The following is a 72,089-nucleotide window of genomic DNA, read 5'->3' on the forward strand; positions in this document are numbered from 1 at the left end:
GAAGATGAGGTAATAAATCAACGTTAATTGATAAAATTAAAAGCCTTAACCTTGATCGCCCTTCGGGGCCCATAGCGCAGTGGAAATCGACGTTGAATCCCTACGGTTCACGGTGAGAATTGTCTGAAACTACCCAACCTTTAAAGGAAAACAAATATATATATATATATATATATATATGTATGTATGTATATATATATATATATATATATATATATATATATATTTATGTGTGTGTCTATATATATATATATATATATGTAAATCGAATAATAAAAGACATTTAATAAAATATATAAAAATATTAAAAACATAAAAAATAAATTTTAATGCAAAAACATTTTCAAAAATGTAAAACTTAAAAAAAATACAATTGATGTTTGATAAATACGGATGGTCTGGTCGTACAGCGATGTTTTACTTATTTTCATTTTTGTAAATTTTATTGAACTGAGAATGTAACAAAATCCTTAACTAACGTCACCTATACCGTCATTTTAGAAATTATTAAATGCTGGATATATCAATCATGATTATTCATAAACATACGCACATATCAATACATATATATATATATATATATATATATATATATATATATATATATATATATATATTGATATATATATATATGTATACATATTGACGTATATATACATATATATATATAAATATGCACACGTATATATGAATATATATATATATATTACACATACACACACACACACACATATATATATATATATATATATATATATACAGTAAGTTATAAAATGAATATACTGTATATGCCCATTAAGCTACACTGAATATTCCGCGTTTCATCCACTCAAGGATTCTTCAGGCTTATGCGCGAATTATGTGGTTGTTTGTTGTTTTTATATGCGCATCTTCTTTTGAGATTTTAGTTAGCCAATCAGTCTTCTATTATCCACCGCGCCCTTCCTATCAGCCAATGAGCATGTATTTATTGGAGAAAGGCCTATTTGACCTCTGATTAGCCGGTTCCTTTGTGTGTGCTCTATTTAACCTGGATATTTAGTTTATTGATCTGTTTTTAATCTAGGTTAGTGTTTTTTTATTAATGTTATTTTATATATAAATATATATATGTGTGTGTGTGCACACATATATGCTCACACACACACACACATATATATATGTGTGTGTGTGTGTATACATATATATATATGCGATCGTTTATATATATTCACGTTTATTTAATTGATTAATTTGTTTATTTTCTATTGTTTTTGACTAACTAAAATCCCAATAGAAGATGCGCATATAAAAACGACAAACAACCACAGAATTCGCGCATAAGCCTGAAGAATCATAGAGTGGATGAAACGCCGAATATTCAGTGTAGCTTAATCGCCATATACATTTTAAAACTTACTAACTAGCTCTACCTACGTATTGCGCACTTTTGAAGTAAATACTTAATGTTTACGCATAAATCTACACTTTCGTATATCAATTTCATGTGAGTAAATTATGTAGTTATGTATATATATTTATATGTATATATATATGTATATATACATATATATATATATATATATATATATATATATATATATACATATACTCGCAAAAGTACCCGTTGTTGACTGAGTTCAAAAACAGCCTACAGAAAATGGACTCTGATTTATGAAAGCATGATGTGTCATGAAAAAGAAGGGTTGTAATGAGATAGCTTCGAATTTGGGGATATCAAAGCCAAAGCAAAATGTGATGAAAGTAAAAATACAATAGATAGACCCCATAATTTATTATACCATGTCTTTTCACACTGAAACCCTTATCACAATATTCTGTGGATCTATATTAAAAAAAAAACTTGTTAAACTTTGTGATATATTTCCATTCTATGGTGGTCAGGTGCGAACGAACACCCCATGATTTTATTATACCATATTTCTTCAAACTGAAGCATAATTATCAAAGTTTACTCATGCTGATCGATATGACAAGTCTTTAGTAAAGTGTTTGTCTATTTTCATTCTATGGAGGCCAGGCGCGAACACAGACCCCACAAGTTTTATATACCACCCTTATTTAAGTTAAAACATACTTATCAAATTATTCTCATGTACATCTGTATCAAAAACACTTGTAATTTTTTTTTTAATTTAATTTATTTTTATTTCCATACTTTGTGGACCAGGCGCGAACGTAGACCCCACATTTGTAATGCACCACTGGTCTGCCAGATCAAACCTACCCATTCCTGTGTCTCGATACATCTTCTATCATTATATGTAATCATTTTTTTTTAATAGTCAATCATATAGGAGCCTATTCGAGGCCAAACACACGCACACATAATACATTCATCTTTACACACACACACATACACACACATATATATATATATAATATTACGCCAATAAAATATCGGCTACTATCTATTTAGCTCATGCACAAAACTACATGGTTTAAAGTGACAAGTGCTATTTTATTATTTAGCTAATTGGATTACGCATACACTTCTAGTTTATTTATTGTTAGATTGTTCCTTCTTTGATTCTTCGATGGTCCTCAGAAAAACAGTGCGTGCAATTATATTTATAAAAACAACATAATCTAGAAATTTTCGAAATAATAGGAATAAAAATAAAGGGGAATGACATTGGCTAGATTAAAAAAATTGGCATGCAACAAATCGATTCAATACAAATGAAATTACTATTTTAATTCTTGTGTAATGCGTGGATGTTATCTCTGTATCCAGATAATCTCATTCACTTTTAGTCAAAGAATAAATTAACACGTCTATTATTACACTTTAGCATTAAGACTTGGTGCATCATTTAACAAATAATCTGCCAAAATAGAAATAAAATAATTTGTAAAATTTCATTTCTACGTGTCTAAAATAAATAGTTGAGTCAACTTTTTTTTACCGCTGGAGCACCTATAATTACTTTTCTAGATTCTACATAATACACATTAAATATTAACATAGGTATAGATCTACAGCGTGTCTTTTATTTCTTATTTGCTAATATAGGGTGACCCCCCAACTACGGGCCCCGACTCTTATTAAGTCCCTTTTCTAGTGGGTTGCCCGACCGAAATGAAACTTTGGTCATAACTAGTTTATTATATTCAAAACATCACATCAAATCATTATGGTTTTGCCCTTTTGTTCTACGTTGACTGTAAAATGCTCAGAAAAACAATCGAATGCCCTCTGTTTTGTCGGGGTCACCCTGCGTATGTAATTGTTGTATAGCCACTCAGAACCAGGATAAACATATATATTTATTAAGACTCATATATGCCACTTATTGACTCGATATTTGGTCCATTTCTCGATGAACAGTTCGTTCTTGACGGCAACCGATGACACACAGCTCAGTGTTTAGACGAATCCATATTTTCACCAAAAGCAGGACATACTGACTGATTAGTTTCTATTACCGGTCTCATCCATTTCAGTTTTTTAATAAAGGCGAAACAATTACAGCGGAAAAGTGCTGTCAAGAAATGAATGAAATGAATCAGAAACTTCGACAAAACGCCCTGCCAGAGTCGACAGAAATTGTAATGCTCGCCCACGACAATACTTTAAGGCAATATAATAAATGAACCATGAAGAAGGGGAACTAATTGGACGACGAAACTATGTCTTATCACCCATATCGGAAGACGTATTCACTACCGACTACCACGTTTTCAAGCATTTCGACAACTTTTTTTGCGTATGAAGTGCTTCAGAAATCTACGCGATATTCACGACTTTATCGCACCTTAGCGTATGCATAAATTGCGCGTTTTTTAGCTCCTCTTAATAATTGTATATCTAAACTTGAAAATCAATATCATGTTTAAGTCAGGATTGTTTAATTATTTTCTGAACATTTTCAAAAAGGGGTTTGCTCGATTTTACTTATTAGCATAATTGTTACTATTTTAATCACAATGTAACAACGTAGAAATTATAGTGTATTATGCACAAATTATCGAATTTACTTTCTTAGCAACATTATGTAACGTTGCAAAATTAAATAGTTTATTGTAGATATTACAATTAAGAAGGGGTATTATCAAAACATGTCACGTTCACTAAAAAAAGGAAGAGGGAATTCTGAAACTAACCTTTATACTCGCATTGAGATGAGTATCTTAGTAGAACAATTTAACATCTTAAAATTTTTAGAATAAATTTTCATAAAACATGTTCATATTAAGAAGAATTCTATTAAACTTTTTTTGCAATAGACCCTTCATCATCTAACTTAAACACTAAACACAATTATTATGAGACGAAGATATTATATATTAGCGTGCCGAAACAAAGCAAAGATCATTGGACGATGATTATCCTGATCGTTATGTATATTGGTGAAATACAATGTACGAAAGGTTATGAAAACGAAATTTAAAGTTATGGATGATATTATTTATATAAAACAGTTTCCAAAAATGTAAGTCGAGGTAAAAACGTTGGAAAATAAAGCAAATACGCGACGAGGGTAAACCATCCTATTTGTGTTTTGGTCACGGAGAGCTATTGCCCTAACGTTCAGGTTGTCAATACATCAAATGAGCGTTGTTTAGCGTTGGGTGTAAGACAATAATTTGAACATGTTACACACAATGTATCGTCTCCGCTTATATGAAGCTGTGTGAAACGCGCCGTTAGCATAATAGAAGACAATTATTACGTGTGTCAACCTGGATAGGAAATCAAACATAAAGTTATATCAAATATATTGTTCATGGTGTTTTTGCTTTCTTTCTGTGGAAGATTAATTTGAATAATGAGATATAGACGCAACGGAGAGAGGTATGTGATATGTATTTGCGTTACACCGAGTGAATTCTCATGAGCCACTTTGCCACGGCATATATACAAAAGTAGTAGACTATTTTAATCAGCAGAATCCACAAGACAACTATGATAAAACGTTGAAATATCTTTTAATTATTATCTAAACTATAACTAATTTTGTTTTCCTTAATCTCTCCTTTAAATATTAATTATTCCGAGAAGTCGAGAAAATTAAGCATCTTATTTCTACTGTTCCTACATTAATTACATTAAAACGCACGCATCGTTCGCAGTTACGTTAATAGCTCTGCTCAAACTGAATTTGAGGCGCAAATAGAATTGTTAAATGGAAGATATTTTGAAATCATTAATTGAGTTGAATTTTAGCAAAAAAGAAATAATGTCACTAAAAATGAGTTTGTAATGTTTAAAGATTAAATATTACACATCAGAATCTAAATCTCTGACGCAATTTTATTGCTATTATTAAACGCATGCCATCTATATAAATGGTACTGATGTCTTTTAAATATTTTCGAATATGCAGTGAAAATTATCGTCGCAATTAACCCGATATTTAAGGAATATTTAATATGATTTCAAATATTTCTTTCTCGAACAACTAACTATATAACCACACAGTCTGTAATATTACTGCATATCCATTCGTCTGTGACTTATTTTTAACACAATAAATTACATAAAAATGTTGTCCATTGAAATTACTTCTATTATTTTATTATATCTCAAGTATAAAAAAGCATAAAATATCATAAAGTATGCAATCGAAATTTTGTAAATTAAACTATATTTATATCACTGGCCTTGCTTGTGTGCATATCGCTTTGTCTGAGAAAACACCTCCATCAAACATCTCTGATATCTTTTCGTTTATACTTGAAACTTAATATATAAAACATGAGAAGTAGAAAAGATGCAATTTAATGTTAATCGATAAAAATAGTATCTCTATAATTATATACAAGTTACATATAAATTGGAACTTGGTGGGCGTAAATCAATTTGGAGCGGTCATGTACACATGCGCAAATATACATGTATTTTACTTTTTAAATCAATACTATATATCATATAAAGACAACAACTAATAAAGTTATAGCTCTATTATGATAATTACTAAACTTGCATTAATTTAATTATGATAATTAAATGTATTTTATGACGGGGTACGCCATGATCTCACTACTATATAGGTTGGTACAATAAATTAACCATGTTTTTAATTATTTAATGTTGAAGTGTAAACGCAGTTTCCATTCTTATAAAAATGCATTACGCGTGCGCGACCATACACCATGAATATGGTCTAATCACAATGAGGAATTATGTGAATGATGAACCATGCATTTCAGGCATAAGAATGAATTACACAACCAGATTAATTATTTCATTAAACACTTAACAATTAGTCGGATGCAAGCGAAAACGAGTCATGACTAGGACTGTGACAACAGAATATCCTTTCATCTTTGTGAGGCTCGGGTATATATCCGACAGAGTTAGACACGCTTGTCTTACCGAGGATCACACTCGTCTATATAAAACATATAAGATATTAACGGATGTATACTCATCAGTCAAACAATAGGAAGAAATATGCTGTTGTCACAGTCCTAGTAATGATTATTAAAATAATGAAAAATAGTACAATCTGAATCTAAATTTATATTTTTCGTGTATAACCTTAATAAGATAAGTAGTTCACTAATACAATCAATATTTACATTTATTTCGTTGTAAAAATATTTAAAATTATGTTGCTATAGAAACATAAAAAAAATAACTTCTTCAATTATAAAACTTATACAAAATTTGCGATAAAATACTAGATATGTATAAAATTCGTATTAAATACAATGAATAGTAAATTTGCATAATATAATGTTTATATATTTAATGCTATGAAAAACTGAGGAAAATTATAATCGCTACCGGTATTCAAAGAAATGAATTCTCATAAAAATGAATAGACGTTTCTCAGTTAAATAAATTGGTAAAAAAGAGACTGACCAGGATGAATGTGGTGCAAAAATAGAATCTCAAATTGTAAGAGCTTTTGAAATTAATATGGTGTCGAATTTTATTAAAACGAATTGCTAAAAAAACAATATCCTGGTTGAGTTTGAAGATTGACGATTTTGTAAGGTATTTCCTTATCATTTATTTGACGAAAACATTAATGTAACGAACAGTAATTCTTTTAAAATCATTCTATGAAAAGATGTGTATGAAATGGTTTCCTTTGATACTTTAATGTTTCTGTCTGGAAATTTATAAAGAGAATTACGCATTGAACTCTTGTCTGCAAACAATATGAAATTATATTGGAATAATTTCCTCAATGACCGAAATGTATTCTAGAGGTAAAATTCTTTAAATCAAATTAGTAACGAATCTAGTGAGAAAAGAGTAATATCTCAAGTAAAACTCGTTTTGCCTTACAACATTTTGTATTAATTATTTTAATATGCATATATATATGTATATATATATATATATATATATATATATATATATATATACATACATATTATAGACCTTAAGAGGAGATAATAGATAGATATATAAATACCCGTTCACATGCACCTTTCACGATAAAGCTAGAACCCAGAATTGTATAGAATCGAACAATTGCATCGACAACGGAAAAGGCCAGACACAAAGTGGGTTTCGATGTACTGCATCTCATCAGTGACGTGCTCCGACAAAGGCGTGAACCCAGGTCGTCCCACTCATGAAGTGTGCAATACTGACGACCTAACCATATGGGGCACGGCACAATCTATTGGCTATGCCTCGATTTTTAAATTCTTATATTTTTATCCAGTTCTACATTCTACGATGTGACAAACAACGCGTCCTATACAATTAAGATATTTACTGCTGGTATGCAGTCGGTAGATATCACATCTACAAACATTAACTGAAATTAGCCGACTCCCCAGGCACAGGTCTTTATATATCCATCTATAATCTCCTTTCAATGTCTAATATGTGTAGAAAAAGTGGGTCATTCTTCGTAGGGGCGTGATGTTCCTCAACAAATAGATTGTTCTGAAATTGTGTCTCTACAGTCGACAAATTTCAGTTAATGTTTGTAGATGTGATATCTACCGCCTGCATACCAGCAGTAACTATCAATTTTATAGGACGCGCTGCTTGTCACATCGTAGAATGTAGAACCGGATAAAAAAATAAGAATTTAAAAATCGAGGCATAGCCAATAGATTGTGCCGTTGGTTAGGTCGTCAGTATTGCACACTTCCGGGGTGCGACGATCTGGGTTCGCGCCTATGTCAGAGCACATCATTGATGAGATGCAGTACATCGAAACCTACTTCGGGTCTGGCGTTGTCCGTTGCCGAGGCAATTGCTCGATTCTATCTAATTCTGGGTTCTAGCTTTATCGTGAAAGGTGTATGTGAACGAGTATTTATATATATATATATATATATATATGCATATTAATATATATATATATTGGAATATGCGTGTATATATATATATATATATATATATATATATATATATATATATATATATATATATATATATATATATATATACAGTTTCGAAAATAATAAGCGGACATTTCTCAATAGCTCTTTCGGCAAACATCTGATCAGGAGAAAATCGGTAGCGTACAAAATAATATTATGTCGAAAATAAAGAGTTCTAATGGGAAACTTAGTGAATGTGTCAAAAGTACGGGGATACTAAAATAAATTTATTAACGTTTAAAAACGATTAAAATATTGGCACAACGAGGGAGAAAAAAAAGAAAAAAAAAACGGGAGAAAAGATTCAAAGTTCCCCAAAGAGAAACCATGCGTTGGATGTTTCCTTTTGCCGGCACAAAGAAGGTGTACGCACCGCAATAGAGACAGACTCCAAAATCTTGAAATGGTTTCTGGAGACCGCTCTATGTAGCAGTTCGAACCATTCTATTTTATATCCATCGGCACAGCACGGGTTGTCAACCAAATGCTGGCCAATAGCAGAGTCCAAGGCTGCAGAAGGAGGGAGACCACCAGACCCCATCTTCCCTTGTCTGATCTTCGATGGAACATGCTGGTTTATACGAGGCAAAAGATGCAAGGATGTTCGCCCAACATAACCAACATCGCACTGACATTTAAATTGATACACAATATTGCTATTTTGGATGTAAGGAAAATTATCCTTGCGAAAAGACGGAAAAGCAGATCTCGTAGTATATACCAAACGCAATGACACATAATAAAAGCAATCGTAAATACTTCTGCGAATCTGTTTGGAAAGTCTATTACTCTTTTCATCAATCAACGGTAATTTTAAATAAACCGGGCATTTCAATGATCCAAACTTTTAAGGGGGTTTAACATCTGCAACCTTTTTTTGAAAATACAGTCATCAATAAGGTCAACAGGAGTACAATTATTGATGAATATTTCCCTGATCTTATTGAGTTCGGCGTCTAAAGTGTTAGGCGAACAAATCATGAGGGTTCTATGTACCAAAGTATTAATTAAGCCGACCTTACGTGATTTTGGTACTAAAGGCAACCAGTTCACATATAGGCCAGTAAATGTCGGCTTTCTGTAAATTGTAGTTTGAAAGACCCCCTTGAACGCTCGACAAGACCATCCAAGAAGGGAAGCGAATTGTCCTTCTCACTGTCCATAGTTAATTTAACAGCCCCATGCAAAGAATCCAACCTATTAAAAATATCGACGCTTCACCTTGCGATGAAAAAATAGCAAAAGTTTCGTCAACGTATCTGAAATACGTAGTGGGTTTAGTTATAGAATTGAACATAACGGATTCATGGTACCCGCCGAGAATATTCGCTAAAGTTGGGGCCAACGGACTCGCCATTGAAACCCCGTCGACCAGACAGTACATAATATCACAAAACCTAACCTCCACAGATTTTGTGCACATTAAAATGAGTTAATGAAGAATTTCTTTAGAAAACTGTGGAGCAGTCAGGCGACCATCATAGAGCGCGTCGGAACATATACGTATAGTCTCATCCAATGGTATGTTGGTAAAGAGACAAGAGCCATTAAATGAGAACATAAAAGTCATCTCTGCGTTTGAATCTAACCCACGTACACAACCAACGAACCGAAAAAAATCTGGGATGCACTGCGTGGTATATAACTCGCGCACAGGTTGCAGAATTTCCACAAGCCACTGAGCCAAAGAATGTTGTGTCGAGCCAAGCATTGCTAAAATAGGTCTCAGTGGAACACCTTGCTTTTGAATTTTGGGGACACCATACATTCTGGGACGTTGTGACCAAGAGGGCCTGATCCTGTCATAGACGTCCTTGCAATAAACATTCTTTTTAAATAATGCAAGTATACGTCTTTGCATTTTAGCCTCGTTCTTGCAAGTATTATCCGTCAACTCGACGGGGGCGATTTTACGGATTTTCGAAACATAATTGAGAATAACTGCCATTTTCTCAACGTAGTCCGGTATGTCAAAAATCACAACTCCTGCACCTTTGTCTGGTTTGCACATATAAATATCAGTATTGGACTTTAACGCTTTCATAGTTTTAAATTGCGTTATGTTCCAGACAAAGTCGCTATGATCGGTCAGCTCAGGCAACTAAACTAGATTTCATCCCAGAATGTTTTTTCCGGGAAATTCGGAACATTATGTCTAAGTTGGGAGAACAAAACTTCAAAGGCAGACACTTTTGCTATTTTTTCTTTGCAAGGTGAAGCATCGATATTTTTAATGGGTGGAGTTCTTTGCATGGGGCTCTTAAGTTCACTTATGAAAGTGAGAAGGACAATTCGCTTCCCTTCTTGGATGTTCTTGTCAAACGTTCAAATGGGGCTTTCTCGCTACAATTTATAGAAAGCCAAAATTTACTGGCCTATATGTGAACCGATTATCTTTTGTACCAAAATCACGTAAGGTCGGCCTAATAAATATTTTGGTACATAGAGCCCTCATGATTTGTTCGCTTAACAGATTAGACGCCGAACTCGATAAGACCAGGGAAATATTCATCAATAACGGTTATCCTGTGACCTTATTGATGACTGTATTTTCAAAAAGGTTGCGGATTTTTAATCCCCTAAAACGTTTGGACCCTTGAAATGCCCGGTTTATTTAAAATTACCGTGGATTGATGAAAAGAGTAATAGATTTTCCAAACAGATTCGCCGAAGTATTTACGACTGCTTTTATTCTGTGTCCTTGCGTTTGGTATATACTACGAGATCTGCTTTTCCGTTTTTTCGCAAGGATAGTTTGACTTACAGTCAAAATAGTAATATTGTATATCAATTCAAATGTAAGGTCGATGCAGGTTATGCTGGGCGAACATCCTTGCATCTTTGCCTCGTATAAACCAGCATGTTCCATCGAAGATCAGACAAAAGAGGATTTGATCTGGTAGTCTCCCTCTTTCTGCAGCTTTGGACTCTGCTATTGGCCAGAATTTAGGTGACAACCCGTGCTGTGCCGATGGATGAAAAATAGAATGGTTCGAGGTGCTACACCGAGCGGACGCCAGAAACCATTTCAAGATTTTTAAGTCGGTCTCTATTGTGGTTCGTAAACCTTTTTTGTGCCGGCAAAAGGAAACATCCAACGCATGGTTTCTCTTTGGGGAACTTTGAATCTTTTCTCCCGTTTTTTTCTCTCACTCGTTGTGCCAATATTTTAATCGTTTTTAAACGTTAATACATTTATTTTAGTGTCCCCGTACTTTTGGCACATTCACTAAGTTCCCAATTAGAACTCTTTATTTTCGACATAATATTACTTTGTACCCTATCGATTTTCTCTTGATGAGATGTTAGCCGAAAGATTGAGTTCGTCTTGTGTTGTTTGCAGGCTTGCGTCCTACCAGTCTTGCGTCTTACACTCTACAAGTGTACTCCGGTTAACCAAGCCTCCCAGGGACGAGATTTTTGCTCTCACACGCTAAGTTCCTTTTTCGTTACCTTCAGTTACATTTATCTAACTTCAAAAGCAAGTAGCCATTTCGTATTTGTATTATAGCGAAGTACTAATAAACATTTTTGTCACGCATTCCACTCGTATTTTGTCATATTATTATATACCGTTGAACAGTTGGCGAACGAAGATGATTCTTTATTTCTTAACAGAGATAAATTACCGTATTTAAAGGACTGTGTACTATTCTATGATTTTTGACGAGAACTTGCAAAGGTTTCGTTACTTAACTACCATTTCGATCACGCGCGACGAAGAATCATTTTAAGTTCCCTACATAAAGTATTGGAAAGTACGGATTTCTCCGATAAGAACTCAAGGAAAAGTAATAAAATTGTACTTCAAACTTCTTGTCATAACAAATGCGAGGTAAATTGAACTTTATTTATATTTTTGACCAAAAAATAATTGTGTAACGAAAACTGAATTCGAACACGCACCATAAGATTACGAGTTTTTCAAAATAAAAGAAAGAACTGTAACGATTCTTTTTCTCTAAACAAAACAGAGGCTATTGTTATATTGTTACAACCGTATTTTTGTTGAAAAACAGTTTGTTCGTCATGGTTTCGAGTGAATTTATTAGAATTATTAGTTGTGTGAATTTGAAAAATTATTATTTTTCAAAATTACGTTGTTGAACCAGTTTATTTTGCAAAACTTGTAGAAGTATTGTTGCTAATGTGTGAAAACGCATATTTACGAACTTTTGTAGAATTATTGTTATAAATTTTGGAAATATATTTTTAAGCTCAATTGGAACAATTGGTTGAGTCCACGAAGTTGCTAATTATTTACATTCACGAACAGTACAAAATGACACAACCATTCTTAGTGCAACAACAACTGCTACAACTACAACAGGAAATGACACAAAAAATTACAAGCACACGAACAAAAAAAAATACTTCAACGCCAAATGTACACTCAACAAAAGAATTTGGAAAAATTTATTCAACCCTCGACAAATTAGAAAAAAACGAATTTTCTGCATAGGGTAATTTAAACTCTGCGTCGGAATTTCACTACTTTCCCAATGCCGGCCTTACATTTCCAGCATACTATAGAAGGTATGAAACATTTTTTTTACAAAAAGTGTTCGGAGTGGAACGAAAAAGAAAAAGTTTACCTGTTACTTCAAAAACTGGGTACTGGCGAAAACACCAAGTGTGCTAACTTAATTTTACCCAAAACAGCAGAAGAACAGAAAATCAATACTTTATTTTGAATATTTGATAAAAGAGATGGCCTTTTTCACTCTAGATATAAATGTTTAAATTTACAGAAATCGGAGTCTGACATTAAATTTGCAAATTAATTAAATTTACAGAAATCGTAATCTAGAGTATGCGGGTACTGTATATTGCTTATGTTAATCATTTAAATTAAATGAAATACATGCGGGTTTATTTAAATGGTTGATCTTTGTAGAAGGGCTCACACCACCAAAGGACAAAAATATCAGATCACAGATCCTTACAATTATGGAGTCGGACCCAACTATAACTTTACAAACAGTTACCGAGGAATGTCATCGTCTTATTACTCTCAAGAAAGACAACATCCGCATTGAAGAAAAAGGCGTTTGCAAGGTATAGCATGTAAAAACGCAAAGGACCTCTAGAACGTACAAACCCAAGAACAATAGACCCCCGGAATGCACAAGAACCAACATTGTGAATGCTGCGGAAGTACGAGACACAAAAAAGATTGCTGTAGATTCAGACGTCACAAGTGAACGTACTGTGACTAGAAGAAAAAGCGAAGGATTGGCAAAGTGAATGCGTTTCGCACAAGGAAAGAGAACACTTGTGAAACTTCGATGTTCACATGAATTGAAATCCTGTAACATTACTACTAGATAGAGGGTCGGACATAACAGAATCATAGATGAATATATGTGGAGAAGGATCGGTCGACATGAAGGAAAGGAAACCAACAAGATGGCGAAGAGCGTATGCGGCAAAATGTTGGAATGCAAAGGAGAACTTAGGGACAACGTGTCATTGTGTGGTCAGACACGCAAGTCGAGAGTGTACGTAGTACCAGGAACGAACACAAGTCTATCTGGAGCAGATTGGTTTGTTCTGTTTAACTCATGGGAATTATTTTTGTAATAGGTTGAACACAGAGAAATTGAACCCAGTGGAAGGCTTCCTGGACGATTTAAAAGAAGAATTCCCAATCATTTTTCCCCGAAGGACTTGGATACTGTGTGAAAATAGTAGCCAAATTTGAAGTAAAGAAAGATGCCATCCCGGTGTTCAAACCTACAAGAAATGTACCTTTTTCATCGATGGACGCAATCGAGAAGAAGTTCGAGAGAATTCCCCTGTTAGATGTCATTTAAACAGTTTACCGTACGGATTGGGTCAGCCCGACTGTATACGTGAAGAAAAGGAATACTAAAATCAGAGTCTGTGCTGATTTATCAACGTGTCTGAATGATTGTTTAAAGGACATCAATTCCCCCCTTCCGTCGGCAGAAGATCATTCTCATAATTAAACAGAGGAAATGTTTTTCCAAGGTAGACCTCTCGGACGCTTACTTGCAAATCAAGGTCAATTATGAATGCTCAAAGTATCTTAGCATTAATACGCAATATGCTATGTTCAAGCTAAAGAGGCTTCCTTTTGGCTTAAAGGTTGCGCCTGCTCTCTTCCAATATGAATTGATACGATGCTCGCAGGGTTGGAATTTCCAATGGCATACCTGTACGATGTCTGTATAAAGAGCAGTAATTTGCAAGAGCACAAGGAGCACGTCAGAGAAGTACTTAAGAGAATATAGGTGTTTGGTTTCAGATTGAGTTCGGAGAAATGCGAGTTCTTCATGAAAAGAATCATATACCATGGGTAAAATAATTGACGAAGATGGAAGAAGGTAAAGTTCACAAGTGACCGAAGAAATCGAAAAGATGCCTGCCCCAGACTCAGTACCAAAACCACAGTCATTTTTGGAATTGGTACAATATTATGCGATATACCTCCCTAATATGCATAATTTGAGAGCTTCTCTAAACGAGCAACTAAAAAAGCAGTAGATGGAATTGGACAAAGCAAGGTAAATCTGCTTTCCAGAAATTTAACAAATGTATTCTGTCAGATCTGGCATTAGCGCATTTTGATCCAGAAAAAAGATGGTACTAGCAACGTACGATAGTGATTACGGAGTTGGTGTGGCCGGACCTAATAAGTATGAGGATGGGACAACAAAAGCAATCGCTCACGCGTCAAGAACTTCGGTTGCAGATGAGAAAATGTACAGCTAGATTGAAAAGGATGCTCTCTCGATAATATTTGGAGTCAAAAAGTTTAACCATTTTTTCCATGGACGCAACTTCATATTACGGAAGGATCATTAACCATTAATCACGATATTTGGATCGAGGAAAGGCATCCTTACGAATACCGCAAATCGACTACAGCGATGGGGTGTGACTCTTTTAAACTATTAGTTTAAGATGGAGCATGTGTCAGCAAAAAAGCTAGGACAACGAGATGCACTTTCAAGGTTGATTCCAAAAAGAAATGAATGTTTCGAAGATATGGCAATTGCAGCTCTTAAAGATGAAAGCGAATGCTACAAGTAAAAGTGGAATATGATCCGTGAAGTTCTGGTTACTTTAGAAGAGATAAAACGAGAAACTACAAAAGACGTTTTCATAAAGAAAATGAACAATCAAGTAGGACGGTCGGAAAGAAATGAAAAGGAAGGAGAAATGGCACATTTTTCCAATTCCGAAGATAGACTCAGGCATGATGATAGAATCGTAAGTCTACAAGTATTACGAAGAAAAATGCTAAAGGAATTTCACACAAGTCTTTTTTGGCATTTCAAAGATGAAACCCCAAATTAGAGGTTACGTGTATTGGTCTGGTATTGATAAAGATGTGGAAAACGATGTAAAAACGTGCAAACGATGTCAGTTAGCAGCCCGAGATCCTCTGGTAAAAACGACCCGTGGCCGATTACAGACTTGCCCTGGTCACGTCTGCATATTGATTATGCCAGGCCTCAAATGTTGTTTTTGTACTAAATTGTAGTGGACTCTTTCTCCAAATGGCCAAAGACATTCAAGATCAGGAAAGAGATGCCATTGGAAGTTCAGAAGATCCGGCTTTAGTAGTATTAGTCCATTGAGCAAATGCAGCTTACTTTTTGATAGGGGTATGTTTGAACCACTTAATAGTGTCCTAATTACTGATCCGCTGATTTAAGGTGTACGTTTGTTTCATTTGTGTGTTTATTGTTCTGGGATTTTTTTACTAATTTTAACTATTTCGGTTCTTATGGAATTTATGAGTCTAGTGTGTGGTTTGGTATCGAACTCCCGTTTATGCTTTGTAAGCAAGATATAAGCTTTTTCATTGTAATTTTCCTACTCTATTGCTATTGTGCACGTTATCAGTAATGCGCTTACTATCTAACTTAACGTCGTTTACTAGATAGATATTGGATTATTATATGTTGTAAATATTTTCTTTGTTTGATATTCTGGTCTAAATATTTCATTGGAATTTTGTCTTTTTAGGGGCGTGGTAAAGATAAGTTTTAATTTGTTGATGTTACTTTACTGTAAGGATTTTACCGTAGGGATTTTTTTATGGGGTGAAAGGATATATTTTCGGTGACCTCCATTAAATCCGTTCCGAAAGTCGTAAGAAAATCAACATATAGTATTGTATCCTTGTTTTTAAATCCAGGAAAGTACTCTTTAATCAGTTCTTTTAAGAAAATAATAAGCTTTCAAATTCATCCTTTTTTATTAATTTTTCCATATTTTGAGTGAGGTTGTTTGTCGGTGGTATATTTGTAGTGACAGTTGTATGTTTATTTTATCCAAATTAGAGGTCGGGATCCTGGTTTATCGGTGAGTGTTTAACGGATAAGGACCGGAATATATATATATATATATATATATATATATATATATATATATATATATATATATATATATATATATATATATATATAAAGACGTGTGTTTAGTTGGAAACGTAAGGAAAAGAGTGCACAATACGTTAGTAGAGCTACATATGTTTTATTAGTTATAACCTGCGTGTATTTACTTAAATCATTAGAAATTGGTTTACTTAAATAAATAAGGACAGATTTACAGTTACATATCGGTATTTAAAACCAAAAGGAGTCTAAGTAATGGAAAGAGGGTAGTGGGGAGAAGAGAGATAGAAAAATGGTGAAGGCAAAGGAGAAAGTATGCTAATATTGTTTTAATTAAATCATCAAGTATGTGCACTTGACGAAATTTTCAGCCGGTTTTGTGTACCAAAGACCATAGTAAGTGACAATGGTACAGCATTCACAGGTTACGAATTTAAAGAATTCTGCAATTCACTGGATATACAACGCATCACAACACCTATTTACCATCATATATCTAATGGGTTGGCAGAGAAATTTGTGGGCATGTTTAAGCGGGCATTAAAGAGAAACATGAACATTGACACAGATGAGCGATCAACACACACATTTCTAGTGATCTGCAGAGTAACCATAAATCCTCTACAGAACTTACGTTCGCCAGAAAAAAAGATCCATTTTCGATAGAGTCCTACCGGATAAAAAGACAGTCGCTAGAAAAGAAACATATAATGTAAAGTGCTATTCTCCAGGAGATAACGTTTATTTTTAAAATTTTCAAAATGAGAAAAGCCATTGGGTGGACAATATCATTAAGAAAAGAATTGGAAACATGGTATCTACTATTCAAGACCCAAGTTTTGCCTTTAAAAGACGTATTAATACAATCCGCTCCAGAATTTCGGAAAATACAGATGAAATCCCAATGAAAACGCTGTGTGACACATTTGATTTACAAAACCGGTGTGTATACACGAACCCATGAATGTATCCCCTGAGCCTACCATACGGGCTGGGCAGACTTCTTTACCGCAGGAAACTCTGAACAAAAGGAAAACCACATAACGGAAGCTGTATTAAAGCTAAAATCGGGAGGAGTTCAGCTTCAGGGTAGATGTTATAAGCGACATTACTAAGTATCGAACAGGATATGAAACAGTATATAAAAAAGCTACCATTTTAATGTAGGGCGTTTTGTGTTGTTTGCAGTCTTGCGTCCTACCAGTCTCGCGTCTGACACTCTACAAGTGTACTCCGGTATCCATGTTGTATTTGTATTATTGCGAAATACTAGTAAACCTTTTTTTACGCATTCCAGTCTGCGCATTTTGTAATAATATTACATACCGTTTAACAGGATATAACATACTGCAATGCTGTTTATTTATTTAACCTATATTAAATTATATAAAATACGACACTGTATATATTAATAAATGTGAAAGTGTGTGTATTATTGTCTGCCTGTGTTTGTATGTGCCCATTTCCCTACAAAATAACTCTGTCAATTTTTAGTCTGCAGACTCGAAATTTCATATAAATGGTATTGACATTTGGGAAAATCTTGGTACTCCGATTCTGGCCAGAAATCTGGCGTTTAAGCATTCAAAGTTCAACGATTTAATTTTTGAGAACTCTACCAAACCCCTCAACAAATTTTAGGTATAAACTCTTGAAATTTTAGATATCGATTCCTGGCACATGGATCTAATTAATAACTTCATGTGAACCCAAAACAATAAATTTTAAGGGTTTATAATAGGGGGCAAAGTAAAATAAAATCGACTTCTCCGGTCTCTACTAAATTACTCTGGCAATTGCTTGTCTAAACATTTGAAATGTTACAAATGCTATTCAGAGATAGGGCAAGATTTTTAATCGGTTGGGGTCGAAAATTAGAGCTACCAATCTATAAATGTATGCATGTATGTTGGCCTGCCTTTCTAAAACGTTCGAGAGAGGCGACGGTGTTCCACAATCTCAGTACCGTTTTGAACTCTACACTTATAACGACGAATTTCGAAAAACATATTCCTTATATAAATCGATTTTAATTGGAACCCAAATTAATTTAAAAATGTATTTTCTTATGTATAAAACACCTTAAAATATATATTGGTATCGGTTAAAAACTTAAAAATTCGTTTAATTATATCGAATTACGTTTAAAATTTCCAAAAATACGTTTAAAGTTTATACATTAAAAAAGCGAGAATTCCTTCCATTTTTTCCGATAAAATACATCATTTTCGTTATATTTCGTTTTGTTTGATGTGTTTCCATCTCTCTTTTTGTTTTTACATCGTTTTTTTTATTATTGAAACCGGGTTATTACTTCGCTTATTCTTTATTTTACCCATCCTTTACACGCACCTACAACCATCCGGAAATTTCCGAGTACCCCCGCGAGTATTATATAAACTGCCATATTTGTTTTATATACTCATCACATATTACATTTACGAATGTCATTTTTTAAATATTGGTGTCATATTTTATATGTGATGTTGTGATTTTTGTTAAATATTTGTTCACCGATTCGTGACTAAACTTAAATTTTTATTTGAAGTGAAAGACAAAAAACTCTCTAAGCCAAAAACTAACACAAGAAATTAATAAAAAAAACGGATAATAGCTAATAAATGCGGCAGTAAGAGCTAAGACTTGATTATTGGAAATGGGAATCGCTGCAAAGCCTCGTGATTTGAATGAAAATATGTTTTGAATATTAAATATGAAAACCATATTATAACCTATTTCGTTCATACTTTCATCAGAAATTACGTTGTAAACAAATCTTTCTCACTTCTTTATTGTACATGTCGTTGCATTTACATAATTTATTATTTTAAATCATTTTCTTATAGTTTTGTTTTCCCTGTTTTCTAGAATTTATTTAATTCTATTGTCTGAACATTAATAAACTTTATGCGCATGGAATATGTGTCTATATTACAGATGGCTTTCCCTGTAGTAGGGACATCTCCAGAGAATATCCTTGCTTACCCCATATGTGCTTCCGGGTTGCACTAGCTCAGAGTACTGCATTTATATTTACTTCCTGTCGCCCCCACAACAGCGGAGTTACTATCTTTACAAGCATATCTGAGAAAATTGGCAACGTTCTTTCTGCTTATCCTTCAGTTACATTCACGTATATGTAGACTTCAATGTTCACAACGTGGAATGGTTGACCCACTAATACAATACCGATGATGAGGGGAGGGGCTGTCATGATTGCTCCATTGATTATGACCTCACTCAGATTGTTCACGAACCCACCCGTGTGCCCGAAAATGACGACCAGTATGCGAGTCTATCAGACCTTTTTCTCACAACTTGCCCTGAACTATGTAAAGTTTCTGTATAGTCTTCTCTGTGATCTTCCCATCAATTTGTTGTATCAATTAAGATAAAAATTAAATATAATAAGTCCGCAGACGTATCTCTCGATCGTACAGTATATCCATACACTATGGCTGACTGGGATTGCTTCCGTACATTTATATCGGGTCTACCTCAGTGTTCCATATTCAAAAAGAATGTGCCCTCTACAGTATCAGGCCTAACGGAATGGTTAATTGTAGGAATAGACCACTTCATACCCTCCAGAGAATTCCAGCAAAAACCTAACAGCCAACCATTGTTCTCTACAATATGTGCTGCTGCCATTGCGCACAGAAATCCATTGTTCCACTGCTTCCAACGTAATAGATGTATGGAAACTAAAGCTGCTATTAGGACTGCCAGCAACTAGTGTAAGAAAGTAAAAAAGAATGCAATAGGGTTGTATGCTCATTCCGTCAAGTTCAAAGTAGATGAGCAGCGGCTTGGTTTCCACTAGTTTTGGCAAATAGCAAACAGAATCCTTAACAGAAGCATGTGCTCTATCCCATCTGTAATTAATGGACCTGAGCTAATCTCCTCAGCATCAGACAAAACCACTATCTTTACCGAGATCATTGCAACTAATTCTACTCTTTGGCCCAAGGCTCACAACCCCAATATTTCCTCTTATATCAGAAAACACGCTATCTGATATACTTATATCTTTACGTGATATTGCCAAGCTAATCAAAAATCTTGATTCCAGTAAAGCAACCGTTCCTGACGGTATTCCAATTATAGTTCTCAAAAACTTCTACCAGAATTGGCACCCGTACTTATAAACTTGTTTAAACGTTGTCTTAAGGAAAATTACTTCCCATCACCCTGGAACATTTCATAAGCGTGCCCTGTATTCAGGAATTCTGGTGATCGCCTATCCCCCTCTCAGTACAGGACAATAAGTCTCCTGTGAGTCATGAGTAAGATGCTAGAATCTGTGTTACATAGAGAAGTAATCAACCATCTCAGCAAAAATAACCTTCTTAGTGACACACAATATGGTTTCCATTCTGCTAGATCTACAGCAGATGGGCTTACAGTTATAAGTTATAAAATTATTGAATCTCTCGACGGCGGCAACTTTTCTAGGGCAATTACTCTTGACATATCTAAGGCCTTCGATGGGGTATGACATAAAGGTTTACTTCACAAAATCTCTAGCTATGGTATAGCTGGAAATGTCTTCTCAATTATTAAATGATATATTTCTGACAGCGTCATAAGTGTAATAGTTGATGGCAAAAATCAGCAGCCTAGACTATTAATGCTGGTGTCTCTCAGGAGTCCATCCTGGGTCCAACTCTTTTCCTGATCTACATTAATGATCTTCGAAATCCCATCCTTAAATCATTTATAGACATTTATGCTGATGACACTAACATCTATGTTAGCACATCTAAGTCAGTAAACGAATAAGTTCTCTCTGATTCTCCCTCCTCTAATCTTGAGCACGTGGTCCAATGCATCTTAAACCAATCATCTCTCTTTTCATCATCATTGTTTTGATCCCCATCTGGCATCAGTTGAAATTAATGGCTCTCGTCTTGAGGAGACATCAAATTTGGACAAGCTTCTGGGCTTGACCTTTACTCCTGATCTTAAATGGAACTCGTACACAAAATATGTTTCCAAGGCCGCTGGAGAAATGGTGGGAACGTTCTATCGATCCAGTAGATATCTACCTGCTGATGTAATTCCCTATCTATATAAGAGCCAGGTTCGTCCAAAGATGGAATACTGTTGCCACATCTGGTTTGGAACTACTAGAAAATCTTGTCCTGCCTTGATAGAGTTCAAAATAGACTTTGTAGCCTCGTAGGAGATATCCTTTTCTCTTCCCTGCAACCTCTAGTCCACAGAAGAGATGTTGCGAGTTTGTCTCTGCTGTGTCGTAATTTTCATGGAAAGTGTTCGACTGAGCTTCAGTCCATGCCCCCCTCGTCAAACTTTCACAAGGCACACTCGTCTAGCTGAAAACACTATTAATAATTCTCCCCACTCTTTATCTGTGCCTAAACCTAAACGTAAATTCCATGAACAAAGCTTATTTCGTTGAACTGCACGTTGTGGAATTTTCTTCCGTTTTCCTGCTTTCCAACTGACTACAATATGATTGTCTTAAAGTCTAACGTAAACAAGTTATTGATGAGCCGTGTGACTAGCTAACAAATTTACTGAATTTCCATTACTAACGATTACTATATTGTCCAATTTAAACTGCACACTCTTTAACCCTTATACTCAAGTGGTCTCTTGGCCTTCATTAGTGGTGACGCCTATGTAAAAAAGAAAAAAAAGAAAACATTTCCTCTTTGCCGTATTTATTTTCTAAACAATCTCTTGTATCCAGCAAATATATAACATTTTTAAATAAGTTTTGTAATTTTGAAGTTGAGGTCAGGAGGGAAATCTGGTTGACACATTGAATCTCAAAAGATCACCATATTTATGCGACGTTGACCCAAGTTAGTAACCGCTGCGTTACCATTTACGAATATCGGGTGCTGCGTTAGCGCTTCGCTTATGCCAGGATTATTTGAAATTGTTCTGCACTACTCATTGCGGTAGAAAGCGTGCATAGGAGGGATATAATTGGGTTTGCTCAGTTTCATTTTATCACTCTCTTATCTTGCTTTTGTTTATTTCTATACAGGGATTTTTAATATAAGGAGTCTTTATCAAAAAACATTAAGTCAGTTCAAGATAAAACACTCTACTTAGTTTATACAACCTAAAATGTTAAGTTATTTTAACAAACATGATGATTTTTTTTATGAATGCCAATGCAATATTGATATATGATATCGTTTTATATGGCGGTAAAGCAACTACATTCTACAGAACATTACAATACATATAAAATTGAAATAAAAATAATCATTTTTAGCACAACTCCAGACATACATTAAGAGTTTCAAAGCCAATAAAATTATCTATTTCTTTTTTTAAGTAATACCATCCCATTTAAAAATCCTCCCTATCCGTCAATACTTACATTTTTGCTTGTTTCCTAGAAATAGTAACATGTTATGTCTCCTTAAAGTGTACAAATGTACAAGTAACCTTTAATTCTCGTCATGGAGTAAGGTTGACTTATAATTCGTTTTCTAATTTTTATCCTAAATTTGTGTTGTAACCTGTGGCTTGTTAATCAATTCTATTGAGACATCAACAATAAATTACTCATACTTTACTCTTTAATTTAATCAATACAACCATGTTTGCCTAAAGCGAGGAATTCGCCTCAGATCTGCATGAAGAATAACGATAATTGATCTCGTTGCTCGCACTTAATTGTGTACAATTAAGATTAATATAATTACAATCTTTCTACTACACTCTTATTTTCTATCTCGGATTCTAATAGCTCAAGAATATATATGCGCCTGATGCATTAAGATATATAATACTTTCAACGCAATAAGTTTTTCTCATATTCCCGATTCACAGAACTATTGAATATATTTGTTTACGACGATGCTACTATACTCATAAGCTGCCCTTATTTACACAGAACATAATTAACCAATACTAATTACCACGTAATAAATCATCATTCTGGCTGGCATTTTTTTTCAAACTTGATATGAAAGAGGGTTACTATGTGGCAGGAAGACAAAGTTGATAAGAAATTATTGATATTGTTTATATTTATATTACAATAAATAAATCGAATTAAATTGCGGAGTCATCGATTAACATTTTCTTGAGACACAATTTCCCTTAAATGTTTCATTAGGAACAAAAACTGTACAACTAAAATCACAACTACAGTAAACAATCAACCGAACAATAAATACTGTAATTAATTAAAAATGCGTAAAACTAAAATTAATATATATATATATATATATGTATATATATATATATATATATATATATATATATATATATATATAGGAGAATAAATTGCTTTTTATGAAAATTATTTTAATTTTCTACTTCTGTTTATTACAAACAATTTACAAACGATTAAAAAATACACATCGCTTAAATGTACAAGTATCAGAGAATATGGGTAATGTTTTTTTTGTTTTTTTTTAAGTAAAGGACGATTCGGAATTCTGTCCGATTCGATCGATTCATTTTCGCTTTAATTGAAAGTCTGAAATATTCGGTTAAATGCTATGGAAATTTATACTTTGTCTGACTGTCTTATGTTTTTCTGTCAGAGCATAGAAAATAAGTGTTATATTATCTTCATGTGTGGTTTAGTTCTGAAATTGTTTTTCCCGTTGTCGCATGTCCGTTTGCTGTGCCGGCGCCTTTTTATTTATGTATATCATGTATCACTGTTTATTTTGTATGTGTGTTTTATACAATTCTACACATATGTGGTTGATTTAACTCAAGATTTTCAATTTGTACGTATATGTGGCTATGTATTCTCGTGTTTGTCTTAGTCCGTGCGTGCATGTTACATGCACGTGTATTTTCTCATATTCTGTGTATGGCTTTACACGTGCGTGTTTACGTGGGTATAAGTGTTGTTAGATATGTTTTGTGAGCGTCGTGTATTTTTTTGTATTCAGTCAGTCTATGGTTAGAGAAGTTGTCTGGTGTTTGCGTTGGTGTACCTCTTTTTATGTGTACTTCTGTCGCTGTGTGTATACATATGTCAAGACGAATCAAAGCCACTCAATTGGCGTCTGAAAATTATTTTGGCAGCTTCGGATTCCGCTTTAATGGCTTCACACGTGAAAGATCTGACTTTACTGTCACGCATTGTACATGCCGGCATGAATCTCAAGGTGTTTGCCAGACGGATTTGGAAATAGTCGGAGAGTGGGTCAACCAGACTGGAAACTGGGGATCGGGTGTGGTCGATAATTCAGTCAAGATGAGAAAGCTGTAAAGCGTATGTGGCAGTGAATGAGAGTCGAATGAAATATTAAAAGAAATTGATAAGAGAGGAGAAACTTTAAGAGAAAGGGAAGGCAGATAGTAAAAGATGCGGTTAAGGATAGCGAACAGAGAAGAGATAAGCATGCAAGTGTTAAAAGAGGAAGCAAAACTAAATGTCGAGATAATTCTCAAGGTGTCCAAAACTGGAAGAAAGAGGCGGAACGTCAGCGTATAACATTTTTCCATCGAGAGACAATGAGGAAACATTGCATACGAAATTACAGCGCTGTAAGAAGCATATGGTGTTTATGGGACCAAAGAAAAAGAATAAACTCTGGATAGAGCCAGAGCCAGAGAGCGAAAGCGAATAAAAAGAAAAAATAACGATTAGAACTCAAACGATATGAAGGCGGGGGAAAACAGACGTAGAAACAAAACTCAAAAGAATCCCAACTATTTCGAATAATCTGCAGGTAGGAACATATTAAACATCTAGCAAAACAAGAATATATTACCAAAATATTCGTCAATATTACCAAAATATTCGTCAATTCGTTATTTAATGTATATTTAACAATAACAACTACTAAATGAAAAACCATTTTATTGATGTATATGAAATATAATTTGGAACAAAGACACCACAACTAAAGGAAATTTTATTTTGAACTGAAGCTTAACAGAGACACACGAATAAGCTAAGGCGTTTCTTGATTAACGTCAACGAATTTAAAGATACCTGAAACGTGTAAGATTATGAAAATGCTACCTTCTAATACATATTAACAGAATAAATAAATACTATTTACAACTCACATGAAATATTTTGGCAAAACTATATTTCTAGCTTACGCGCAGATAACCACACTTTAAAAGTGATATACTATTGTAAATCCCAATTTAAACGTCTATGAAAGTTCAATACTCACACCTTTTGCTATTGTGTAAAATGATGTATGTCTATTATATATATATATATATATATATATATATATATATATACATATATATATATATATATATATAAATGTAAACCCGACAGTGCTCGAGTCATAGAATGTTACAGGCAACCATAATTTTATTGTGGTAAGAATTTCATTTTTAATCAAATCAATTGATTACATGCTCTAGGTTGGGACCCATCGCTGTGCACTCTGCAGTCTAAACACAACTCTCAGAAGAATGTTAATTAACAAAATATATTTGCCTACATTGCATTATAGAGAATCTATTGCTGATTTTGATTTTTTTATATATACTTGCTTTATTAAAAGCTTATAATCCAAAAGTGAGTTAGCACATTTTCTATCGTGCACAAAACAGAAGCAATCATTTAAGTCGCGCCTCTTTCTCATCAAGGAACCAACTGTTGGTTTAACATGCGTAGGATTACTGTCAGTTTGGTGATAATGGCTTGAATTCAAAATTAAAATAGCAAGTATTATGTAGCAATTTTCGGAAACAAACTCACTCAATTTGAACTCATTCCTGTTATATAACATAATCAGTAGGTTATGTGATATATCGCGCCTGTCATATTGCGTAATAATACAACTTCTCAAATGAAAGTGTGATATTAAACTGTGTAAGGTGTTTCCTTGCTCAACATACCCTGTTCCTGTTTCCATTGGAGTATTTCGATTACATATTTTCGATACTTATCCAAGACATTCTGATACAAAACATATCTTAGACAACTGCCAGATGCATAAAGCATCTTCTTGTGATATAAAAAAAATCGGCCTATATGTGTTCAAGTCCATAGACTACAAACTTTCTCACACACAAAACGTTCCTTTTTTTATATATTAATAGAGATACTCTGTATTTTCAGCAAACCCATGCATCGGTAAACAAACAAGGGCATATTAAAAGTGAGTCTGTCACTTGGGAAAACAATTTCTCTCGAATTACACGTCTAAAAAACTACACGCAAGAAGTTGAGAACATAAAAAGTAATTCCTGGGGTATGTTAATAGCAAAGTTTTTATTTTTTATCTCGACTATCTGAAACCAGAGTGTGTAAAATTCGATTTTAGTTCATTCTGGAGTCCTCTTTCAGCATACTACGACCTGACTAGCTGTCAAATACGTTACCCAATCTTAATCGAAATGTCGCTTATGGATATATTTAAACCAAAGGAACGCTTTAAAATACTTCATAAACGCTTCCCAAAAAAAAAGTTATACTTGTTTTATAGTTAAACACCGTATCTGTTAAAACTAGCGAATTCATAATATATCTGGTCCTATCTGTATTCGGTCGTATGCTTTATTTGTACGGCAGTAAAAGCAAATATTCTTGCGGATGCTCAGTGTTGTAAAAACGTAGTATATATATATATATATATATATATATATATATATATTGTATGTGTGTATGTGTCTGTGTGTGTGTGTGTGTGTACATTTCTCTCTCAATTCTCAGTCGGTAGCCTCAAGATTTGGCATAAGGGAGGGGTGTTTAAATTAAGGAATATTTTTCATCGTTTTTTTTATAGACATCTTCCTCTCAATATGTCTACATTCAACGATTTAACCTTTGAAATCTCTATCAATCACAATCGCTTGGAAATTCCTGTCATACCACTGGAAATTTTAGATGTAGGTTACTTGGACATAGATCATACTTTTTATATGATTAAATGCCCCCCCCTAAAAAGTTGTAACGGTTTAAAATTCGTGTGAAATAAAAAAGAAATGACGTATGCGGTCTCTAAAAATACTCAGCTAATTTTTAGTCTAAATATTTGAAATTAAATATAAAGTGTAGTCAGACATGGGACACGTTTTTCCTCGTTTTTTTTTAACGAAATTTTTACTGCGAAGGCTCATAATTAGAAAGAATGGACCATTGTGGTCTCTAGCAATCCATTTTTGGGTTTAAACATATAAAAATTTACATACAGCGTATTTATACATGCAGCAAACATTTTAATACTTTTAGCGAAAATTTGTCTGCTAAGATTTGAATAACTTGATGTTTGCAGACCCTGCAAAACTCCTCTGTAAATTTTGGGTCTACAAACTTGAAATTTTAGATATAGCCTACCTGGAAATGAATCAAAATTTTTAATATATATATATATATATATATATATATATATATATATATATATATATATATATATATATATATATATACACAGTGATGATAATATTCATATGTAAAAGTAAAATAAAATAAAGGTAAAATAAAAGTTAAATTTTGTCTAAGCCATTTCTTAGTCAGTTTAGCCGAATGCTTTGGGTCATTATCTTGCATGAACCACCAACGACGACCAAGTGATAGCTCTTTAGCAGAGTCTTTCAGGTTTTCATCCAATATTTTAACATAATCTTCCTTTTTTATGCTACCTGTGACCTTAACAATCGCCCTGGTCCAGAGGCAGCAAAGGATCCCCAAAACATCAAACTGCCTCCACCGTGCTTCACTGTGGGTATGGTGTTCTTAGGCAGGAAAGCTTCGCCAGATTTTCTGTAAATATAAGACACTTTATTATGGCCAAATAACTCTATTTTCGTTTCGTCAGTCCATAGAACATGTTTCCAGAATGCAACATCTTTATCAATATGACGTTTTGCAAAGGCTAGCCTTGCTTTCAGGTGCATAGGCTTCAATAAGGGAGTCTTTCTCGGACGACATGCTTTTAAACCAGCTCTCTTCAAAACTCTACCAACTGTATGACGAGATACATTCACTCCAGAGGTGCTCTGTTCATCAACAATCTCCCCAACAGAGATCCTTGGGTTTTGTTTTACTTGTCGAACAATTTTCCGTTCATCTCTTGGGGAAAGAATCCTTTTTCTCCCTCTACCCTCTAAACTCATAACGTGGCCTTGCGATTTGAACTTGTTTATTATGGCTCTAACAGTGGATTTGGGAAGGTTTAGCTTCTTTGAAATCTTATCATAGCCCTCCCCATTGGTATGGCATGCTACAACAAGCTTCCTGACGTCTTCGCTGTGTTCCTTAGTTTTAACCATGGCGATTGAAAATTATAATTTAGTCACTTATAATAGTTTAAATAAATCGCTATCTAAAAATTATCTGAAAAAATTATTCACTGAATTAGCGTTAAACAAGCATAATATGGCTATAAAAAAGTTCAGAAAGCACGTAAACCGGAAATTGATTGATATTATACTGATACTAAAAGAAAAACAAAGCCGTGCCAATAATTTTGAACAAGGGTTTTTTGCAATTATGTTTGTTGTTCCTTTGTTATTTATTTTTTCTAAAATCCGATTGCTGCATCGGAAAGGCCAGTTAAAAATACATAATATACTTTGTTATTTTCTTTAATTTAATCCCTTTTTTAGAATTTATTAGACAAAATTTAACTTTTATTTTACCGTGCCAATAAATATGATCACCACTGTATATAATATAAAGCTGAACGTCTTTGTGTGTGTCTGGTCACGAATATACTCCTATATAGTTGACTATTATAGAAAACTGATCACATATAATGATAAAAAATGTATCGAGACAAAGGAATGGGTATGTTTGATCTGGCATAGTGATGATTCATTAAACTTGTGGGGTCTGCGTACGCGCCTGGTTCACAAAGTATGGAAATAAAAAGAGAAAATTAAATAAAAAAACGTTCACAAATATTTTTGATATAGATGTACATAATAATACTTTTATAAGTATGTTTTAACTAAAAGAGGTGTGCTATAGTAAAATTTTGGGGTCTGCGTTCGCGCCTTGGTTCCATAGAATTGAAATAGGCACAAACTTTAATAAAGACTTTTCATATCAATCTGCGTAAGAATACTTTGATAATTATGTTTCAGTTTGGAGAAATATGGTATAATAAAATTATGGGGTGTTTTTCGCGCCTCACCTCCACAGGCTGGAAATATGTCACAAAGTTTAACAAGGGTTTCTAAATATAAATAACCAGAATATTGTGATAAGTGTTTCAGTGTGAACAGGTATGGTATATTAGAGTATGATGTTTATCTATTTAATTTTTACTTTCAGCATAGTTTACCTTGGTTTTGATACCCTCAAATTCGAAGTTATCTCTTTACAACCCTTCCTTTACATAACCTATGATACTTTCATAAATCAGAGTTCATTTTTTGTAGGCTATTTTTGAAGCCAGTTTAAGACGGGTACCTTTGCTAGTATATATATATATATATATATATATATATATATATATATATATATATATATATATATATATATATGCACATGAAGTTATTATGTGATTTTTTACTAGTAAAATCGTTTAAAATTTAGATATTTTGTTCAGAAGTGGAAGACTACCATAGCCTCGGAAGGTAAATATTGATCTCGATGTTTTTCCTTGAACTCATTTTTAATATTGGTGTTTTCCTTTTTGTCATGTTAAGTGACGGTTCGAAATAGCCAATGCTTTACACATGAAGAAATTGATAACTTTTATTATGAAAAGTCCCTTTAACCTAAAGACTGTCAGACATTCACACGCTATCTCACATATTCAATTTAAGAAATCGTTTTATATATAGACTCTCTATAGTTTCACATTGTATAGTAGCTGTTACCTAGCTGAATCTTCTCGTTTGATATCAGATTGCTCCACTCCTTACTTCTACGTGACAGCGCAGGTACTTATTGGCATTGATGAGACCATTGCTTTTTAGAGCAATGTTTATAAAACTTTGATTGTGGGAAGTCATTATCATCTTTTCCTGATCATAGTCTCAAGAGCCTTATTGATCTATATAGTCTTGTGTGCATTCAACCAGAAAGTAATTCGCATAATGCTCCGTTGATGACTCGCCCAATATTATATGAGGCAAATTCTTGCTGTATATTTGGGGACTCTTTCGAACTAATACCGTAGCAGGCTTTCTTGGTAATTTGTCATTTGTAAGACAGTTTTCTCCAAAATTGCTGGCCTGTTTCCGAAGTGAGTGTTGCTTTCCTCGCCCTAGTTCCGTTATATTTATGCACCATTTGTGGATTTGGATTTTGTGCTTTACACAGATATTGCCTGATTCTTACAATAGTGACACTATTCTGATCGGCACTTTTGAGAGATTGGTTTGTGTATTTATGTGCACAGTCAACAAGGACAAAGCAATATGTTATCACAGGCATGGCTCTTCGGTTAAAAGGAGTGCTTTTTTACTCCCATTTTGATAAATTCCTAACACATTGTGTTACAATAACAGACGCCTGTGATTGTAAGTGAGTAAATATGATGTAGCATAGTCCAGGATTCGAACTAGCGAAGCTAGATTTGGAATTAAGAATTCCAATCATAAGTTAAAATAAATACAGAATGTTATTGAAAATAAGGAATGTGGAATCGCAATTATTTAGCTCACACAAAATAGTTAGATATATGTTTATTGGAAAAGGAATGTAATGATGAAATTTGCTTCTGTGAAAATTAAAATAAGGAACTTAATCGTCGATTGAAATTGTAAACATATTTTGTAAAGAGATAATTCGAAAAATTGGTTACTGAACTGGGGATCTTGTCAAGTTTCGGAACGTGACGCATGCCAAGGCAACGTGCTCGATGAGCACATTTTTAATCATGCGATGACATAACGAGTTCTCAATATAAGTAGATTTTTAGATGCAGTCTGGGAGAAAGAAGGAAGAGTGAGCCGAGAGAGAAGTTAGAGACAGCCGCTGACACCAAACCTTGGAAGCGAAGGTTAAAGAAAAATCATGTAAAAAAAACTTTAAATTCCTCGGGCAAAATTAGGACCGGTCAAGAAATAAAGGTTGCCAACATGATTTTTTGTATCTGCGTCTCCTTGTTGTTATTCACCAGAAAAGGTATTGTCCATTTATGTCATAACTGCCTTGATAAAATCATCATCTAAAAATTATCTGTTAGAAAATAGAACTGTCGTATGTATAAATACCAAACTCTCGGTCTATCAATCTCTCTCTCTCTCTCTCTCTCTATATATATATATATATATATATATATATATATATATCAAATCTCATCTCATTGTGTATTACATGCCGCTGACTATTGCATATATACAGAACTGTGTCAGCTCACTTTATATATACCAGTCTATATCTCCCCAATGCCCCTTCTTCCAAAAATATGAACACTCCTAAGATTGCCCCTATATCTCTTATCCATTATATATATATAAGACTGTCTCTCTCTTAATAAGACTCTCATAAACAAGAAAACTAAATAAGAACTCACCTAACACACGCACATATTGGTAAGCCATCAATAATACCACCCACAATGCAACAATTGTAATTATTCAATTTTACTTGTTTTTATAATCCTGTCAAGTTGGTCGGGAATCGCTTTCATATATGCACACCTTTTGTACTTTTTATGCGTCCAAATAAATAAAGTACTACAAACATGGTGAATAATCTTATATAGTACAAGGATGCATCCGTTACTTGCTAAATCGATGATAGTTAAATTCTTATACACCTAGTCAAACTTTGGTCTATCCTTATTTAAAGTATTTAATGTCTGGCGAACCTGCTTTCACGTATATTATGAACAGACATTGTATCCAACGCTATATTATTGGGGGATTCAATGGGAAATTCCTATGTGTGTTTGTGAGTTTCTATGCAACACCATGCATTTCCCAAGATGAAAACAACACTGTATTTTATTTTAGATAAATCTACTTAAGAACTATACAACAATCTACATAGTTAAACGGATCGTTGGAAAATTGACATCTAAGATCAATATTCTTTTCTGTCTACATCATTAGAGAAATTAAAAAGAACTGACACTATTTTAGCTATAGTAATGCGTTAAAATTGATCTTTGAAACTGTATATAAACAATTAATTACTTTTTGATTTGTGTCCTAATCAAGTAAATTATTACCTTAGCGATATCCTCATTTAAGCGATACGAATGAGTTTCATTGCCTCTTCGACTGCTTCAGAACTGGAAAACAAGTAACAGTCTAGACTCTGTACTTGGGAACTAACCCAATATATGCATAACCAGGAATTGGACCAGCACCTGTCGGACTGTGATCGGTCACTTTCGTATTACTTAACAGGTTCACAATCCCTGGACTTGAGAGCCGGCTTTCTAATTATGAAACTATATTGCTATTTGCCTCAGGCGCTCCTATCAGTGAATGCCAGTGGGAATTCCCAGACATAACTTGTTAGACGAGCGTGTACTTCCTTTAAGAGTGATGACTAGCATTTTCAATTTCTGAACTTGTGTTCTATCTTGCTGCGTCGGAAACAAATAAATAAGTACCTTATTGATACAATAAGTGGATGCAGATTATTCATAAGTGTGGGCAAATCCACGAAATCCAAAATAAGTATTTAATAATAAATTTACTTTTAGGATAGAGCAATATTTGAAAACCGCCTGAAATCATTTTTTAATTAATGTGGATTCTCCAATTATCAAACCATAGGACATTATGCCGAGCATGCGCGGAAGTGCACAAGTCGGGCCTACCTATGATTCGCTTATCAGGCGGAGTATATGCTGTGTATCAGTAATTAAATGACGAAAAAGGACCGATTTGGAGTGTATAAAGAATACGCTATGCATAGCGTTTGCTTTGGATCCTTTCGCTGCATGGAATAGGTTTCCATCACGCCGGCTCCAAACATGTGAAACAGTCAATGTATTTTGTGCAGAACTACGCAGGCTTGTGGCCCTGTTTGGCGTAGTAGCGGATCAATGCGTTCAAAATGAATTCATTGCTGGATTGCCGGAGCTTGCGGAAGACTTGTTCGAGCACCGTCCAAAGTGGAAAACAGATTTATCACACGTGCTGGCACACTTGGGTCATTTTAGAGAACTGCACGGGAGGTACACATGAACCTGCATTAGCTGCACGGTCAGGACAAAGTACACTTTAGGAGACGGACCATTCACGGCTGTGTTACAATTGCAATGGGCTCAATCATAGAGCAAGTAATTGCCTAATGGGTAGTGCGATGAGGAGAGATGTTAGTGTGAAGCCTCGGCAACCTATCACCTGTTACCGAAGTAAGGGATGGAAGATTGGTAGATTTTGTCCGGGAAACGAGCAAGGGGGCGGGAATTCAGCGCGAATCTCATCCCACGAACTAGTGTAAATGCCATATTGCGTGTTATCATTGTTAAATTCAATGGACTACCGCACACAACTCTAGTGGATACTGGATGCACAAAGTCACTGGTCCGCAAGTCGTGTTGCAAGTAATGGGCGAGGAATATCAACCCGCTGCTCACAGCGGATAGAAGGACACTAAGCTGCTGTGGAATAGGAAGTGTGCAAGTAAAACTTGGCGCGGCGCGGAACATTAGCATAGAAGTGTTAGTTTTTATGAATACTTAATGGGATCAAAATGGGGGAAATGAAAGGCCTACCTCGCGTTGACCGCATGAAATTCCAGAAGCTCCGAATATTGTTAAGCGACGAAAAATATTATCCCTGTGTTGTCGACTTGTCGGGCTTGATCCGGTGATCTGCACGGTCATTACAGCCAAGAAATCCCTCTCTTCTATAGGTGGACGGTGCAGTTAAAAACACCACAAAAATAAGAAAAATGCAGAAGAAAACTCGCTCCGAGAAGATTCAAGAAAATTCCAACCACCATAACAACCTACGTACAGTCTGCAAAACACTGGTCGACTGCTTTCCATCGCCCTGTCTTTACAGCGGCCGCGAATTATATAGTTGCATAATGCCGCGTGAGCACACGCAATGCTGTGAGAATTGCATACGGTCAACGCGAATAAAAACACCTATGGACGCCATATTAGAAAAGTCTTCCGCTCGACCCGCAACACAACAACATACGTATCCGAGGTAAGCTCTATATTTCCCCCACTCCGGTTATTGCCAATTCCGCTACAGCCGGCAATTGTTAACACCGTCTTTAGCCAGGATAAGACTATAAATGCGGCTACGTCTTCGATTATTGAGGATATATTTTGTGAATGAAAGTAAGTATTCTGTGAACATTTGCAGAAGTTTGGTCATGATAGTAATACCTCAGAACAGCTGAGAGTGGGCTCACGTGTAATGGTATTACGTGTCGAGGAGAACCACGGTAAATTTTTACGGTCGATGAAGTGAACTTCCAGCAGTGCCTGATAAACCTACTCAGCGAGTTGTTTTTGCGGTGTGTCAAAAACTGACTTGTCAGTTCCCGGTGTGTTGCCATAGCGCTTTCAAAACGGTGTATCTGAGAAGAAGATGTTGCTATAGGGGTGGTTGTGGAAATCAATTGTTTCGTGGCTAAGGATTTAAGCTTGCTCCGAGCAGTGCATAAAGGCAAACACATAAGCATAGATGTACTAAGAGTAAAGCTGCTTTCAGAACGGCCAGCAACCACTGTGAAGAGTAATAACAATGCAAGAGAGCTATATGCTCAGTCCGTTAAATCCAAAGTACCTGAGCAGCGGCTTGGTTCCCACCAGTTTTGGCAAATAGCAAACAAGAGCCTGAACAGAATCGTGCGTTCTATCCCAAACATTATCAATGGACCTGATATCATCTTAGCAGTCACAAAACAAAGCCAAACTCTTTGCCAAGAAATTTGAAGCTAATTCTACCCTATGCAGCCAAGGCAATCAACTCCCCGTATTTCCTCCTATAACAGACAACCCGCTATGCAACATACAAACATAAGTGCGTGATATCTCCAAGCTAATCAAGAGCGATGATCCCAGTAGAACAAGTGGTCCTGATGTCATTCCAATTATAGTGTGAAAAAAACATGCCCTCACATTAAAAACTGTTTAAGCGTTGTCTTAAGGAGAATTGCTTCCCAACACCCTGAAAAACCTCATCAGTATGCTCTGTATTTAAGATTTCAGATGATAAGTCATATCCCTCTCAGTACAGGGCAATAAGTCTCCTGTGTGTCATGAGTAAGTTGCTGGAATGTATATTACATAAAGAAGTAGGCAACCACCTCAGCAGAAATAACCTTCTTAGTGGCATGCAATATGGTTTCCGTTCTGCTAAATCTACAGCAGATGTGCTAACGGTTATATGCCATATGATTAGTGAATCTCTCGACAAAGTCGTCCTTTCCAGGGCAATTGCTTTTGACATATCAAATGCCTTTGTTAAGTATGGCCAACTTCACAAGATATTCAGTTACGGTATTTATGGAAATGTTTTCTCAATTATCAAATACTTTGTATCTGATATACTCATAAGAGTAGTGGTTGATGGACAGAAATCTCCCAAACAACATACTTAAATCATTCATTTACATATATACGATGACACGACCCTATATGGCAAATCATCAAAGGCCGTAAATGAAACGGTTCTCTCTGATTCTCTCTCCTCTGATTTGGAGCGGGTGGTACAATGGTTACTTTTAATTTACCTAAAACCAAGATTCTATCTTTACATCAGGAACACTCTGATCTGGCATCAATTAAAATGGATGACGCTCGTCTTGGGGATGTTCGATGTCTTGGCAAGCTTCTGGGAATGAACTTAACTCCTGGTATGAAATTGGAACATCTACACCAAATCTCTTACTAAGGCCGCTGGAAAAATGGTGGGATCCTTCTACCGCTTCAGAAGATATCTAACTGCTCATGCAATTCTCTATCTATATAAAAGACAAGTACGTCCAATGATAGTGTACTACTGCCACAACTGGGCAGGCGCTGCTTAAAATAGCCTATCCTGCCTTGACAGATCACAAAATACACCGTTGCCCACTGGGGATGCCTTTTTCTCTTCCCTGTAACCTGTCTCCCACAGAAGGGACGTTGTGAGCCTGTCGTTTCTTTATCATTATTTCCATGGGAGGTGTTCATCTGAGTCGCAATCTCTGGTCTCCCTCACCAATCTTTTTACGGAAAACACCTGTCTAGCTGAAACCACTGTCAGTAATTTTCCCCACTCTATCTGTGCCTAAATCAAAACGTACATTCCATGAACAAAGCGTCTTTCTCAGAAGTGCACGCCTTTTTCGCTTGACTGTTTCCCACTAGACTACAACTCAGATGTCTTCAAGTATAACATATACAAATTCCTGACGAAGCGCCCCCTTTAGTAATACATCAGATCTCCACTACTATCGATTACTACGATAGTATCTCATAGATTACTGTATACGCAATAACCCTTATCCCCGAGTGGTCTTCGGGCCTTGATAAGTGGTGACTTCCTTGTAAAAAACATAAATTTAGTTGAGCTTGATGCTGTGCTAGGATGCGTCACCCTTGCATTACAGTGAAAAGCCAAGCCCATACATCTACGAACGGAATCTGCCTATGTTTATCGTTGAATTACTCACACTTTTTCCGGACAGACGAGAGTGCACAACAAAGCAGTCTCGTAAAAGTTAATTAGGCGTCGCTTCTCCACGTTTCGAACTTTGGCCTAATAATCGATGTAAGGCTCGTTAAGTCTCACGATAACAGAGCTGACTAACTAACTTGAGTACCACACCGGTTGTTAAATAAGATCGGTAGACCGACAGAACCCGGAGGAATTGAGTGTGATGTGACCACTGAACATAAACACGTGTCAAATATAGAGACAATTCATCGGTCTAGTGGACATACCTGTGAGAAAAGGGCATGGTAATTTGTCAAGTGAGCAAATCCAATAATAGCTGACACTGGAGTGAGTTCGCTGGTTTTGAATTATAAAAAATGTCAGTCCATAGATCCAGCCGCTGGTCATTGTGAGCAAGATAAGATTGATGTCCACGTAGCCCCCGGAAACGGAATAATTGAGCGGTATCATCACACAATAAACGGCATTGCGGCAAGAAAAAATTCACGATCTTATAAGCAGTGTACTGGCACAACGTCACGCTTACGGCCATAGTGTAATCTGCGAAGGTGTTATACAACTATAAGATCCGTGTCAAGCGTACCCATAAAGTGATGGTGCGCGACAATACAGTTGCGAATCCATACAAGGAGGGAGATTTGGTTTGAGTGAAGATTCCAGGGAGAAGATGCATGGCACCGTTCGGCACAACAGATACAAAAACAAATAGCCAGCACTTTGGCTCAGTTGATAGAACTCCATGCCACATAAAGAATGTGTGCCAAGCATGCCTTCGTGATTACGTAATCACTGACAAACTCACCATATCTGATGACGAAACGCCACCGCTGTACGAATTACCAACCTAAGAAAGCCCCTCAGAAGATGGCGCATCCGATGATCCAGAGCAGAGAGAGTTTAAAGATGCGGTAGACGCAAGTAACATTGAGAAAGCTCCTTGACCTTTACCCTTAAGGAAAAATAGCGGGAGGAAATGACGTGCCTAACATTGTTTTGTGATCTCGAGATAAGGAAGGAATATGCTGAGCATGCGTGAAAGCATCAAGTCGGACCTACCTGCGCTTAAAAGCGAACCCGGGACTTTTCGATTAAAAATAAGTTTACTAATGAACTGTAACAATTTTAGCCCAAAGCGATTATTTACTTTCGCCCAACGGCTATAAAAAACAACCCGATAAGTAATTGGCCGATTAGAATACACTGTTTTGATTACGTTTCTCGTGTTATTGCATTTTCGTATCGTGGTGAGTCGATTCGGTGCTGCTTAGGAACGCATGTGTCAGTTCAACGGTATTTGTTCGTAGTGTGGCGTGTCGATTCGACGGTGGGGTTCGGAATTGCGTTGACAAATTAATAAAGGACCGTTCCATCACTTGCGAAAACAAACTATATATATATATATATATATATATATATATATATATATATATATATATATATATATATATATATACTAGCACAAGTACCCGTCGTTGATTGGGTTAAAACACAGCCTACAGAGAATGACCTCTGATTTATGAAACTATGATAGGTTATGAAAAGGAAGGGCTGTAAAGAGATAGCTTCGAATTTGGGGGTTATCAAAACCAAAGCAAAATATGATGAAAGTAAAAATAAAATAGATACCCCCTATAATTTATTATACCATTCCTGTTTACATTGACATACTTATCACAATATTCTGTGGATCTATATTAAAAAACCTTGTTAAACTTTGTGACATATTTCCATTCTATGGAGGTCAGGTGCGAACGAACAACACATAATTTTATTGAACTATTACTGGAACATAATTATCAAAGTAAACTTACGCAGATAGATATGAAAAGTCTTTATTACATTTGTGCTTATTTCCATTCTATGGAGACCAGGCGCGAACGCAGACCCCACAATTAATTTACCATCCCTATTTAAGTTAAGATATACTTATGAAGAATTATTATGTACATCTGTATCAAAAACACTTGTAAACGTTTTTTTTTATTAATTTTCATTATTATTATTATTATTATTATTATCATTATTATTATTATTATTATTATTATCATTATTATTATTAGTAGTAGTAGTATTTCCATACTTTGTGGACTAGCGCGTACGCAGACCCCAAAAGTTTAATGAATCATCATTATGCCAGATCAAACATACCCATTCCTGTGTCTCGATACATCTTCTATCATTATAAGTGATCGTTTTTTTTATAATAGTCAACCCTATAGGAGCCTATTCGTGACCAGCTATTTATTTGCTCCCCCACCGAGCAAATTAGGCACAAGGCCGATTTTTAATGTGAGGAGTGAAGGGAAAATGGGTACCAACTCTCCGCGGAGTATGGGAGCTGGATAGTGACAATTGGTATGAAGGGGTGCCCCTACATTGACCAAGGTCTTATCTGTGGGGTTACCCCCACATAGGGTCTTTGCTTGCAGTATCTGTTGGAAGAGATACTACACTTTGATCTTGGCTCGAAGGCCACGGAGGTTGCCTAGTCGTGACCAGGCGCGCACACACACACACACAGCCGTTAAGCTTTATACTATAGATATACGCATATATTTTTCTGGCGCTCTACTACCACCCGTTTATTAACACACATCTGTAAATATTTGTGCAATTAAGTCTTTATTCTATCAATGTATATATTATGTATTAGGTTTTTATTAAGGCCACTTATTCACTCCCTCTCTTATTCCTTCCGATTTTTAATCTTTTGTTATCTGTTCTTTCTCTCTTATTTTTATTGACAGTTATAGACGGATCTGAATAATTCCTCATGACTAAAGGAAATAAATAAATATATAAAAAGATAGACAGACACAGAGAAAGAGAGACAGAGAGAGAAAGAGAGAGCTAAAATGATGTAAGATTTGTTGATTACTTTATATTACGCTGCATTTTACAACATCCATTTCATTTATTCGAACAATCTTACCACGTGTCGTAAGTAACTCCGCGGTTACATATTTACTAATGTATGGGTCTGGAGAGGCAAATTGAAGATTATTATTATGTTATACCTTGTCGTATATGGGTGTAGTTTTTTTTAACTTGATATCCAGATGAAAGTAATTTCACAATGAGTAATTGGAGCTCGTGTCGCGTCCATCCCACCTTGTTTGCCCACAACTGATTAAATCGAATGCTTCCTTTTGTTTACACCAAGAGGCGAGACATCGGACGATCTCGGACTGATTGAACGAATCAAGCTCCATCAGTTTTATATTTACAATCTAATTTTGTTTTTGCCGGACATGAATTAGAAAATGCCAACTTATTTATAGCTGTTTCTCATTACCGCTGACAACCGTGAAGACATGTTCGTTCGTGTTTTCATCGACAGTCTGACTCGGACGTATGTTTGTCTATTAAAAGCCTTGTCGTACAAGCAAAGCGATTTCTTTTTTTTTCCTCTCTGTTGGTTTTCTATGGTTTCTCAATAATCTATACATTTTATGATTTTTTCCCTGTTAGTGTTATTCATTCTTTGCCTGAATAATCGATTATTTCAGCAGTTCATAATGAATGTATTTTTATATTTTGGTAGCATATCCTTTCCTGTTTTTTTCGCTGAATTTCGGACGGCTTAATAATGACTCAGACTGATGTCATACGCTACATAAAAGAACGTATAAAGTGTTGCATTATATTTTTATGAATATTTAACGGACATAACTGGGCTAGGGTTTAAAGCGAACATAAAGGTGTATCCTTGATGTGTTTATGTTAACACGTGGATTAGAAAATTCATTTTATATCATAATATTATAATAAACATTGGATCAAACAAACCCAGACAAATCTTACATGGAAGTGTTCGTGTCGGAGTTTAAAGAGGTAAACGTGCATAATGTATGAAATAAAAATGTTCGCGGGCTTAAGAATATATCGTACAAATCCCACATAATGTTTAGTCAGCGCAATATATATGGAAACATAAATCGAAACATATATCGAAAAATATCGAAGAACTCCCTTTTAAATAGAGAGAAAGAGAGGGAAGGAGGGGAAGGGAGAGAGAAATCAAGCATTCCTAAAATAATAGGTAGTTTTTCGTAAAAATGCCTTTGAATTTTTCTAGTTTTTTCGTCAGGCCATTTTGTGTTAAAATATGCAGAAGCACTAAAATGCTCTATATTTATCACAAGTGTTTTCAATTCTTCGCCGAGTCATGAACACGTTAAAAATCAAATGGTCGAGTAAGCTGAAGAATTTCCAAAATGTTCCTGTTAGGCTGATGTTTGACTTGGTTAGATGCCGGAAGAACGTTTCTAAGCAATTACTAGAACGATGTCTACAATTACATTTTTTATGCAAAAAAAAAAAAATAATAATAATAATAATAATAATAAATAAATAAATATACAACCGATTTCAGTTAAATCTAAGACATAAATAATAAATTAATATAAAACGAAAAAGAAAAAAAAAACTGTTCTTTTAAATATGCCATATGATGTCAGTCTACGAATTTTCATTATCCCATCGTTTTTAAACCATCGTATCCCTAATTCTGGACACATAAACATTTCTTGCCATGATTTTTTAAAACCAATTCCATTTTCTCCCTGACTTTCAACCCTTTCCATACAGGAATAAATTCATTCCAACGTTGTACATGATTCGCACTAAATATGGTAACAAGGTGAAAGATTATTCCAACATGCACACTGGAAAATGTCAAGTCACTTAACAGGGTTCACATCATACTTTTCATACTACTCAAAATTGCCTAGCTAGATATTATTTTAATTAAGTGCCATCGTTTGCTCGATCAACTTAGAAGCCTTGGTTTGAGACCCATATTAACTTTCAAATTTTTATTTGAAAGTAAAAGCGCATTTCAAAATTAATGTTTTGATTCATTTACCCCCGATCATTTATAAAATGGTATTATCCCCGTAGACCCAATAAGTATTAAATCAACACAATCTTCTGTCAATCATTCCCGTATGGTTGACTACATACAGTAAAAACACCCCAAAGTAACTCCCCGTCATAGCACTCTCATGCCATCAAAATACTAATACCTCGGATTTTTATGACGTTAGTGAATTAATTATCCTCTAAATTTAATGATTTACTTAATAAAACTACTTGGGAAAAACAAAATATTCACATATGTTTACAGATTCGAAAGTCATAAAATTAGACAACAATTAGACGTTCTTTCGTAGTCCAATTTTGTATAAAATGTGCAAACTTAAAGCAATCTCCAAAGTTTATATCATAAAAATTAATTAATAATTTTCAACAGGAAAACTTTAGGAAAATTAAATAATGCGACAAAAATTTCGGTAATAATGTGTAAACATATAAAGTGTTTATATTTTAAATTTATCCTAATTGGATCATAATTAAAAAAAATCGGATTTTAACCAATTTTATATCCATACAAGCTAAATGTAAGAAGATGTCTTAATTCAATATCATTAACCAGATTCTGATCAAAACACTTAGGTATATTATTTTTTATTATGTTAATTGCAGTAAGTTTACAGAGAAAGGGGTGGAAAAAGGTTATGTAAAATCAGTATATATTTGCCGCCTTGGGGCTGGCTTCCCAGTTACTTAATGTTGTACGTTGGCATTTAACGTTTGTCCCCAATCGTCTAGGATTATTTATTTAGTGTGATTCACATTCAGCCCGTGTTTAATTCTTTCAAGAATAGATACCGTCATTGTGATGACAAATAATACTGGGTGTCCACGTGTATTAGCTTTGCAGTGCGACTTGTCGGATTAATGCTGGAGATTTGTGTACCGAGCTTGATGTCAAATTGGAATACCGAAACACGAGAATGTTGACAACGGTGGGAGAGCGCCAACTTAGTGCGTATAGAATTCTACCGGTGTTTACACAAGGAGAGTAAAACCACTGAATACGCATCATTCTGATTCTACTCAACGGCGGGAAGAGGAAAGGTGACATCATCAGCGAATGACAATTTTTCACCGTTTCAAGACTGCGTCAACAAAAGCACATCTGTGAAGTGGTTTCATGCGAAACTTTAACGAAAGACAACATTTCAAGTGTGAAACACGCGATCTTATTACATGCTCGCACATTTTCATCAACAATTCCTTAGACAAAAGTTAACTTAAGTTAACTCGTCAAAACTATTAGTAAGTCATGATTTAACTTTACTCGTAATATAATAGATTAAAGGCAAACTGTTACGTATAATGACAACGTTTATTAAGCTATCTGAAATTAGACTGGATAAGTAAACAACATACTGTTCTGGAACAGCAAACAATTTTTCATCCAATTTTTTTATGAATATTTCCAATAAGTAATGTTTTTCTTTTAAATAATTTTCATATGATGTATAAATTTACTGCAGTGGTAAACTATGATTTCTTTTAGGATAGATTCCTTAATTTTTTAGAACGAATGATGTGCACTATTTTCATTACATATTAGTAAGAAAAATGTTAATTTTAGCATCAGTAATTTCGTTGTTTATGCTCGTAATAGTTTTATTTCTTGCCGATCACTTGTGTCAATATTGTCACATTATGTATGCCGATCACTTTTGTTACATTTATGTATGCCGATCACTTTTGGAAATATTATCGGTTATCATCAATCATCAACGTTATGTAACACCAAGTTTTGTTTTTATGAAAGTGTTAACTTGTTCGTCACTAAAATATCGACGGTTTCGGTAAAGGCCCTCATTTTGCATCTACAAGTAGTACATTTTGATATTAATATTGATTCTTAGTTTCATAGATGTCACTAACATGTTTGCTATTAGGTATTAACAGTTCTCTGAATTGTTTTACTATGACAATCCATCTTACATTGAACAAAACTGTTCACTGTATTTCTTCTAACGCTGAGTTTAGATCAGCTGTCTTATTTGAGTGTCATGAAAAATACCACTCTTTTATTTCTCAGTTGTCAAATTGGGAATGTTTCGAATAGCACCTGGAAATCTCAAAGTATTTTCCAAAATCTGTCGTGAATTATTTCAGCAACTCACACCTCATGTGCAGTGGATAAAATAGATAATATTCCTTGACAAGTAGAAGCCTACTTTTCCGGTTTCTTGAGCTATAAATTACAAGTTCCTCGCGATTTGACAACGCATTAATTCACATTATAATTCCATACGTAAGGAAAAATAGATACACAATAAATGAGAATTGTTGGACAAAAAAGAAACGGAGTAAGTTAATAGAAACCAACCATTTATGTTGGTAATAAGGCATTTTCTAGGAAGTATTTTATTACTTTATATTGTATTTTTATGTATTCTCAAAGGTGTAAATGGCACAGCTGAAAATTGAAACACCAAATTGAAAACCATTTAAACCCGTCGATAAAAGAAAAAAATACCAAACTGATGTGTATTTATCTACGTTTAAATATGCCAGAAGTTCAGAGGCTCATTGCTTTAGGAAACATTTATATCTTAAGCTTAATATATTATTACTTTTTGAGGAATGATACAAAATAACCTGCGCCAAATTAAAGATTACTATATTCTAATCCAATGAACATATTCAATAATTCCGACAGACTCATTTTGAACATTTAAATTGAACGTTTAGTTTGGAGAAAACCACCTAACAGCACATGGTTGCAGTAAAAAAAAATCAACATTGGTTGTGAGAATTCTTGCTGTATCATCGTCGCAGCTGCCTTCTTCGGAGCATCTTTTTTTAAATAGAGATACTGGAATTTCTTAACTATATAGAGTAGCTTGCAGAGCGAACGGCAGATGTCGATACATCCGTGTGATTCAATTGTTTGTCAATTCCCATGATATTTCTTGCATCAACGTAAATTCGGTTCAACAATTTGAAACCTCTTGATAAATTAATGATGACGTTAATCATTGATTTTTTTTTGCAATTGATCCATAGACGGAGATGTACTGTGTATTCTTGCAAACAATATGAGGTGGTCCACTTTAGTCTTGATCGCAGATGTGCATGTACACATATGGATGACAAAACAGTTTTTCAATATTGTGGAAGCATTTCCATTTGGTGCAAGATTGTTTTACCACAAAAGTAGAAAAATATGCTTTATAGTTGCACTTGATTTTGAGTAACCAGTTAATTTCACTTGATAATATTGGGTGTACTTTTATATTCAGCTGCGATTTAATACATTTGTACTACTGGTAATCGTGTTTAAATGTTTTTAAGTTCCGGTGTTAACTATCATAACCATTAATGGACTAAAATAAATTTATGATATATTCGCTCAGCAGTTGTATGTATTTTTTTAGATGAGGTGTTTTCATTGATTGAGATTGTCGGACTCACTTCATCATCTTGGTTATTATAGTCACAACGTTTCGGCCGTTTTGCCCTCCGGCCTTCATAAGGTGTTTTGTATCGAACAGGGGGAACGTTTGTTAGGAGTCTCGACCCTAAACCTTTATTATTATTATACTGATTCTCTGTTTTGAATGTTACGGGCGACACAAAAGGATTGAATGGCGACGCTTGGAAAAGCGTCATGTGAAACTAGCAAGACTCGCTAACCATCTAACCTTCCTGTACGGATGTAGAGACTAAAAACTCATACCAGCAGGGTTGACATTAAAAACAACAGTGCAGTTCAGGAACGTACGTAGAGTCGCGGAAAGGGCAGGACATGCCCTCGTTCGGGAAAGGATCCAATACACCCGCTGGAATAAACAAAAACTAAGGAACGAAATCTCCGACACCTTAACATCGTTCCTTATCAAAGCCACTCAAGAGGAAAACAGCGTCATAATCCAATCAGATCTGGATAAATCGTACAAACAAGAATATGAGAAGGGCAAAGAACGCCAAATCAAGAAGCTCACAAAGCCCAAAGACCAGAGGAATGTAACATCAAAACACCACTCACCTTTGAAAGCGGTCATCACCCTCAGCAACCGCCAACTGAGTCACTCAGAGGAAGCAATACTAGTTAAACGTCTCAACTTCTCAACAACAACCAAACGCGTTCCATTCTTTTATATCATGAAACACATGGAAGATATAACCTTGAGAATCCCATCAACCCAAGGTGATGAAATAAGATGGAAAGTGAGACAAGTAATCGAGAACGCCAAGCCTCCTAAATCAAACATCTCTCGGGAAGATAGGCTGGCTATAAGAAGCCTACAGAGTGACAGCAGTATAATAATTCTACTAGCAGACAAAAACAATGCTACTGTGGTGATGGACATGTCGGAGTACTCTGATAAAATGACAGGCCTAATCATAGATGATAGGTACGGTCAAATACAGAAGGACCCAACTTTGAACACCGAAAGAAAGCTGTTACAAATTCTTACCAAAAACAAAGAACCCATCGCTCCGATGAGATATAGACAGCTGGTCCAGCATTACAGTAAGATACCACATATGTACGGCCTCCCAAAGAACCACAGAGATAGTATTTCACTCAGACCCATAGTGAGCTGCCGAGACTCAGCATGCCACCCAGTGAGCAGGTACCTTGTTGATATAATAAACCCATTATCAGGCAAGTCAGCAACACATGTAAAGAATTCTGTCCACTTCACGGAACTGATGAAAGGAGCATCCATCAGTACAAGCCTAGATGTGGTTAGCTTGTTCACTAAAGTCCCAACTAGTGAGGCACTAGCAGTAACTCAAAACAAACTCGCTGCGGACCTCTCCATAGAAGAGTGCACATGTGTACAATTGAAAACTTAATGGAAATGCTGACAGTCTGCATAGAAACAACCTACTTCAGAATATATCGACAAGAGGAGGGGCTAGCTATCGACGCCATTATCACCAGTGATGGCGAACATATACATGGAATACTTCGAAGACAGGGCCTTAGATCCAACTCCCTAAAAGCCAACCACGTGGCTAAGATACGTAGATGCCACCTTCATACATTGGCTCCATCAGAGAGATATCCTGGCTCTCCTAGGTCATGTGAACTCAATAAGACCATCTTACAGTTCACAATGGAGAAAGAAAAAGATAACCAACTGGCCTTCCTTGATATACTCATAACACGCACAGAGCATGGGTTTAAGACATTCGTATATCGCAAGCCTACCTTCACCGGACAACACCTTAACTTTAACTCCCATCACCCATAAAGTATCAAACATGGAATCGCACGCTGCCTACAACATCGAGCAGAGACAATAAGTAGTGACGCCATTACATACCAGCAAGAAATGGTCAGGTTGAAGAAAGCCCTCCGTCGTAATAACTACCCAACCAGACGTGTTAATAGTATAAGAGAGGAGAATGAAACCCAAAAACCACCAACGGTGTGCCTTCCATACATACGAGGCATTTCCGAAAAGATTCAGAGAATGTGTGCCCCCTACAACATCAGGATCGTATTCAAGAGCGAGTCAACACCCAGACGAACCTAGTACGAGGGAAGCCCCGCATGGAGGAGAACATGACCAAAAACTGCATATACTCCATCCCATGCAGTTGCAGAAATATGCACAAGGGTGAAACATGCCGCCCCCTCAATGTAAGGGTGGAATAACACAGAATAGCGATAACTAAAGGGGAGACGAAAAATTGGGTATATCCAACCATGTCTGGGTGGAGATGGGGGAGCCATCGCTCTCTATGGAATGAAGTAAAAATAATAAACAAAGAGACCCACTGGAAAGTGAGAAAACTTAAAGAAACAGCTCACATGCTCGGACATAACAACCTACTAAGCAAACCAAGCGTAGAGCTGAATGCAATTTGGACACCTCTAATAGAGAGAGAAGCCCTTAACCTTAAACATAGGTTTGACATAAAAAAACAACTAAGAATTATCCTTGTGACAAATGGCTGAGTGGTCCTAGATGTTGTATCAAAGTTTTAAGCTGCTGAGTTCAATCCTGAACGAAGGCAGTGAAAAGTAACATCCAAAACAGAGAATCAACAACTATGTCCCAGAGCCTAGCTGGAGTCCGAACACGGTACCCCCGTAATAATAATAAAGCGTTGGGTTCGAGACCCCTAACAAACGGTTCCCCAGTTCGATACAAAACACCTGATGAAGGCCGGAGGGCAAAATGGCCGCAACGTTGTGACTATAACAACCAAGATGAGGAAGTCAGTCCGAAAATCTCAATAAATATTCACGCAGGTGTATTTAAAATTTGACTAAAAATAAAAATTGAAACATGCAACTGTCACTAAACCAGTTGCATGTTCGAATTTTATGCATTTGTAAACTTTAGACATAACGAAATATTTTAAAAGAAATGTATTTAAAAATGAGTGCACACAAATATACATAACACCATGAAATAGAGTTTGAGACTTGCTAGGGAAATATATCCGTTTTCAAATGATGCCTACTTTGTATTCAATTTCATACAAAATGTTTAAAATTAACAAACCATTAAAGGGGAACGGTTACTAGATGTTTTTTTCTGTATTACGTTAAATGGCCTCTTTCGGAAATGTCATATTTAGAATATAAATAACAAATATACACTCAAACAGCGCCAATAAAAAATGCTCATCTGAGGTTGTTCCAGATCTCTCCAAATTTTACAACAAATGCCTCAATGAGTCTCGCTTCTTGACTGCTCGAGAACTGCTTCTGTGATATCGATAATTTTGGGTTAAAACTGACCCATTAAATTATCGCCCCATTAGCCTACTCCCGCTTTTCGCCAAAATATCTGAGTTCTTAATTTATCAAGCTCTATTCCATCACCTTACAGCTGCTAAACGCCTTACTAACAATAAATATGATTTAGGCAAGCCCGTTCCACAACATATACCCTAAATGTAATCTCCGAACGTACATAGCGTTCACTGGACAAAACAGGGGAGGGTCGAGCGGTAGCCCTCGATATATCTAAGGATTTTGACCAGGTATGGCACGATGGTATTTTAAGCAAAAGTAGATGAGATGGTATCACTGGAAGAATACATAATGCAATTATATCCTTCTTAAGTAAGAGAAAAATGAAGGTTGTCCTCGACAGTCGTATATCTAAACAATATTATAAAAATGCGGGAGTACCCCCGGGCCTTAATTATTCTTGATATGCATAAATGACATCTCTGATAAAATTGATTCTGATAGGTATATTTTCTGATGCCACTACACTCTATAGCAGGATCGAGGGGATAACAAATGAACACATATAAAAAAATGGCAGAAATCTAGAGGATTACCTCAAATCTGTAGCGGAATGCGGACCAAAATCGAGGATCACATTCAATGCTTCCAGGACTAAGTTTGTTTCCTACAATAATTACAAGAAACCTTCTCTATATGCAATGTCTAAGAACACATTACCCGAAAGTACTTCCTTTATAACTGTGTGGTCAAGTATTTTAAGAGAACATGGACTTGATTAGTTACTTTGAGAGTATTGCAAAGACTACTGCGAAGAAGTTGGACTCTTTTTAACGTACTAGAAAACTGCGTACGGCTGAAATTATCCTGTACTTCTATAATGCCTCCATTCGCCCATGTCGTTGCATTTGGGCTGATGCATCTGCTACTTGTCTCTCACTTCTTGACAGGATTCAAAAGAGAGTCGCCAACCAGATAGGTCCTGAACTATCATCTAGAGTTTAGCCTCTGTCCCAAATATTGCATTCGTCTGCTGGTTCTACAAGTATTTAGGATGAATGCTCTGACGAAATACAAGCACTTGTACCCTCTCGACGTGAACACCACCGACGAATCCGATAAGCAGCTAAATCCCAGCCCTTCATAGTAGAGCTCCCAACGTGTAATAAAAACTTCTACTCCAATAGTTTATTCCCCAGAACTGTTAGACTTTGGAACTCGCTTCCAGGATTCTGCTTTGCCAACTGTACTTACATGCAGACGTTCAAGTGTTATGTGAACAGCTATCTTGTCATTCGTTTCCCTTCATAATACCTTGCAACTCATGTCGCCGATAGTAACCGCCATTTTCTAAAAAGTGGAAGTGTGCCTTGTTTGGGGTTACAATTGAATTAAAAAAATTGCATTTTAAGATTTTTCGCACCAGACCTTTAAGAAAATTAGTTTACAACAACAATACACTACATTTGCTGCCAATAAGTACATTGAAATTCATAAATATAGTTTCTTTTATTTGTAAAACAGATTGCAGCGCATGTCAGTATTTTCTTTGATAGCTGTCTCGTATATAAGGAGTTGTCTCTTATGATAGAACACGTTTCTGCTGTGATATAAATTATAAATTATAGCAGCATTGTTTTTTACTAACATATTTTTTCGGTCTCAGCAAAAAAAAAAAACATCAACCATTAGCAGAAAAATATAAATACAGTATTGAATAATTAAAACGGCAAATAATATGCAACTCCTTTAGTCTATTTTCAAATAATTATTTGTTAGATTATCCTGATCATTGAGCATGTGTTTATCTTGATTTGTAACGTCTTTATCAAGACTGAGAGGATAGGAAAATTATACGAACTGCTAACCACAAGGCAACACCTGCTATTTTAATAGAACATCACCACACATGTATTAGATTTGTAATCCGTAATTTATTTTAAATAATTACTTAAATTCCGTTTTACTTTTATCAATAACCATTAAATTAAGTTTAAGAATAACGTTCTTTGTAAATCAGTCAGATTTACGAGCTTAAACTCTGTTTATAAATATAGGATTTTAATCAGAATATTTATGTTTATAGAAATTATCAGAAGAAAGGCAATCCTTTATATATATAAAGGATCTCTTGTTCATCATTATGGTTTATTAAATGTTTTTTTTCCAATAATCGTAATTTCTACAAAAATGTTTGATGTGGATGTGAGAACAATCCGTTAGATGGACAGCCAGGAAACACAAACAATGTACTCTAATTTTAACAGCATTTACAGAAAATTCTTCTTAGATATCTGGATTTACCATAAGTTTGAAAATAAGTTAAGTGTTTTAACAATGAGGGTACCACAGAGATTTCGTACACACATTTAGAAAAACAACTAGACACAAATTTGATGTTTCTATGATATTAGAGCCTCGTTATCAAAATTTGCCACGATATATAGCATCTTAATTATAAATAATTAACCCTCAAATTATCGTATAATGTATGACGTCGTACTAATTTTTGATATACGGTGTTTATGAAGTTATTTGTTAATGGTTATATTGTAGAGGTATAGGCTAATCTCAGATACGAGTTACATTCGGAAAAAAGAAAATAAAAAAAAACATTGTAAAAAATTTTACAATTTCTTTAAAGCCAAATAATAGAATAACGTAATGTGTAAAGTTTTAGCAAGAAACAAAATTATATGTATAAGGATAGTGAACGGTTATTTCGTAAGAAAAATGAAGACAAAATGGTAAAAAATGAAATAATAAAAAAAACACACACAATAGAAAAGTAAGAAAATTGAACTTTTATTAAGTACAATACTCAATAATTTTTTTGAATGAAGAGTAGAGAACGCATTGTGAATGCGTTATCGGCAGCTTCTGTAAATCTCGCTTCTCTTAATATGCCCCTCAGTCCTCATTTTGTAATGCTTGATTTTTCTGACAAAGGGAGAAGAAAAATACTCAAAAGCTGTGAACAAAGCATGGGAGAGATTTTAATCAGATTGAGGAGAGGATAGAAGGATTATTAATAAGGTAAAATCTTGCACGGTAAATAGTTGGTTGTATTTTTATTGAACACCCCAGGATTTTCCTACAGCATGCCTACAACTTAAGCAAGTAAGGTTTTCAACAGCGATAATCATTCACTTGTTGCGTGTTAGCAGATATTCGAAACCCTTTTATTTATGATAAAGACCAGCCTCACGGAAGCAAAATTCTCAAATTGTCTGTCATTTTTGTGTGGCACAAGAAATGATCAGGAGCTTTGTTGCATAGAACGATGCTAATACTCAGGCTTTGGAAGAAAGATAAAAAGAGAAAAACACTGAATCGGCAAAGAAAGCGTGCTGTTATGTTGATAGTTTACTGAAAATCGAGAGAATGCAACATGTAATGATCCGTATTATAATTGTGAATTATTATGATTGTAACAGAAAATGTCAGAAGGAATATATTTATAGTTGAAATATTTACATATCACTGTTTTCTACAATCTAACATGATTGATGAGATATCATTCTGATATGATGTTTTCATTAAGAATATATTGAGTAGTTTAAGGAATTTAGAACAAAGACTCTTCATGGCCAAACACATTTTGTTAACAAGTGATTTATTTGGGCGCTACGACATGATCTAGATAAGAACAGAAAATATATTTTTTACACAGTGGTCACCACTTATCAAGGCCCGGAAGCCACTCAGGGATAAGGTTTATTGCAAATATGTACATTACGTTAGTGTGGATATTTGATGAAGTGTTTACTTAAGGGGGCGGTTCATAAGGAATTTGTTAACGTTGGACTTGAACCCATCCAAGTTGTAATTAGGTGGGAAGTAGGCAGACGGAATAGAGTTCCACAGGCGTGCAGTTCTAAGAAAGAAGCTTTGTTCATGGAATCCACATTTTGATTTAGGCACAGATATAGAGTGGGGGAAATTTTTCACAGTGGATTCGGCTAGACGGGTGATTCTGGTGAAAGATTGGAGAGGGGGACCAGAGATTGGAGTTCAGACGAGCACCTGTCATGGAAATAACGATAAAACAAGGATAAGCTCGCAACGTCTCTTCTGTGGGAGCGAGGTTGCAAGGTAGAGAAAAGGGAATACCCCACTAAGCCACGAAGTCTATTTTGTACTCTGTCAAAGCAGGACATACTTTTTTTAGCAGCTCCTGCCCAGATATGGCTGCAGTACTCCATCCTTGGACGTACTTGACTTTTATATAGATAGAGAATTGCATCAGCAGTGAGATATCTTCGGGAGCGGTAGAAGGATCCCACCATATTTCCAGCGACCTTGGCAATAGACTTGATGTGGTGTTCCATTTCAGATCAGGAGTAAAGTTCAAACCCAGAAGCTTGTCAAAACACGGGGCCTCTCTCAGACGAGAGCCATCCATCACAATGTATGCCAGATGGAGATCAGAGCGTTGATGATGTAAGGATAGGAGTTTGGTTTTAGATGCATTAAAGGTAACCAGCCACATCTTCCCCCACTGAACCACGCGGTCCAGATCAGAGGAGAGAGAATGAGGGAGAGATTTGTCATTTACAGGCTTTGATGTGTTGTCGTAGCTGGTCGTGTCATCAGAATAGATGTCAACGAATGATGTTAGTATGTGTTTAGGGAGGCCATTGATGTAGATATGGAAAAGAGTTGGGCCCAGGATTGAACACTGATGGGCTCCAGCATTAATACTCCGGGCCTCTGATTTTTGTCCATCGACCACTACTCTTATGAGCCTATCGGAGAGAAATGATTTAATGATTGAGAAAACATTTCCAGTTATACCTTAGCTGGAAATCTTGTGAAGTAGACCCTTATGCTATACCTTGTCGAAAGCCTTTGATATGTCAAGAGCGATTGCCTTAGAGAGAAAGCCTTTGTCAAGAGATTCACTGATGTTGTTAGATATAACCGTTAGCACATCTGCGGTAAATCTTGCAGAGCGGAAACCATTTTGTGTGTCACTAAGAAGGTTGTTTCTGCTGATGTTGTTGACTATTTCTCTATTTAATATGGATTCCAGCAACTTACTCATAACATACAGGAGACTTATTGGTCGGTACTGAGAGGGAGGTGACTTATCACCTGAATTCTTAATACAGGGCAAACTGATGAGGTCTTCCAGTGAGTCGGAAAGCACTTCTCCTTAAGGCAGCGCTTAAATAGTTTCGTAAGTATGGGAGCGAGTTCTGGTTGAAGCTTACCCAAACAGTGCGATCAATTCCTGAAACCTTACTATCATTGATTTTTTCTGGCAGCTATTCTGAATAGGTTGATAGTCGTAGAAACACCAACTACTTAGTACATATGATCGTAATATGATCGATATTGGGCGACTGTTCGCGTGATGCACAGGCGCCGTGCATCGGTTTCCGGTTCATCTAAATCTACATTAAGATGCAAATGCATCTATGAAGGCGCGAGAATTTGATTGATAAGCCAGCATCATGTTTTCTGCCCGAACGTAATCGAAGCGGATACTCTGGTCGTGTTCGAACATGAATATGTTCACTTTATCAACTAACGATCTTACCGAAGTATAAACACTTAATTACAACCGCTGTTTCAGTATCAATTTCATAAATGTCTTATCATGATGTGCTACGTAAACAGAGATTGAATTGCTTGGGCAAAGCACGGTGTGTATATGCCGTTATTCTGCCAAAACCGTGGATTTTTAAAAGTACATGACCAGCTGTTTTTCAAGCTTTCATATTTAAAGGGCTAAAAATATCCGTTCCAAATCTGAGTAGTTTTATATTTTTTCGCAGTGCTTAGTAAATTGATCAGCAAAATGTCCAATATTACACAGATCTCCGATCATTAAGCTTAGCATAATATGTGTTAGATGTTATTTTCCCGGATTGATAGAATATGTATCTCTAGACTAGGTCAATTTTTTCTTTGTGGTGTTTACATCTTCCTAAGAAAGGTAAATTTCCTAAAGTAATATATATATATATATATATATATATATATATATATATATATATATATATATATATACAGAGAGAGAGACAGAGAGAGATGGGGAGAGAGACATAGAAAGATGGGGAGAGAGACAGAGGGAGAGAAAGAATGATACAGGGGGTTTAATAGTATTCTTATGTAAATGCGAGTGAATTGGATATTCTTTAGACTGACAGCGTTTTAAATAAATGTAAATACAGACACACACACAGGGAACGGTGGAGGTGTATCCTGAGCAAAAAAAAGGTGAATTTTTTTTAAAATGACCCCTGTTATGACCCCGTGCAAATTTATTAGAAGAAATACAAGCTCGCATGTCAATGTGCACGCAATGAATAATTAAAAGAAACTATACTTCCATGCCGTTAGATAGCGACGCCTTTTTTAATATTATTGTTATAGCACTTCGTGTAATTGTCTGTTCGCAAGTTCGATACGAAACACCCCATGAAGGCCGGAGGGCAAAACAGCTGAAACGTCGTGACCATAACAACCAAGATGAGGAAGTCAGCCCGACAATCTCAAGTATTTGGTGTGTTTATATTCGGATTACCCGTGTGAGTGTTTCGAATTACGCAGTCGCCATTGTTTTCCGACATTTAACGCATTTAAACTTGTTTTCTCAGCGAAGGTTTTTCAGTGTAGTTGTCTCCACTTTTAGTTCATTTCTCACGGTCTCACCAGAAATAGTGTAAAAAGTATATATATTGAAAGGAACCTATGAAATTATGGGTTGTCCGTCCGGCCGATAAACACCGTGGTTGGTCACCTGGATATCGACTTCCACCATACTGTTTTTTCTTCTTGTATTTTTTGTGCATTGATCACTTCATTCGGAGGTAAGACAAATAGTCCACTACACGGCTTTAAAAATAATTGAAAAACAGTGCATGTTCAATTTACTAAGAATGCTATTTTTGCGTAGGATTTTTTAGTTGAATGCGGTTTCTATGAGGTATTTTATTAAATAATTGTGTAAAACTATAAAATAACATATGACACCCTCTCTATAATGAGAAAGATATTCCACACAATAACAGTATTATTTCGAACTGTCTGTATAAGGATTATATGCTGAATAAATTGATAATGCAACACTCAATCCCACAGATTGCTCCAATATAAGAAATGGTAATTTAATTATGAAATAAATACTATAAGATAAAACAAGCCTTGAATTATCGGCTTCTCACATAATAATAATAATAATAATAATAATAATAATAATAATAATAATAATAATAATAATACTACTACTAATAATAATAATAATAATAATAATAATAATAATAATAATAATTGTAAAAAACATGCAACGCAATATCTCCATTATCATATGTTACATTATGCTATGTATAGAAACAACAAATGAAGGAACCGACAATATCATGACTTCGCCTTCCGCATTGTTTCGTTGGTGTTATCTAATTAAACATTTACATGCTAACTGATTCCCTTCCCAACAATATAAATAAAGATACAACGTAAGCTTACATAGAATGCACATTCAGTTACAATAAAATGAAAGAGATAAAAAACAACTAAAATAAAACATAATAAAGTTCACCCATTCAAATTGCTTTGTTTCGAGATGTACTGTTTGAAAACGACTTGCTTAATAAATCTTTCATGAGGCGAAGACCGCATTAGCAAGTCACATACACATTTTTGTTACGTACGAGAGAGACGAGATTAGACAATACTGAATAAATACCGAGGAAAGGCGGAGAAGCTTCTGGTTACAGAATGGAAAATCATGAAAACTTCGAAATAAAAACAGTATAAACAATGTTTTCGTCGTCGAACACGCCTCCGAAATCTTATATTTATGTGTAGTTAATGCGCTCCTTAACCGTTATACATTTATACGGATTTAAGAGTGGTAGCTTTCTTAAACACTGAAAACGAATAAATAATTATGCATCAAATATTCATGAAAAAACTGGAGAAATCTTAAGACACTTTATACGGCTAAATGACAGGTGTGTGTATTAGAAGCACCAACTTTATCTGTGAATAGATATCTCCGTTGGTGGGAGGCAGAGAGAAGAACGAATAGCATGCTTTCGTAAACAGAAGTACGACAAGTAAAATTAACTATCTAATTAACAAAAAGATGAAGACAAATGTGCATTTGAACAGTGAAAAAGGGGTATGAATACAAGAAGATGCTGGGAGTGGGATAACAATGCAATATGTAACATTTGCTTGTTGGTAAATTACGGCGTAAACAAATGAATACAGGTGAGTGCATTTCTGAACGAAGGTCGGTTTCTAAAGATTATGATCAATAAAATGTCTGTAATTAAATGTTCTACCTTTATAAAAATACAATCAATTAAAGGAATATTTTAAAAGCATATATATTCTAAGAAAATTGAAAGAAATACAACGCGTAAACTACATCTACAATACTAAATCTGTTGCAAGAGTCTATAATTGAATGCAAATAATTGGGGAGGCGTGATTATACAAGGGGAGTTTATGCTGAACCCATTATAATTATGAAAACCCTTGAATGCAGAAACTAATACACGTGAGTCACCAACATTTAATTGCCATTTGAAGACAGAAGTGAAACAAAAAGATACAAAGAAATTCAATAAGAAATCAAGAAAGCTAACGGAAAAATGATTCACTAATTACACCATAAAAATAATACATCAATCACATCACCATTAAAAAAAATGAAGTTTGTCATTGACTGTCTCCAGACCGAATGTTGTTAAAAGTAAGAAGATTTTAATTTACAATGGGTATCGCAAGCACTATACATCTGAGGAGATTACTGTTACTCAGTTAACATAGAACACTAGACGCTATCCATTTTGAAAGATAACCCCTTCTCTCTCATATATATATATATATATATATATATATATATATATATATATATATACACATATATATATATATGTAGTTTAGTGAGTAATAGAAATTGATCATTGAATTAAATATGCAATGGGCCTCGAAATCAATAGTGTAGATAGCAAAATAATCCTAGAGATTAAATTCAGAACGGTGCGTTGCCTATATGTGCTTATATCTGCACTTATGTTTAGGTGTTACAGGTGGATATACAAGTAATCATTATATTAATAGTTAAAATCTCAAAAGTTCTATTACTCACGGGAATAATTACAATGGAATTGTATATCCACCCAATTTCAGATATCCTTTGTCAACACCGAGAAAGTATTTGGACTACAACAACCAACACACACTCAACGCAACAACGAATAAATCTGCCTCGTATACTTTTCGAAATATCAATAACGAGCAATATGTTTTCGCTATATGGGGATATTACTTTCTCCCATGGGCCTATTTTCTGTTCACCCTGATTTATAACCCCGGACGACATTGGACTCCTTCCGATAATGGATTACCCCGGTTGTATCAACTTATCTTTTCGAATGACTTTCTCCATATAATTATCCACAGCCACTAAAAAAAATATTTCACTTATTGTTCTGAAAAGCAAAATAGCCTCCATTCGCAGATGACCATTTTGCTAACTGCATTTCATTTCCTCTGATGATATGAACCATTGTTGAAAATTCATGGATTAAGGAAATTTAATATATATATATATATATATATATATATATATATATATATATATATATATATATATATATATATATATATATTCCTTTGTCAAACAATAAATTCATAAATCGAATATATGTCTGTATATATTGTTTTTTTTTAGAATTTAAAATTGAGCCACGCAACTTACATATTGCTCTATGCTTAAATATTGAGATCTTCCTTTTTGGCTAGTATCACCTTGAAAGTATTACTTCAAGTAAAATCTATCAGGAGTGTTCATCTGAATTCTATCAGTGTCTTATCTTGCATACATATATATATATATATATATATATATATATATATATATATATATAAATTGAGTAATGAATAAAATTATAAGCTAATCAAGAGGAAAGATCAGACAACACTTTCTTTTTTTAAATGGAGGGCACCACTTACGGAGGTCCGGAAGTTGTCCGATGATAAGTGTTGTTGCGTGTACAGTAATCAATGGGATAGTATCCTGGTAAACGTTAGTACGGAAGATTTGATAAAGTGTCTTACTTAGGGGGGCGATTTATCAGAAATTTGTTTATGTTAGACTTGGAGACAAACAGGTTGTAATCAGGTGGGAAACAGTTAAACGGAAGAGAGTTCTACTAAAAAATAAGTTTTGGTAACAGACTCTACTGTTTGAGTAAGGCACAGATGAAGAATGGGGAAAATTACTGACAGTGGTGGCAGGAAGACGCGTATTTTTCGTGAAAGATTGGCGAGGGGGGACCAGAAATGAGAGCTTGGACGAGAACTTGCCATGGAAATATTGATAAAACAAATACAGGCTCCCAACGTCTCATCTGTGGAAGAGAGGTTGCAGGGAAGAGAAAAGGGCATCCCCCACTAAGCCACAAAGTCTATTTTTTCTTCTATCAAGGCAGGGTATACTGTTTTTAGCAGCTCCTGCTCAGATATGGCAGCAGTACTCCATTCTTGGACGATGTACAAACAGAGAATTGCACCAGTAGATAGATATCTTCTGAAGCGCTTGAAGGATGCAACCCTCTTCTCAGTGACCTTGGCAACAGACTTGATGTACGGGTTCAATTTAAGATCAGGAGTCTATCTAAATCCCAGAAGCTTGTCAAAACATTACGCCTCCCGAAGACGAGAGCGATGGATTTTACTTGATGCCAGATGTGGATAAGAGCGTTGATGATGTAACGATAAAAGCTTAGTTTTAGATGCATTAAAAGCAACCAGCCACCTCTTCCCCAAATGTACCGCGCGCTCAAGGTCAGAAGTGAGAGAACCAGACAGAAATTTTTCACTTACAGCTTTGATATGTTGCCATAGATGCTAGTGTCGTCAGCATAGACGTCAAGGAATTATTAATATGTGTTTGGGATATCATTGATGTAGATCAGGAAGAGAATTGGGTCCAGGATATACCCTCGAGGGACTTGAGCATTAATACTGTGGACCTCTGATTTCTGCACATCAACGACTACTGTTATGAGCCTATCAGAGAGAAATGATTTGATAATTGAGAAAACATTTCTAGTTACACAGTAGCTGGAACTCTTGTGCAGTAGGCTCCTATGCAATACTTTATCAAAGGCCTTTGATGTGTCAAGATCAATTGCCCTAGAAAGAAAGCCTTTCCGAGAGATTCACAAATCCTGTGAGATATAACCGCTAACACATCTGATGTAGATCAAGCAGAACGGTAATCATATTGCCTGTCACTAAAAATGTAATTTCAACTGATGGGGTTGACTACTTCTTTTTTTTTACACAGAGATAACCATTTATCAAGGCCCGGAAGCCACTCAGGGATAAGGGTTATTGCAAGTACATTACGTTAGTGTGGAGATTTGATGAAGTGTTTACTTAAGGGGGTCGTTCATTAGGAATTTGTTAACATTGGACTTGAAGACATACGAGTTGTAGTCCGGAGGGAAGCAGACAGACGGAATAGAGTTCCAGAGGCGTGCAGTTCTAAGAAAGAAGATTTGTTCATGGAATCCACGTTTTGATTTAGGCACAGATATAGAGTGGGGGAAATTTCCCACAGTTGATTCAGCTAGCCGGGTGTTTTTAATGAAAGATTGGCGATGGGGGTACCAGAGATTGGAGTTCAGACAAGCACCTGCCATGGAAATAAGGATAAAACAAAGAAAGTCTCTCAACGTCTATTCTGTGGGAGAGAGGTTGCAGTGTAGAGAAAAGGTCATCCCCCACTAAGCAACGAAGTCTATTTTTTACTCTGTCAAGGCAGAATAGGCTGTTTTAGCAGCTTCTGCCCAGATATGACAGCAGTATTCCATCCTTGGACGTACTGGGCTTTTATATAGATAGAGAATTGCATCAGTAGTGAGGTATCTTCTGGAGCGGTAGGATCCCACCATCTTTCCACCGACCTTGGAAACAGACTTAATGTACGTGTTCCATTTCAGATCAGGAGTAAAGGTCAAACCCAGAAGCTTGTCAAAACACGGGGCCTCACCCAGACGAGAGCCATACATCACAATTGATGCCAGCTGGGGATCAGAGCGTTGATGATGTAAGGATAGGAGTTTGGTTTTGGATGCATTAAAGGTAACCAGCCACATCTTTCCCCACTGAACCACGCGCTCGAGATCAGAGGAGAGAGAATCAGAGAGAGATTTGTCATTTAAAGCCTTTGATGTGTTTTGCCGTAGATGGTCGTGTCATCAGCACAGACGAAACCGAATGATTTAAGTATGTGTTTAGGGAGGTCATTGATGTAGATCAGGAAGAGAGTTGGGCCCAGGATGTACCCCTGAGGGACTCCAGCATTTATATTGCAGGCCTCCAATTTTTGTCCATCTCCCACTACTCTTATGAGCCTTATCTTGTGAAGTAGACCCTTATGCCATACCTTGTCGAAGGCCTTTGATATGTAAAGAGCAATTGCCCTAGAAAGGAAGCGTTTGTCAAGAGATTCACAAATCCTGTTGGATATCACCGTCATCACATCTGCGGTAGATCTTGCAGAACGGAAACCATATTGCATGCCACTAAGAATGTTATTCCTGCTGATGTGGTTGAATATTTATCTATTTAATATGGATTCCAGCAACTTACTAATGACACACAGGAGATTTATTGGTCTTTACTGAAACAGAGATGACTTATCACCTGAATTCTTAAATACAGGGCATACTGACGATGTTTTCCAAGGTGTTGGAAAGCACTTCTTCTTAAGGCAACACTTAAACAGTTTCGTAATATGAAGCTTTTTAACACTATAATATGGATGCCGTCAGGACCAGTTGCTTTACTGGAATCAAGGTCCCTGATTAGCATTGCGACCTCATGCACGGATATTTGTATGTTACCATGCTTGTTCTGTGTTATAGGAGGAAATGGGGAGTTGATGGCCTTCGTCGCATAGTGTAGAATTAGCTGCAAAGTTCTTTGCAAATAGTTTGGCCTTGTCTGACGCTGACGAGATGACCTCTGGTCCATTTATAATGGCTGGGATAGAACGTACACTTCTGTTCAGGATCCTATTTGTTATTTGCCAAATCTGGTGGGATCCAATCCGTTGATCAGCTACCTTGGATTTAACAGACTGGCATATAGCTCTCTTGCATTTTTTATTACTCCTTTACAGTGGCTCCTGGCAGACCTGAAAGCAGCTTTAGTCTCAGTGCATCTATTACGTTGGTAGCTATGGAAAAAGTGATTTCTGTGCGCGATAGCGGAAGCACATTCTGGGGAGAACCATGGCTGGCTGTCAGGTTTTTGTTGGAATTTTTTAGATGGTATGAATTGGTCTATGCCTACAATTAACCATTCGGTCAGATCTGATAATATAGAGGACACTTCCTCCACCTCCTTTTTAAATAATGAGTGCAGAGTTAAATAAGATATGAATGTACGGAAGCTATCCCAGTCAGCCATAGAGTATCGGTATACAGTACGGTGGAGGGGTACGTCTGGGGGCTTCTTACATTTCGTTTTTATCTTAACTGATACGACGGAGTGGTCTGAGGATCCTACCGGAGAAAGAACGGAACATGAACACAGCTCAGGGGAAGTTGAGAGAAAAAGATCTAAGAGGCTTACATATGTACCGGGTGTATCGGGCACACGGGTGGGTTCGCGAACAATCTGAGTGAGGTCATAAGCAATGGCAAAATCATGACAAAACCTCCCCTCATAATCCGTCTTATTTGAATGGGTTACCCATTCCAGGTTATGGACGTTGACGTCACCAGAGATGTGGATGTTAGCCGAGGGACGTGAAGACGGTATGTGGTATATTTTCTCAGATATGCTCTTAAAGATAGTAACTCCGCTGTTGTGGGGCCTATAGAGGGCTAATATAAATGCAGTGGTGTTAGCAAGTGCAACCCTGAAGCACATATAGGGTAAATTAGGATCTTCTCTAGAGATATCCCTGCTACACGGGAAGCCATCTTTAATGTAGGCACATATTCCATACCCATGGCGATCTTGGGTGTCAGATTTAGCTGTTAAATAAGAGTATCCGTTAATTATGAACTCATCTAGGGAAGTGGCCGGCCCTATTCCAGTTTCACTTAGAAATAATATGTCTGGTTTCGTCTCCTGTAATTGGGTTTCAACCTTTGGAAGTTGGAACGTAGGCCCCTGATGTTGGAGAAGGAGACTTGGTAGTAGTGGTCTATGTTGGAAGATAGGGTTCTAGGTTTAATCGAGTTTTTATTCTGGAGATATTTCATGTTGAGGTTTTGGGATTTGTGGAATAGGTCGGCATACTTGGTTAGAGCAGTACAGAGAGGGGAAGTAAGAGAGAAAAAGAGATGAAAGTTTTGTTTGTAGCACACGAAAAGGTAAAGCCGTGACAATTACCCACTAGTATGGCATCGATAGGCCCCACCAGAGACTACTGCATGGTCCAGATCCACTAACCAAATGGCAATACAGCAGTCCCAGTATTTGCGCATGCTTACTGGTTAATCTAAGGTTCGGGTCCCTAAATATCAGGCGGATAACGTCAGCCCAGAAAAAAACGTTTACCTCCAGCACCTTTACTAGTGGCATGCCCACAAAGACAGACAGAGACAGAAGACTTTCCGACATCTCAGAATACTGGCCACCAAGTACTACCGACCTTAAAGCAGCTTTTTCTTCACCCATTGTCAGAAAAATCACTCATTGAATGAGGACTGAAGGACAAAATAGGAGAACCGAGAGTTACAGGAGCTGCCGATAACGCATCCACTGTAGTATCTACTCTCCATTTAAAAAATAAACAAATAAAAAACGGGGGGATTGGGGACAAGTGACATATTTATATCTAAGTATTAATTCCGGTGCTAACTTAACAATTCAGAACAATTTTGATGATAATCTCTCCTCCCATATTAATGGGTTGAAGTTTGTCGTTATCTATCGAGTTTAAATCATTAGAGTTTTATCTTATAATTAATTAAAATCCAATAATTAACTATTATCAATTCATAAAGTCGGCTTAATATTAATTTACATTCGAGTTTAGATAAGTATTCAAGGTTTTACGTTAGAAGGTTCGTTTTCATGAGTAACTGTTTCTTTGCACTGTATTATATTTCGAATGTACTTGAACATAAGGCGTACTATATTAGATGGTTTGATTGGCCAGCAAGAAATCAAGCATTTTCAATACAGGCAAACTTGCAGAAATAGTATATATTTAGTATACTACTTAAATAAAGTCCTAAGTTTATCTACTCTAGTAGAGAATAATTTCCGGCATTTTTCTTTTATCGTTAGTTGCCGACATTTTGTTTGTTTTTATCGTTTAACTTTGTGGCATGAGGGGAGTTGATAATACAGGAGAATACAGACAAGACAGGAGAATACAGATAAAATACATAAATAAAACACGAAAAAGAAGTTTAAAAACGAGGTAACATAAAAAAAATTAGGATTAGTTTAAAAATAAAAATAAAATAAAATTAAAAAATACTTAAGGTTTTGCACTAGAGATTCCGTCCGCTGTATTTTTGTCAACTGTTAGCTGGCATATGTCTTTCTAGAGCGAAAGAAGATTTCTTCTTCCGGATAACTTGGTCGAGTTCCTATCTATTTATTGAATAAAAGTCGTTACGATAGTATGTGTAAAATATTTAATTTACATGTTTTTATTGTTAAAAAAGTTCTAACCTTTTTTTTAATATCGATTTTCTCTTTTTAATATCGAGTCCAGCAGCTTACTCATAACACACAGGAGACCTTTAGGTCTGTAGTGAGAGGTAGATGACTTTCAACCTGAATTATTAAGTACAGGGCATACTGATGAGTTTTTCCAGTGTGTTAAAACGCACATCTCTTTCGACATAGACTGATAAGGTAAACGCTTCATTTTAATTTGGTTTCCTAAGCACAATTATTCTTGGCTAAAAACAAAATCCAAACTGTGTTACAGGTCCAAATATCTAGTCGTAAATTGTTTACACTGTAAAACAAAATAATAAAAGAGGAATTTGCTAGAGACTTTTTTCACACTAATCGGCAGCGTCAGGAATGGGTATGTTTGATCTGGCATAACTATGATTCCTTAAAATTGGTGGGTCTGCGTACGCGCCTGGTCCACAAACAATGGGAAAAAAAGTTTAAAAAATGGTTATCAGTGTTTTTGATATAAATGTACACACTAATACTTTATAAGTGTGGTTTAACTTTAATAGCGATGGTATAATAAAATTGTGGTTTCTGCGTTCGCGCCTGACCTCAATAGAATGGAAAGAGGAATTTTAATAAACATTTTCCTATCTATTTGCGTAAGTATACTTTGGTAATTATGTTTCAGTTTGAAGAAATATGGTATATTAATATTATGGGGGCGTTCATTCGCGCCTGACCTCCATAGAATAGAAATATGTCGCAAAGTTTTACAAGGTTTTATGAAATCGATCCACAAAATATTGTGATACGTGTTTCAGCGTGAACAGGTATGGTATAATAAATTATGAGGTTTATCTATTTTATTTATACTTTCCTAATATTTTGCTTTGTTTTTGATACACCCAAATTCGAAGCTATCTCTGTATAACCCTTCCTTTTCATAACCTATCATACTTTCAAAAATCAGAGTTCGTTTTGTGACGGCTGTTTTTACAGCGAGTTTACGAAGGGTACTGTTGCTTGTCTATAATATAATGCTGAACATTTGTGTATATGTCTGGTCAAGAATAGGCTCCTATATGGTTGACTGTTATAGATAACTGATCGCATATAATATAGAATATGTATACCCCCAAATTCGAAATTTACTACAACACTTCCTTTTTAAACCTATCATACATTCATTAATCAGAGTCCATTTTCTGTAAGCTTTTTTTCTTAATCCAGTCAGCGACGGGTACTTTTGATATATATATATATATATATATATATATATATATATATATATATATATATATATATATGTATGTATATATATATATATATAGTCTTTGAAGTGTTTAACTTTTAAAACCATACAAAAATATTTTTTTTATCATTCGTTAGAAAACAATATAGTCAGTAAGTCATTTAATCACCTGCAATCACTGCATCAACTCGCTCTCGAATTTACTATAATACCAATAATTTATTTTTCAGGGGATCATCAGTTGTTTACCATGAAACACTGTTTCGGGGATTTAAAAAAACGAAACAGTATATTACATCATGGCTCCACAGCAGTGTTGATCAAACACCACCACCCTTAATCTAAGGAAGAAGACATGTTACAAACATTTGATCCAATTTCCTATTCCTAATTTCAATTTACTAACCTTTTCATACTATAGAAATGAATTTCTTACCTGTGCGATTCATGAATTTCCACATTTAAAATGGGTACATTTTTTAATTTTTTAATTTATCAGTCTTGTATTTATAAGATTAGGATTAATCCATTTCACTACTTATAACCCCCATGATTAGTATTTAGTATATTTACATACTTATTTAAAATTAGATATATAAAGGTTTAACATATATACATTTTTTTTAATAATATAAATTTATTATATGTAATTATAAATACATTTTATACATTGCTAATATAGTTTTGGATTTCCTGTATTAATATAGTCTCGTTTATCGTAAACGATCCAAAAGCATCAGGATAACGAACAAATGCTTTATTTAACTGTTTAAATATTTTATTTTAATCCCCACCTTGTTTTATCATCCTTATTACTAAACTAGAAACTAGTGGTATAAAGTATGTTAGTTTTAAAGTAACGCGAATTATTCACAAAAACTCTGACATAATGGTTCCATATATATATATATATATATATATATATATATATATATATATATATATATATATATATATATATATATATACATATATATATATATATATAAATTTAAAGGAGATTAGAATAATAGTCTAAAGAGCTAAGTGTATTTTAATGTAATAGTGAAATTACTAGTTTAATTAAAATACAGGAAATGCTCGTTGTAATTTAGATATATAATAAGCTCGATAGTTAAATGTCCTAGAGCTAATTCAATATTAAGTAATGTGATTTATAATTTAAAAATTTTAAAAAAATTTTTAAATTCAAAAATCAAAATTTAATTAAATTAAAAATTGACTTTGTTGTTGTTCCTTCTTATGAAACTGATTTTTAATTTAATTAAATTTTGATTTATAATTTTTAAAATTTTTTTAAATGTTTAAATTATAAATCACATTACTTAATATATATATATATTCACATATTTATATATATATATAAAATATATATTATGTATATATATAATGTATATATATAAGTATATATATATATATATATATATATATATATATATATATTAATAAAATAAAAATGCCTTTGTAACGGCTTTGTAACACAACATCTAGTTTTCGCTTTCCGGCTGAACATGCTTACATAAAAAAAGTAATCAACGCGACAATAACACCTTACTGTGTACGTTTTCAGCGTCCCAATTGGGTGTTTTTGTTATCGCGTTAAAATGATAAAAAAAAACAATTGTTAATACTTTCTTCATTTTTTACATCGTTCATTTTCGTATTAAGTTTAAGTAATTTTCGCGCAATTTTCTTACAAATACATCTACCTTTGACAACTGTCAGGGCGATTTACCCACCACCTTCATTTTTTTTTTAATTTAATCTCCATTTTTAATACACATTTCTTAAAAAAAGATTGATATATTGCCTTCTACAATATCACAAATAATATATAAACCCGAAAATATGTTTATGTTTAATTTCCGTTAGCAATAAATAATCAACGCGACAATAAAACGTACTGTTATACAGTGTACGTTTTTAGGGTCGCAATTGTTTATTTTTTCGCGTTCAAATTAAAAGATATATCACAATCTGAATTTAACTTTAATATTATGGTATCTGTTCAGTGCACATTTCCCTACAAGGATGGCAAAGTATTTATAATTCAATGGTTATTAGTTTTTTTTTTTTTTTCAAAAATAAACACTTATAAAAAGAACAATTCATAGAAATCTATATATATTCTTTTTTCATTTTAAGATACTTTCATAGAAATATTTCTGTTATGTCACAAAATCTATTTTCTTTACGTCAAAAGTGCCAAGCTCATACATCAATGCATTGCTAATATAACATACTACATACTGGCACAACAGGTCACGTATAGTCTAGTATATATATATATATATATATATATATATATATATATATATATATATATATATATATATATATATATCAGTTTGCTATACTGTTAGCATCTTAAATAATACGCAGTTATGCAGAATTTTGAATCAATGCATGAATATAATTCAGCGTAATAATAAAATGGTACGGACTTTTTTAAACATAAGATAAACAAATAAGTAAGTATCAATGCTTGTTTTTCAAAGAAATATCCAAATTTAGTTGTTTTTCATGTTGTCGCTAGAATATTAATGACTGCTTACTTTAAGAAGTTTTTAATTTTGAATAGAAAATAGTACAAGTTTATATCAATGTCCGATGAAGAAAACCTCAACTTTATAAGCATATTGATGTGCATATTTAATGTCATCTAATAAGTTGATGAACATTTCTAAACCCATTATATGTAAACATATTAAATAAGTGTGTAATTCTACTGATCATAATTGTTGTTCTAACATTATTACTTGCGTATTTTTTTTTAAATTACATTTTCACCCCAAACAAGGCGCATTGCTACTTTGGTGTAAGGGGCTACTATCAGGGGAAACATATACTGGGGTACTATGTAGGGATTAGGGCAGCAAGATGTTGGTTCACGTTGCACTTGAACTTATGCATGTCAGTACAGTTGGGGAAGCAGTGACCTGGAATGGAATGCCAAATTCTAGCAGTTCTGGGGAAGAAACAACTGGAGTAGAAAGATCTTTTACATCTAGGGATCTCTACAGTGTGGGGGTGGGATTTTGCAGCTTGTCGGGTCTGTCGAGGGTGTTCACGTCGTGGGGCACATGTGCTTGCAGTTCTTCGGAGCATTCACCATTAAAATACTTGTAGAACAGGCAGAGGGATGCAACGTTTCGACGATGGGGCAGAGGCTAAACCTTACATGACAGTTCAGGGCCTATCAGATTTGCTACTCTCTTTTGAACCCTGTCAAGGAGCGAGAGACCAGCGGCCGATACACCAGCCCAAATATGACAGCAATACTCCATACATGGGCGAATGCTGGCCTTATAGAGGTACAGGATACTTTCGGATGTTAGAAGTTTTCTAGCACGGTAGAGAGAGCCCACCTTCCTAGCACCAGTCCTGGCAATGCCCTCGATGTAATTGTTCCAACTCATGTTTTCTGTAAACGTTAGGCCAAGTAGCTTTAGAGACGTACTCTCAGATAAAGAGTCGTTGGCCATTGCTATAGGTGGTAGAGAAGGTTTCTCGTGATTATTGAATGAGACCAGTTTTGTCTTGGAGGCATTGAACGTGACCATCCATTTTTGTCCCCATTCCACTACTGATTGGAGGTCATCCTCTAGTAATATATGTTCATTTGTTTTCCTCTCGTGCCTGCTATAGAGTGTGGTGTCATCAGCATATCCACCCATCTCAGAGGCAATTTTATCGGGGAGGTCATTTATGAATATCAGGAACAGCAGAGGTCCAAGGATAGCTCCCTGGGGCACTCCCGCATTTATATCATATTGTTTGGATTTACGACCGTCGAGGACAACCTGGATTTTTCTCTTATCTAAGAAGGATTTAATTATGTTAAGTGTTCTACCAGTTATAATGTAAGATCTAATCTTCCTGAGGAGACCTTCATGCCATACCATGTCAAAAGCCTTTGATATATCTAGAGCTACCGCTCTGCCCTCTCCCGCTTTGTCCAGTGAATGGTATATTCGTTCAGAGATTACAGTGAGGATGTCTGCCGTGAGAACGGGCGTGTCTAAATCCATATTGTTGGTCGGTCAGAAGTTTAGCATCTGTAAGGTGCTGGACTAGAGCATGGTTAATGTCTATCATCCTGTCTGAACTGAGCTGGATTTTCCCTGAGCAGAAAAGATATTTCTTATCATCTTAGTCAAGTTTCAATTATATTAGGTCAGGTCGCAGGAACTGGTTACGCACAACTAATCCCAACGTTGGAAACCAACTTCATGCGGGTCTGACGTTACCAAAACCTGTTCCTTACAATTGTTCCTACTTACATTCATTCCCAATGCCCGAACAGTTATGCGTAGAACATTCAACTCCCCAAGCGGGGGGCACGCTGGATATAAAAGTCCCAGTCATTAAGAAGTTTTACTACATTGACCAAGGACATAAAATAAGAAGTGTAGTATAAGAATAGATACTACACTGATATCATGGCTCGAAAGATTTCAGATGTTCAGCAGCCAACCACACGTTTTTTTTCCAACAAGACAAAGATCGGGGTGATTTTGCGGAGAGAAGGGTTCGTAATCTTGCAAAAAGAGGGTTGCTTATTAGTCCTCGCCTGTTTAGACTACGTTGTAGAGGAAGGATTTGCGAAAAAGGACGAAAGATTTCATCTACGGTTGCGAGTAAAAATGGAACAAACTCTCAAGGGCGATAGCGAAGAATTCTGTGAAGACAATTGCCGTTGAAGTTTGTACAAAACCGTCATTCTCATCGGCCGAGTCTCATAGGATTGTTAACATCATCACCGGATAAATGCTCCCTCCCCGTCAAAGCGTGTTTCAATTTAGGACCACACAGGCCGTTTAACTTGCGGGCCGTGCTGCTCTTATTCGCGTCCAATCTTGACCGTTGCTATTATAATATGATATTATAAGTAGATATAGATAAATAAATCCTTATTCTCTAAGTGACTTCCGTCTCGTCAGAGCATGCCCTTTCTTTTTGAGGCATTGAGTTTTATCTAAATTGTGAGTGACCTTATTAGAAAAGTAAACATCTTTTTTTCCTGGACACAAGGAAGGTGGACTTGTAAATTAACCCCTGTCCGTCTGTCTGTTCGCATGTTGCTCAAGAACGACGCATGGATTATTTTTAATGCTGCACAAGAATTAAACGTGATATAAGTAAATATGTAACAGGACGGGTTTTCCTAGAAAATCCGGTTGATCCCCTAGCGATCTCTATCCGGTAAAATGGCTAAAATCGACATATTTTGCCTAGTAAAAAAAAACAAAAACAAAAAAAACACAACAACAACAAAAAATGCTTAAAAGGTGATATTCGCCGATTTTTTAATAATTTTGTTTGCCTATACTCCACGATAATCTTGAGTGTTCACTAGGGTCTCTTTTAGGTCCAAGAAAAACGTTTCAGTTTATATTTAGTCTAATAAAAACGGTTCAGTTTATATTTGTCCGAATTATTTTGTGTATGGCTATTAAGCAGTTTTGACTGTTGCTGATCTCAAATGAACATATGTTAAGACCTTGTAGACATTTGGGGCTAAATAGGAGGGCGCACATGATGAACTTAGTGAATTCATGTTTTTACATTGTAAAGAACTCGAATTGGCCCATGTTAAATTCTAAAACAGCACCGTTTGTTTGTTTTTACCAGAATTTGATGCTCCTGGGGAATTTTCGGGCTTAATTGGGGGAGTGAATGCTGAACGTAGTCATTTTATGTATGCCTCGTTCACTGTGCACTAACAGGGGACTACACATGCTTCACTTGTTCTTTCATTGAAATAACGGGTGATGCTCACGATAATGTTCGATAAAATATTGTTCTAAATCATTCAATAATGAGTCACCATATTTTTAAAACTTGTTTTTCAAAAATGTAGTATTCAATAAAAAAAACGTTCCTATATTTTAACCAGCACGTGTATTGTAGTGGTTATAGTTATAGACGCAGTTGGCTCGTTCGAATCCGGGATGACTATGAATTACAATATAGAAAAAAATACAAGGAAAACAAAAAAAAAAGACAAATACTCTATATAAACACCGGATTATAACGGGTGTGTACGCTGTTTTCATCTGTGTATACATCCCTTACTATGTATATATATATATATATATATATATATATATATATATATATATATATATATATATATATATGTATATATATATATATTAATGCGCAAACACAGACACGCAGGAAGACAGATACAGCAATCTACACACATACGAACACACACACACACGAACACACACACACACGTACACACACGCACACACGAACACACACACACATATATATGTATAAATATATATATATATATATATATATATATATACTAGCAAAAGTACACATCGTTGACAGGCTTCAAAAACGGCTCACAGAAAATGGACTCTGATTTATAAAAGTATGATAGGTTATGAAAACGGAAGGAGCGTAAAGAGATAGCTTCAGAATGTGGGGGTATCGCCACAAAAGCAAAATATGATGAAAGTATAAATAAACTAGATAAACCCCATAATTTATTATGCCATAGCTG

Source organism: Euprymna scolopes, chromosome 8, assembly GCF_053919585.1.
Source record: "Euprymna scolopes isolate OS-2025 chromosome 8, ASM5391958v1, whole genome shotgun sequence".
In the NCBI taxonomy this organism is placed as follows: Eukaryota; Metazoa; Mollusca; class Cephalopoda; order Sepiida; family Sepiolidae; genus Euprymna; species Euprymna scolopes.